Source organism: Bidens hawaiensis, unplaced genomic scaffold, assembly GCF_021521415.1.
Source record: "Bidens hawaiensis isolate Kalapana, Puna unplaced genomic scaffold, B.hawaiensis_p1.1 tig00005195_1, whole genome shotgun sequence".
In the NCBI taxonomy this organism is placed as follows: Eukaryota; Viridiplantae; Streptophyta; class Magnoliopsida; order Asterales; family Asteraceae; genus Bidens; species Bidens hawaiensis.
The window spans coordinates 365,528-437,616 of NW_027491335.1; the positions used below are offsets into that span (position 1 = coordinate 365,528).

The following is a 72,089-nucleotide window of genomic DNA, read 5'->3' on the forward strand; positions in this document are numbered from 1 at the left end:
TCTGAGGATAAGTTAACCTTTGAACGTGGTAGATAATAGGTGTGAAGTTTTGCTTCCTCTTTCGTGATTGTGCGGGTAGGACCGTCACTTGCACGTAGTAGGATGGCTAAACTTTACCCATATCTGACCTGCGTGTAGGTTTTCCTCATCCTTTTGTTAGAAATTTTGTTTTGGACCGTTCGACGCGCGGTTGTCGATAGGTTAGTGTTCAGTTCCCTTTCATGATTCATGCGGATAGACCGGCACTTTCATTTAATGGGATAACTGAACTTTTCCCCTTCAACTGACCTGCGTGAAGGTTTGTCGTTTTTTGGGTTTATGCGGGTTTTGCCGCCTTCCCCAGCCAACGTCTTTTCACGTAATTATGCGGTGAAAACCTGCATATTAGTGTTGAATAAATTAACCGTTCGACGCGCGGTTGTTGATAGGTTAGTGTTCAGTTTCCTCTCATGATTCATGCGGATAGACCAGCACTTTCATTTAATGGGATAACTGAACTTTTCCCCTTCAACTGACCTGCGTGAAGGTTTGTCGTTTTTTGGGTTTATGCGGGTTTTGCCGCCTTCCCCACGCAACGACTTCACGTGATTATGCGGTAAAAACCGGCATATCGGTGTTGATAGTTCATAAAAATGTAAAATCATCAGCGTCAATGTCTTAAGGAGAATCGTTTCCATTAGAAGTGGCTCTTGGCCTTTTCTTTACAAATTTGGAATTGATTTACATGCAAACTGTGTAAATGAGCTCCCTTCCATGTTGTTGGGATGGGAGTGCCATCGAGCCGATACGCACCTGGTTCGGGATCTCGTTCTTTACGCAGCATGTAGTCTCCATATTGAAGCTGGACTTTTATTCGTGTTTTCCCCAGCTGGGGTTCTACAAGCATCAGCCTGCTCAGCGTTCATTGCGCCACGAGGTGCGCGAGCGTCCCATCTCTGACGAATGCTTCGACCATGTCCTTTACGTCTATGCATTCTTCGGTGTTGTGGCCTTTTGTCCTGTGAAAGTCACAGTATTTGCTCCGATCAGCATTGTGACGATGTCGGATTATTTGAGGCTTTGGCCATGGGAGCTCCTCGGTGGCAAATATTTCGGTGACGCTTTTGGTGAGCGGCGTCCATCTGGAGTTCTTGTTGGACTGTACATTATCTCTTCCGCCTAACCGATGCTGTAAGCCGGATGAGGTGTCAAAGTTAACCATTGACTGCCAAATGCCTAGCTTCCGCTTTTTGTTTAATCGGGCGGTGAGAACGTTGTCCTCTCTTGTTTTCTGGGTGTAGAGGTTTGTGCTCTGTGGGAGATCTCTACCCAGTTGCTTCTCCGTTTCCGCAAAGCGTTTTGCTGCTGTCATAATGGCATCCCATGTGGATGGCATGCCATCTTTACCCGTTAAGGTGCGGATGAGCTCTGGGTCGTTCGCGCCCTGGATGAAAGCAGCGCGAACAAGATCTTCGCTAATGTTACCCAGACTTAGCTTCTTCGAGTTGAAGCGAGTGATGAAGTCCAGCAAAGATTCATCTCTCTCTCGAATGCATTTGAGGATTGTCCATTGCTCCTCTTTATACTTTCTTTGCTGGCTGAAGTGTTGGCTAAACTTCTGTTGGAAGTCAGCCCAGTCGTAGATGTGGTTGACCGGTAGACGATCGAACCACGCTCTAGCAGCCCCCACAAGCGTCATTTGGAACATGTAACACCACGTAGGTTCCGTCCAACTACTGACGGTTGCCCCCGCTATGAATCTGTTCAAATGATCATCGGGGTCAGAGATACCATCATATGTGCCTATGCTTGACATTTGTTTGGCACTTTTTGGGGCGATTGCTTCCGCAATGTCCCTTGCAAATTTGGATGTTCCCGCATTTGCAACGTTTGGTCTGAATGCTTTGGAGAAGTCACGTGGACTTCCTGTGCTTTTTGGTTTGAAGGCTTGTCCAAAATGCCTTCTCGGTTGGGAGTCCGTTTCCTTACGCTTCCCTTTTGCCCTGTGGCGAGGGTTCGCGTCGGAGTCGGATTCCTCCGAGTCATCCTCCAAGTATTCGAATTCGTCGGCCTGTTGTACGGAACGCAAGCGTTCGTCCAACTCAGCCTGGAATTCCTTTTGTCGTGCCTCCGCCCATGCCTTAACTTCATCGAGAGTTTGGCGGGGGAGTCTTCGTTTCTCAAACTGGGTATCGGTGAATCCCAGTGAGCGATTATTTACTGCACTTGCCCCAGCTTGGGTAACTGGGGTAGTGTTCGTAAAATTTACTTCACTTGCCCCGGCTTGGGTAACCGGGGTAGTGTTTGTAAATACTGTGTTGCCGGTATTCCCCCCAGTAGCTGGGGTTGTGGTTACCGGAATTTCTTTAACCATCTTTGAAGTTTGAAAAAACTGGAGAAAAATAAAGTCCTGGTTTGTCCCACGGATGACGCCAATGAAGAAACACTAACCGGACCCCGGGCAGATTACTGGTAACCTGGGGGTTAGATAGATGTTTCCCACGAGGGGTTAGACCCAGAGAAGATGGTTCTTCTGATAACCTGCAAAACAGACACCGTGAGCTTGTCACTGAGAAGGGGGGGGGGGGGTTCCTCCTTGTGACCACCCTCCGGCGTGAGAATCATACTAGATTGCTCTTTAAATATAAATGTATATTAAGAGATTGCTAGAGCAGATATCAGGTATAATATGATGATATAAGATAAGATGAGATGGTCATACCATTTGTGGTATTTATAGCCGAAGGTAGGTTTCCAAGGAGGTGTGGCCGGCTGCGACAGTATTCCTGTTCAACCAACAGTAGCCTACGCACATGCCCTGCTGGTAGTTGGTGGGTAGGCAGCGGCTGATAGTGACCAGGCCTGCTGTATACTATTCCTTTTCCACCAACTGCCGGCTACGCACGTGGTATGGCAGTAGTTGGTGAGTAGGCAGCGGCTAATAGTGACATACAGTACAGGAGCATGCTGCTCGCCATACTGTTGTCAATAAGCTGTCGTATCTTTAGTCAGATCTTTTTCCCATACCTCGTCAGGTACAGTACAGAAGATCTTCCCGTATCGTACGGACTGGCTTATTTGGGCGGGAGTATTCCCCCTCCCGCCCTTGTGCGGGATTGTTCCCGGCTTCGCTCATTCCTTCAGGTGACACTGAGAGCTAAGTGCCTTGTGCGTGTAGCCTTGCTGCGCGGGTGGCCTTCCCTGATGGCTTGTATCCGAGGCTGCGGGGACAGGCGGAGTCCTTCACCATTGGGAGGCATTTCCTGCGGGACCAGCTTGCGTACTGCGCGTAAGGACGTCACGTCTCTGAGCATGGTCGGTCCTGCGGATCCAGTTGGTTTCTGCGCAGACGTTCCTCTTCAAGGTGAGTCCAGTTGGACCCGCAAGACTCACCTTGAAGAGGAACGTCTGCGCAGAAACCAACTGGATCCGCAGGACCGACCATGCTCAAAGACGTGACGTCCTTACGCGCAGTACGCAAGCTGGTCCCGCAGGAAATGCCTCCCAATGGTGAAGGACTCCGCCTGTCCCCGCAGCCTCGGATACAAGCCATCAGGGAAGGCCACCCGCGCAGCAAGGCTACACGCACAAGGCACTTAGCTCTCAGTGTCACCTGAAGGAATGAGCGAAGCCGGGAACAATCCCGCACAAGGGCGGGAGGGGGAATACTCCCGCCCAAATAAGCCAGTCCGTACGATACGGGAAGATCTTCTGTACTGTACCTGACGAGGTATGGGAAAAAGATCTGACTAAAGATACGACAGCTTATTGACAACAGTATGGCGAGCAGCATGCTCCTGTACTGTATGTCACTATTAATCGCTGCCTACTCACCGACTACTGCCATACCACGTGCGTAGCCGGCAGTTGGTGGAAAAGGAATAGTATACAGCAGGCCTGGTCACTATCATCCGCTGCCTACCCACCAACTACCAGCAGGGCATGTGCGTAGGCTACTGTTGGTTGAACAGGAATACTGTCGCAGCCGGCCACGCCTCCTTGGAAACCTACCTTCGGCTATAAATACCACAAATGGTATGACCATCTCATCTTATCTTATATCATCATATTATACCTGATATCTGCTCTAGCAATCTCTTAATATACATTTATATTTAAAGAGCAATCTAGTCTGATTCTCACGCCGGAGGGTGGTCACAAGGAGGAACCCCCCCTTCTCAGTGACAAGCTCACGGTGTCTGTTTTGCAGGTTATCAGAAGAACCATCTTCTCTGGGTCTAACCCCTCGTGGGAAACATCTATCTAACCCCCAGGTTACCAGTAATCTGTCCGGGGTCCGGTTAGTGTTTCTTCACTTAATTATAATTACTTTTGAAAATTGGAAATTGCTATGTATTCGAAAGGAGCTTGAAAAAAAAGATAGCTGCCAGTATCTTACGGATTTTAAGTAGCACAAGTTACGTACAATATTTAGTCAAAGTTTATCTCACTTAGAATTTTTTGGGAAAAAAAATGGTAACCGAAAAACTCACGTACATGTATAATGCATACACCAGTGGTGGACTGAAGAAACACTAGGTGACCCGGGGCAGATTACGGATAATCTGGGGGTTAAGTAATGTTTCCCACGAGGATGAGGTCCAGCAGAGAAGGTTGTTCTTCAGGTGACCTGCAAAACAGACACCGTAAGCTCGTCACTGAGAAGGGGGGGTTCCTCCTTGTGACCACCCTCCGGCGTGAGAATCAGACTAGATTGCTCTGAATATAAGTGTATATTAATAGATTGCTAGATAAGATAAGATAATGAGATATCAGATGATGTCCTTACCATTCCAAGGAGTTGGAGTATTTATAGCCGAAGGTAGGTTTCCTAGAAGGTACAGCCGGCTGAATAGTATTCCTGTTCTACCAACAGTGGGCTACGCACAAGCCATGCTGGTTGGTGGATAGGCTGCGGCCGATAGTGACAAGGTCGGCTGTATACTGTTCCTTTACTGCCGGCTATGCACTGTTCCACCAACTGTAGGTTGCGCACGTCCCACAGTAAGGGTTGGTGAGTAGGCAGCGGCTAATAGTGACAAACAGTACTAGAGGGTACACCTCCTCGTACTGTTGTCGGTGAGCTGTCACCCTGTGATTGGTTCATGGGCGTCTGGCCAGATCGTCTGTTTTGCCCATACCTTGGTAGATATAGTACAAAAGATCTTCCAGAAGCATACGGACTGGCTCATTTGGGCGGGAGTATTCCCGCCTTGCTCATTCCTTCAGGTGACTACTGAAGTAGCAAGAGTTAGTGCCTTGTGCGTGTAGCCTTGCTATCAGTGCGGGTAGCCTTCCCTGATGGCTTGTATCCGCAGCTGCGGGGACAGGCGGAGTACACCATTGGGAGGCTTTTCCTGCGGGAACAGCTTACGTACTGCGCGTAAGGACGTCACGTCTCTGAGCATGGTGGGTCCTGCGGATCCAGTTGGTTTCTGCGCAAACGTCTCTCTTCAAGATGAGTCCTGCGGGTCCAACTGGGCTCTGCTGGGACCTACCTCTTCATGGACCTTGAAACTTTTTTTCATATGGGTAGGAAATTTTTATGGGTCAACGGTCTCTTGTTAAGTATTGAGTTTTTCGTTTATGGTGTCTATTAAAATTTATTTTCCTTTGTAGCTTCTCCACCTCGGCATCTCATGCTTGCACATCCACGTCTCATGCCTCCAATGCTTTATGTTTCTATCTCAAGTGAGTCTACGCCTGTTCTTCACTGTCTGTGACGAAAAGTTAAGTTGTTAATTATTAAAATAAATATAAATGTAAGAGAAACTAAAAAAAACTTGAAAATTTCTTTAAATACTATACATACTATAATTTAAGATAGAGAGGTTTCTTCTCAAGAGACCCAACTTACATTAAAATTAGATAAAATAACAAGATACACAAAGAACTATAATGATCAACATCAAAACATGGTGGATATAATCACGTAAACCTACTAATGCATTAATAAATGTCACATTTCAAATCGACGCCACAAATAATTGAGGATGACTCAAGAATCACAAAGGTTATATGTTCACCTGGCTTCGAGAAAGCAAAAAAAAATTTTGGGTCGAATGCGAATTTTTTTTGAGTCTTAATTAAAAATGAGTATTTTGTTGGTTTAAACAATTAAATTTTTATATATGTTTACTTGGTTATAATTTGGGTTGTGTAAAATTTTTTTGTATAAAAATAGGATTAAACATGTTTCAAATGAGACATGAACCCATAACCTTTCGGTTGAGAGTAATACTCATTTGCCACTAGACCAAGATAATGGTCTTGCAATTAAGTTTAAACATTAAATATATATACATATTGTTTTTAATAAAAATAAATATAATTTTTTTATGAAAAAATTTCGGGGCTAACGGGGTGTCGGGCCTGTGGCTGTCAACCACCCCGCCACCCCTATGGGCCAGCCCTGGACTTATATGTGATAAGAGACCCATCTTCTTAGGATTGCGAGTCATATGTGTAGTTGCACTAGAACATGGTAGTCAAGTTTCCAATCTATCACATACATCATCTTGTGAACTATGTTTAAAATCACGTATAGAGCGTATGTGGTAGTTCACAAATTTGTTTGTACTTCTCAAACCTTCACAAAAATATTTGGTAAGGGACTAGAAAAATTTGCTAAATGCTTAGACCAAAAAAACACTAATCAGCTGGTCCAATAGTAAACTGAGAATACTGGCATGATTGGGCCCATATGCGTAAGATGTTGTGGGCTGAAACGTATTTAAGTTGGGCCGGATTATGTTATAAAAAAGATAGGAGCAAAGTGAATTAGACGAATAGGGTACCTGTGTATGGATGATGGATCTATCATTGTTTTCGTTGTTGATTGTTTCGTGGCCCAATATAAGAAGTTGGTGTCATGCAGTCATGATGTGATAGTATAATAAGGTGTTTGGTTGGACTGGGCTTTGGCATAATAAAAGCATTTGCAGAATTTATTGGGCCTATGAAGTTTGGATTGTGTTGAATTCTCGGAATAGGATCGATTGGAAGAATAAGATGAGAATTGGGTCTACAGTCTTCACTAGAGGTGCACAAATAGGGTATTAAAAAAACCTGGGTTCGGGTATGGAACCGGGTTCGGGTATGATCGGGTATTAGCAATGCCCGGGTTTGGGTTCGGGTCTGGGTATTGCCTCTAGAAACCATACCCTATCCCTATGTATCGGGTTCGGGTCGTGTATTAAACCGGGTATTTGAATACCATATTTCCGGGTATTAAAAAAACCATATTTTCGGGTTTTTTGGGGGTTTTTTTCCGGGTTTTTCCTGGTATAGATTGGAATTTTTTAGGGGTTGCACTTTTTAGGGGTATTTTTCAGTTATTTTTCGGGTAAAATGTATGTTTGGGGTTTTATAAGAATGAGTTTAATTGGGAAAAATGGGTAGGTTGGGTTAAAAGCATCTTCTATGAAGAAAGTTAATTGTTGGTTACCTCATTGAGTCATTGATGAACATAATATGCCTGCCTAAACATTATGCTTCATTATACTTTCTATTTACGCTCATACATGTATGTAAACAGTGTTGTGATTATAGTTCGATGAGAAAATCAAAGCACTTGTGACAATATGATTTTATTGAGTTTAACACACAAGGGTTGGTAAGATTCCGTGCCTTCTGGAATGAGATTACTTATACTTGTTATTAAGATTCCGTGCTTGATAACGCGGAGTTCTGTTGCCTAACCATATTACCAAAAAATCTAGCAAATTTTGGTTAAGCTTCACGTTCATGTGATACCCCTAATTCTGAAAGAAGAAAAGGGTTACTATCAAAAACAAAGAATCTTTGGATAGCAATATGATACGGATTCGTATACGAGTGGACGCTAAAAACCCTAGCGTAATAACCTGATTACCCGAAAGACAAAGAACAAATATTGTTCAAGAAAATTCGTATTCCTTTAAAAACTGATCAACTATCCAATTAGAGATTACAACTTATGATATTCCTAATTAAGAGTACCCATGCATTAATATAAACAATAAGATTTAATCAGTGCACAACTTTGTTGGGCGGAATCCAACATTATCTTTTTAAAGACGTAAACCGGAAAGGTAATATTCTTTTCAACACGATCATCACATAACTGAAAGATTGGTGTAATTTTTTTATTTTAGAGTGTGGTTTTGTTCCCCGGCTCTAGCTTGTTGCTAGTTTGCCTTGTTAATAAAATTTGAAGTTCTGAAAATAAAATATAAAGGATACGAGAGAAGACCATAGTTGGCCCAAGAACCTGGATTCAATGGTCTTCGTAATGTATAAACCAAGCATTTACAATTTGTGGCACGAATTGATGATAATATTGAAAACAAACAAGTAGATGATATCTCTAATATCAAGCTCAGAAAAGATTGTCCAATAGATCAAACTGCAAGGAATCCAAATCAAAACCAGATCACAGCCACCACATGTAAGTTCATTTTCACCTTTGTATCCAAATGATCCTAAAAACATAATAGGAATCTTTGAAAGATAAAAACTTGTTTAGCCATGAAAGAGGAGCTATATGCCTATATCATCTTGATGGAAACGAACTTTGCGATTTAGTTGCCATCCTCACAAGAAACTAGGTTGATTTTTTGTATTTAATGGAATCATAACAAAAAGCGTTGCATGATTAGCTGTCCAAAATTTAATCAACAATGAGATTTTAATTATGACGAGACACGTTACCCGGTTTCTAAATCAGAATCCACAAGCGTTGTACTTGCTTATGCGTGCACTAAAAACTTCAAACTATATATGTATATGGGGCGGATACAGCTTGTAACGACGGTGGGCCACCGGAATGTCGCGTTTGCAGGCACGAGTTAGTATATTATGACTCGCCAATCAGTCTATGCCCACCGTCCGGCACCCGTCCATGCCTACCGTCAGTTATTGTCATCTTTGGATTTACAACGAAGTCTTCATCTGTGGTTGTCTGGAAAAGTTGTGGAAGGTGAAAACTAAAAAGATAATGGGGGAAGATGAAGAATTAAATGACTTTTGTTTGTTTTGAGTGCAAACATAAATTGCAACCATATATTATTTAATTAAAAGACCTAACATTATTTTATAATATTATTTTTGATGTCTAACTTAATAGTTTACTTTTGTCATTTTATTAATTTTTTTTAATAATATTAATAGAACTCTCTACATTTATATTTTACGTAACAATTATATTATTTATTAATTTGTTAAAAAAATAACAATATTATGTGTAAAAATATCATATGTAAAATGTTCTTTTTGTAAATATAATTTGTTACTCTTCTATTATTATCAATTACTTTCAGTAAGTTCACAAAACACATATAAACAAAAAGTATATTGTGGTTTTTCGATTAAAAGTTTTCGGTTTCATCATTGAAGGTCATAAGAGATGGGTCCAAAATTTCAACTTACTTATTATATGTTTATATTATATAAAATATAGAATGTGTTTTAACTTTTAAAGATGATGTGTAAAAAGACCAAATTTATCCTCACGTGCTCCAAAAGTTCATTCCTCTCTAAGCCCCCAAAATTGTTGGCCGGCCTTGTTCTCATCCCACTTTAACACAATCAATTTTGTGCCCCCCGTAGCGAAAATTTCTGGATCCGCCTCAGTTAATATCACCTTCGAATTTTGAGGACTTTGCAAAACCAACTCATGATAACAAACTTAAGAACACAATATATGATCTAAAACAAATTCCTAGAGCTTAGTATGATCGATAAACAAATCATTTATTAAATGAGCTTAATTAGTTAACAGTAGGGTAACAACCAAATCAATATGAACGATCACACTTTTATAATCTAATTAAAATATAATGAAGATATGCTTATTTATAAACAGATCTTGAAATGTTTTATATGTGGACATTCCTATGACTACCAATAAAATTTGATGAAGGCAAACCTATGGATATCAAAATAATATTGATGTATGACCGGGTGCTTGTTCTATTTAATAGTTAGACTATAAGGTATGGATGCCTGATAGGAATCATATCCTAAGTCTATTTTAATTGTCATTGTCTATTAATAGAGGGGGGTTAGTGTAATTAGTAGTTCTATAAATAAGGCATTAGTCTCTAGTGGAGGGGAGGGAATAGAATTGGTTAGTTGTTAGGCTTATTGCCATGTGCATGAGAAGGGCATAGCCCGGGACCACTTAGGTGGTTAGTTATCTTGTAGATCCTTGTGATCATCATCTTCTCCATAATAATATTTCAATTCCACCATTGCTGTTCGTTTTGAGCTTCGATTTAGTTTCAATTTCTATCAATGCCTCTTTGCTTCTCATGTGCATGAGTATAACAACCTGGACACATGTCACCAGCTGATAGGATGGATCGCACCCTGACCATGTGCACGGTTATAACAACCTAGCACGGTTATATTCTCATGTGCATGAGTATATATATATATATATATATATATATATATATGTGTGTGTGTGTGTGTGTGTGTGTGTGACTAGCAAAAGACGAATTAGTATGTCAAATTAATTTGGGCTAAATTAGTATGCCAACTAAATCCATTGGGCTAAATTGAGCGTCAACTTAAAACCCTAAAATTAAACATCAGTACTGGTGGCTAACTTCTTGTTCCTCATCTGGTCTCCATCTTCTTCTCCTTTACAGTTTACAATCTTTATCTTTTTCCTATATTGTTGTTTTATTAAAAATCAACAAAAAGTAGGGTTGAATAATTGTGCAAGGAAGGATTTGAGCGGGGATTTGGACGGTGAAATTTCCATGATTTCCTTGTCGCTGGGCGGCACCAACACGCCCGGGGTGGTATTTGCCGCTGGCACCGCTCGCTAGGTCACCATTTCAGCGGGATTCCGGCATCCATACCTTACAACCTTAATAGCAATGCATTTCTATATTATGTTTTGCATTTAATAGCATTACATAAAAAGGTACAACCAAACTGGAGCGTTTTTCACTTTTTAGTTATAGTATTAAACCAATGCACGTGGTCTAAAATACACGTGGTCTAAACAATTTAATCGAGCTAGCTTTGACACCACCGTTGTTTAGGCAACCCCGCCTTTAAATGATGAGAGAAGAGTATCCTCTATCACAGATAGACGAGTATAATGGAAGTTAACGTATAAAAAGCAAGCAAAAACATCCAAATGCTGTTTTATGAAAAAATGAAGAGAAAGCATAAGGTTGTTTTGATTAAAAAAAAGGCTGCAGGAAATTAAACACAAACATATAATCTGAAACAGGAGAACATTCAAAGCTTAACAAATTATAAGTCACTAAATAAGATACCATTAAATCATCAAGCATGTGAATCCTGTACTTTATGTGATTTCTGTCCAAGGTCACCATGATTCACACCTTCATGATCAATTTAATTCATCAATGTAAGCAACTGCATAATCTCGACCACCGCTTCCTTATACATCTCTTCATACGGAAACCCATTAGCCAGCTCAGGAGGAACATTGGCCTAGTTAACAACATACAAAGAAGCAAAAAAACTCGAGTTAAAATCATATAAAAGAACGACGTATAAAAGTAACAAAAAATTAAGTTTAGCATTCTTAAAAAATTAACTAATACTAAAAAAATGATTTTTTTTAACGGCGGATATATAAAACAAAAGAATCCGGCTAGGAGCCGAAAACAATGCAAACAAATTACATCAAGAGAAGAGGGTTTTTTAACCACTCGTTCCAATAAAAGGTTACTTTACAGTTCCTATGAACATACCAAAGATACGAGTACTATTGACGACATTTCATGTGCCAGAAAAGGTATTATTATAAGATATATATGCAGATTTACTTACACGAACGCGAATTTAATACAAGGCCAAAGCATGATCAGAAAATATTTCAGCGTGAACAACCTCCGTATAATACTTCTCAAAAACATAGCACACTGAAGTGAAAAAGCCTGGAATTCTTTGAGAACAGATATTGATGACAACATTTTCACCCCACACATTTAATGTGCCATTTGATGATATAAATACTTCGAAGCCACGGCCGATTGAACTTTGATCAGTTATGTTGTCTGAGTCAATGGAAGCACCCTTGTTAGTGTAGAGGTAGGGTACCAAAAAGACCCAAATACCCTTAAATACTACCCGCAGGTCATAGAGAACCCTCTTATAAACCACCCGCGGGACACTTGGGCCACCCGCATGTTACGAGTAAGGAGGAACGTTCTCATAACACACGCGGAAGCATCATGGCGTCCTCAAAAGTCATCCGCAAGACAAGACGTATGTCCGCACAAATAACTGGAGGACAGTGTCAGTATGACAGCTGTCACCATTCAAATACTTTATAGAAGAAAGGCTCATGATTCTTACTTGGGGAATATGTGACATACTAACCAATGAACAAAAGACACCTGGCTAGGTTGTTATAACCGTGCACATGGTCAGGGTGCGATCCATCCTATCAGCTGGTGACATGTGTCCAGGTTGTTATACTCATGCACATGGGACGTATAGCCCAACCTATCACAAGAAGACACGTGGCCAGGTTGTTATAACCGTGCACATGGTCAGGGTGTGATCCATCCTATCAGCTGGTGACACGTGTCCAGGTTGTTATACCCATGCACATGGGACGTATAGCCCAACCTATCACAAGAAGACACGTGTCCAGGCGGTTATCAAAGATCTTCTAGAAGAGGACAGTTGCCCCAATCATCTTCCATCATCCTTCGGCTATAAATACCTTGATAAACGATATGAGGTATTCATTCATTCACTCACATATATTCTGACTACACTTAGTCTTTATACATCAGTACTTTCTTCATTACGAACGTTACTGATTCTCACGCCGGAGGGTGGTTACAGGAAGACCCCCCCCTCTTGTCCTTCCTGTAATGAGACTCACGGTGTCTGTTTTGCAGGTTCCGGTCACTGGACTTTAGGAAGCCTTACTCATATCGTGGTAGTAATTATCGTATTGTACCCTGTCGACTCACTGGATACAGGACCCATACCCGGGGAGTGGATCCGTGTTTCTTCATTAGCGCCATCCGTGATTTGTGTTAGAACAACTATAGTTTTCGTTGGTTTTTTGGTTCGTTTGATATGAGTAAACTTCCTGAAGGGCCGACGGGAACCCCTGCAACTGAGTCACGTGTAACTAACACAGAAGCACCTCCGGGTCTTAGTGTTTTTGCACGCATCACGACTCCAAGTGGCCGTACTCTTGAGCGAGTCACAGCTCCAGGGTCACGGAACATTGACGTAACACCTGGGGGTTTTACCCTAGAGAACGTCACAACACCAACCGGTACCACCCCCCAGATATGGGACGGACCTCGGAACCGGAAGGTTCTAATTTGGGTAATCTCAGACGGATTACGGAAGAAACTCGCCGAAAGCGATCAGTGTTGGATCTAGAAAATGATTCCGGTGACTCTGACGTGGCGAGATCTCATAGACGTAATTCCAGATCCATAGGAGCCTTGACTCCTGAAGAGTGGCTCCATGTCCAGCAACAAAGTTTAGTGGCTGAATATGAGCGTAGAAAACGTAACGAGCAACTTCACGCCCGCACGTTGGATTATGAGGAATCCCCTAGGGGATCTCCTTCTCCTCCACCAACAGTGCGAGGAAGTCAAACCCGTAACAGTCGAAAGACGGAACTAGAGTTTGGCGAACTTCCGAGGCTGCGTCCTCGTCCTCGCATAAATATGCGGATGCCATCTTATTTAGATGAGTTTGACGGTTACGATTCAACCTACCACCCGGGAGACTATAGTATGTATACCGGAGACAGTGTGATGAGTTCTCAGGCAAAAAACAGCCGTCCGCATGACATAGTCCGCCATACCGAATACCATAGCAATGCGGAACGAGACTTTACTAAACCATACCGCCCCGCGGCCTTCGCTGAAAAATCAAAGTTCATAGCAAGTATTGCCACAGCACCCTTTCCCGTTAATGCTAAGATACCTACATCGGTGGGTAAGTATAATGGTATGATTGATCCAAGTGATCATCTCCAAAACTTTATTGCGGTAGGTGGTGTTAGTGGTTGGACGCTGCCTTATTGGTGTCACATGTTCGCATTGACACTAACAGGGGCAGCAAGAGAATGGTTTGAAAAGTTACCCAACGGTGAAATTTCTAGTTGGGACGATCTGGTGAAAAAATTTTCCCAACACTTCAGTCAATAGAAAAAACATACGCGAGACCAATCAGAAATTTTGGATGTTGTCATCCGCGATAACGAGTCCATAGAAGATTTTATCACCAGGTTCAATGACGAAAGTTTGAACATCGGTGGAATTAGTAAAGACATGCTTCGTGGTGCCTTCCGCAAAAACGTCAAATGTGACGATTTAGTCCGCACGCTTACGGGCAGAGATGGAATGCCAAAAGAATGGGACGACCTAATGACTGCGGCAAATGTGTATGCTAATACTGAGAAAACATTGAGGAATGGTAACACGAAACAAAAATTTAAAGTTGAGTTTCAGAATCCGAGACCTAATAGACAGGCGAAAGGCCCTATTTGGTCAAGGCTTCAGCCAAGTGCGGAAGCGTCAAAACCATTTGACGCAAGATCCCTCATATGCAACAAGAACAAAGCGGGACCTGTAAACCGAGATCCCAATAATTGGACTCCTCTTTCAAAGACTCCCGCTGAAATTCTCACCACAGAGAATATAAAATTTAGAAAGCCACAGCCATTAACAAGAAGATCATTCTTGGATGCTACTAAGCACTGTTCGTATCATGACGACATTGGTCATAATACGAATGAATGTAGAACATTGAAAAATAAAATTGAGACGGCTGTGAAATCTGGAAAACTCAAACACTTGGTAAAATATGGAAAACCAGACAATGGAAAAACACATGTTGGGACATCCAAGGCCCGATTAAGAAACAAATTAAAGATTTGAATGTTCATATGATACAAGGAGAGTTTTATACAGGGAATAAAAGGAAAAAATCTGATGATGAAGAGTGGAAGAATGAACTAGTGATCTTCCCTCGAATTAAAGAAGGCCCGAACAATAAGAACCCCCTGATCATCACTGCTCTCTTTGGATACTATCGTTCTCATTATGTCTTCTTCGACACCGACAGCACATCATATATCATGTATGAACAGTGCTTTGATCAGCTTGACGAAGAAGATAAAGAAAGATTGAAACCCATCCACGCTCCAGTGTCGGGATTCGGAGGAGAAATAATGCATCCGCGGGGTGTAATTTCATTTACAGTCACCCTGAGTGATGGAATTCATTCGAGGACCGAGGAGGTCGAATTTCTGGTTTTGCCGGCAACATCAAAACATGACATTATCCTTGGGCGAGAAGCGATTAGTGATTTCAATGCTCATCCGTCCACGACACTCGATGCAGTGGGAGTCCCAACTTGTACTGGCATCGCAATAATTCATGTTAATAGGCACTACTTTGCAACCGAGAGCTCAAAGCCCAGCAAGATCCCAAAACAAACTTTGAGAACTGAACCGGAAAAGTGGGTCTTGAACAAAGATTTCCCTGATCAAACTGTAACAATTGGACCTGCTATCTCCGAGATAGTGCGGACTTTCTTGAAACAGTTATTATCAAAGAATGTCGATGTTTTCGCATGGCAACCTGCGGACATGACGGGTGTCCCGCGGAACATTGCGGAACACAAACTAAGGGTAAACCCGTTGTTTACGCCAATTGTTCAAAATCAACGTAAGATGGGTCCGGAACAAACAAAAGCAACGAATGAACAAGTCCAGGACCTCTTGCAGGCAGGGATCATTCGTCCAATTCGTTACCAAACTTGGGTCGCCAACCCAGTTATCGTCCCCAAAAGCAATGGGGCATGGCGAATGTGTATCGATTTCAAGGACCTAAATAAAGCATGTCCCAAGGATTGTTATCCTTTACCCGAAATAGATCTCAAAGTTGATGTTGTGGCACCATTCAAATTTAAGTGCTTCCTGGATGCCTACAAAGGCTACCATCAGATCCGCATGGCATCGGGTGATGAGGATAAAACAGCATTTCGTACGAACCTTTTGTTACAAAATGATGCATTTTAGACTAAAAAATGCGGGAGCCACATATCAACGAAGACTTTGAGATGCACTATGAAGGCTCTCTTGCTTCTATTGTTCGAGACCACAAAGTGTTTCCTCCATTGACTTGATAGTGTTTTCAGCCTCTTGCACTATTGTGGCTCTGGTACTCTGCATAGAACATAATCAATCAAACTTGTTATGTGTACAAGAAAATAACTAGAATGAATAAAATTCAAAATATTTGTGATATAGTTTCCTTTTCAATACAAGAAAAATTAAATTGCACAAAAGAACAATAATTAATAAAAATATATATATGTGTAAATTTTACTTTATTTTTTTGAATTCACACGTTATTTAAAAGAATAAAATTAAATAACTTTTTCACACCATGTGTTTTTTTTTGTGTTTTTTTTTCCGGTAAGGATAATCAACCGTAAAAAAAAAGATGTAATTATTTTCATATATCTCTGTCACTACAACTTTGGGATTTTATTTTTTTCATTTCTAGAGTAAATTTATTGTTTGAATTTGAGGATATAACACTATAATAAAATAATATATAGAAATATATTTTTGATGATTAAGAGAAAACCAGTATTAATAAATTTAGGACCAGTTAATCACCTGAAAATGCATACTTTTTTTTTTCTTTCTTTTCAGCCATTTTTTGCGAATAACTGAATAAGTTTGTTGTTCTACAATGACAAAAAGCATGTAACCTTTGTAAATCTTGTTCAATCTTAAGACAAATCAGAAACCAAAGATCAACAAAAACTGAAACAAATAAAAGACTTTGATCATATGAATTTAGGTTCGTACCTTAGTTGTGAGATGAGGGAGCAAGGCTAGAAGTTCCTGACATAGTTTTGCTTTAATGTCTCGTCTTTTCTTCTCTACTACTATTCTTTTGGCAGGATCAACTCCTTTTCTTTTGAGAACTCCAATCCCTTTTCCATTTTTTCCCCGAGTAGCGTGATCACCATCGTCAATTTCCATTTCAACAGCATGAGATGCGACAACTTGGTTAACATTTTCACCAGCAGCTAGTCCCACATCGAGTTGTTTCGTCGGATCTTCATTGCATGTGTTTGAATCAAGTGGCTTACCTATAAGCTTTTCTTCACTTTCATGTCCCAACATTTTGTCACCAAAGATCTCATTTGGTGTAAACCATTGGAGAATTTCCAACCAATCATTATTGAAACTTATTTCTTCGGCCATCGTGAATATTATAGATGTGTTAGAGGAAGATAAGAGAGACGAAGTGAGTGAGTTGATTATAAATATTTATGAAAATGAAAATTTGACATTTATTTGAGGAGCTTGAAAAAAAAACAATTGTTGGTATCTTGAGGATTTTAAGTGGCAAAAGTCACATAGAGTATTTAGTTAAAGTTTTGTTTTTTTTTCTAACTTAAATCTTAAAAAAAAACTGAAAATTTCATGTACATGTATAATATTGTATACACGAGTAGTGGATACATATATATGTCACATAACAATTAGAAGAACTTGTTTTATTTATAATTTCTAGTGTTAATTGCTATCATTGCACAATGAAAAATATTTTGTGAGCAAATGTCATCTATTTAATTACAAGAATTGAGATATCTTATTCCATGTTTTTGTTTTTATAATGCCTACTACATTTTTTTTTGTATTTTATAACTCAGTATAACACTATATTAAATAATATAATCTTATAATATAATACATGTAACATCAAATTGGTAAAATAAAAAAAAAATACAAAAATAGTTAGGCCAAAAAAAATGTAGGGTCACGTAATTTATTAATTCTGCAAAATGTAATAAGACGTATTTACTTAATTTTTGAAAATTAAACATATATTAGTTGTCACTAGTTGTTTACTTATAGCCCGTAGTTTAGTACTTTAGTGCATGTAAGACGGGAGTATATATAGTCAAACTCAAACTTCACTTTTCTAAATTTAGTTCCATAAAAAGATACTTTATAGTTTGTCGATGTGTGTTTTGTGATGTTCATTTACCAAAAGTTCCACTAATTAGTTTTGAAATTGTTAGTGTGCTTACGACGAGTTTGGTATCTGTAAATACCCCATATACTCGATTGTATGATAATAATGACCCATTTACTTGATTACATACCCGATGTATCCAACATAGCTTTTTTTATATTGTATATAAAGTATATTTTATATATATTATTTGCAGAAACTCGAAACCTGTTTATGACAATTACTTTATACATTTTATTTTTATGATAGTCACTGTTACTAATTGATTAATTATATTTTGTCAAACTCTAATAAAAACTCGATGGGTTTTGGGCCGGGTATACCCAAGTGATATTTTTGAAAACCCGATAGGAAACTCTAAACCCAACGGAATATTACCCGATTAAAATCCGACGGACTTGGGGACGAGTTTCAGACGAACTTTAATAATCGGGTATGAGTTTGGAAATGCCTAAACCCGACCCATTGTTATCCTAATTTTCATTTCATTCATCTTTCACCATACTTTCTCAAAAGCATCACTTGACAACTACCAACTGATCGCCACCACTTGACCACCACGTCCTCTTGACCGCCATCGTCTTCACCTTGGCCACCACCATCGGCGCATCGCCACCATCTGACCGTCAGCGCCACCGCCACTACTACAATTGTCACAACCACCCGATCACCACCGCACCACCGTCACCAATGCTCTACCATTTCCGGCGCCGGTGCCACCACCACCACTATTGTCGTTATTGCAAATTTATTTTGGTAATTTTTTTATTTTGAAATATAAATATTTTTATTATTTCTATTTCGTTAATGCGTTTTTTTTTGTTACCAAACAGCATAAAGTAGTGAGTCATTCTATTCCATAGGTTAACAAAACAAGACAAATAAATGGTAATGATCCATTTTTTATAGTAAGTTAATTTTAACCAACTCTACATAACTTAGGTGGTGTTTATTTTTCTAAAAGGGTATGTGCAAGCTCTTATGTCTGCATCGCACAAAAAACGCACATACATTACTATTTGCATACTGTTTTTTTCTTGAACGTTTGAAAACTTCCGTGCAAACTCTTTTTGGTTCAGACTTGGCCCATCCACTTTTAAGATCTTTTAAAGTTTGCAGAGGGTTAAACACCACCACCACCACCCACACACTCACTGCCCGCCGCCGCCACCATCCACCGTTCGCCACCACCCACCACCACCGTCCACCACCCCACCCCCCAACCCGCCGCCACCACCGGTCTGCCACCTACCATCACTGTCTACCACCATCGTCCACCACCAACGCCGTCTCGCACCATCGTCCACCACCACCAGCCACTTCCAACATTTATACACCACCATCATGTTATTTTAGCAGTTTATAGAGATTAAAAAAATAAACAGTTTTTTCCTTACATACAGGAGAGGTGTGGTCCACCTCTGCTTTAACAGACGTGGTTCACGACCTCTAGACATTTAACTTTAAAAATAAATAGCATCTTACACTTTTGGGTGTTAAATTGTTTTTGTTTAATGGGTTGCTATGAGTTATCCTAATAAGTCATTTTGCGCCAACTTTTCAAATTTTTAACTACTTTATACTTTTGGGTCTTAATGGGCGTTGTATGATATAATGGGTTACAACCTACACGAATCAACATCCTAGGAAGTCATTTGGGCCAACTTTACATATTTATAACTAACAGTATACTTATAAGACATTTTAAAGTGTTACATTACATTGTTAAATATTGCACAAACCAATACTAAGTCATGAAAACAAGTACTTAATTACACTATATTTTACGCCTTACTATTAAACTACATTACGTTTTCAAATGATACTAAATTACTAATTATAATAATATGTACACCGCAACAGACAAAGACACCATCATGTAAGGTTTTTATGCTAAAAGAGACTTAAAAAACACAAAATACATTATTATTTAATTTCCAAAATAACTACTAGGGAAACCAAAAACAATTACGGGGATTTTAAAACCATCATTGTAGGTTTGTTAATTAAATGACAACATCATCCCATTTTGTTAATAACTTTAGAGCATTCTTAGTCTGTGCACTATAACTATATGAGTGAGAAAAATGATAAACCGTCACAGTTTATTATCACACGTGATGTACCAACCAAAGAAGATAATTCAAATAACACTATTACTGCAATATAATTCTAAACCACCAATTTCAACGTTTTATTTACCAACTTGCCGCTAAATAAACGAACATGGTATAAAATAAGGAGGTTTGGCTAAGACGAAGGAAAGAAATCTTAGTTACTAATATCGAATGAATCTGAACAACCAATACCGGATTTGGTTTGTTTGATCTTAGTTTGCCAATTTTGGTAGGATTTTGATGTTATTTATAGACTTTTACTCTTTTGGACATTTTGTCACTAAAATCTTAGTGGGAATTTCAACAAAAATCGTTCGTGTATTTATCAATTAGAAGCGAAAGATAAACTATCGAGTAAGTATTCTCTACAAAAAGTACACGTTTTAAAATTTCCGTCTCAGACATCTGTCAATAATCCACTAGTGATTGTTGGTATGTCTCTGGTTAAATCATAACTAATTCACTTTTAATAACAGTTTAACACTAATACCTTTTGAGTGATTGTTTCTTATCTTTATACTTTGTCTTAATAAAAAATATATAAACAATCAGATTTTAGTACAAACATTATATAACATCATATCTCTGGGTCAAGTTATTCTACAAACGGGAACAAAAATGAAAAGAATGGAAAAAATTTGTAGCCACACGAAAAAAACCCCTAAAAAATAAATAAAAAAAATCATAACTCAGAATTTAATAAATATACGAAAAAAGTAAATATACAAAAATGTTTTCACCGTCTTTCTCATTCTCGTAAAAAAACAAAATGGTAAGTGAAAAAGTCATTGTGTCTTTTTGTTTCTCATTGTGTTTGTTTTCGTCATTGATTGTTTTTTTTCCCTTGACATTGTGTCTTTTTTCTTTATATTATGTTAATTAATCAACATTGTGCTATATTTTGTTCAGCATTGTGTTATATTTTGCGATATATTGTGTTTTTTTAGTTATAATTGTGTCTTTTGTTCATTTTCGTCATTGTGTCTTTGATCTCGGTATTGTGTCTTTTCGTCAAACTTTTTTACTTTTTTGTATTTTTTAACGGGAATGATAGCGGAAACATTTTAGTTTTTTAATTTTTTTCGTTTTTTATTTATATTTTGAGCAATGATTTTTTTCTTATTTTTTTGAATTTATTTTTATATGGTCACAAATCCTTTTCACACTTCTCATTTTTATCTCCCTTTGTATTTTAACTTTACCCTCATTTCTCCTACGTATTATCGAGTCGGTTTCATATGGCACATGTGTGTGTGTAAATATGTTGCATGTAAAGTTAAGATATACGAATCTAGGACAATGAGCACGTAAGGCGGCGTTTGTAAAACTCAAGACAAATCACAAATTGATCACGTGCATAAGAGATGTTACGGATTATAAGGAATGCTAAACATTAAATGTCATAAACACATTTTGAACGTGTTGGTTATACATAGGAAGAAAACTCCATCGCTAAGTGGTCTCGAGTGATGTAATTCAAGTATGAGTGACCTCCTTATAAGTCTACACTCGAGCAATAAAAACAAAGTCATGAGCTTCTAGTGGATAAAAACAAATAATAATTGTTAATAAGAGAGACTTGTATTATAGAGAGAAAGAGAGTGTATTGTACTTAATTATGCACCATACATCAATATTTTTTTAGGGGTTGTTTGTTTACGTACTAAACACCTTCTTTTAGGAGTTGTTTGTTTTACTCTTAGTGATTTCATTAAGAGACTATCTTTGAATCAATTAAATATAAAATGTGTTTGATTCACTAAAAAGATACATCTTAATGGTTCATGATACCGGTTAGTTATTAAGTTTTAAAAACATGCTAAGTGATTTAGAAAATACCTCTTAATTAGTTAAGATTCTTAATGATTCATCATAAAATTACCTACCAAACAGGCCATGCATTACTCTACTAATACACGATGGCACATAAGTACAACATATATACTATTCTCACACAAACCATGATAATATAAACAAGCTTACAAGTAATTTAATCCAGACAAGTCCAAAAGCAACCATAGTTTAATAACAACCATGATTTAAGAATTCTCTTTAAACATAAAAAACTACTTTTTAGAACATTAATAATGAGTTATAAAATAATATATGAAGAATAACAGAAAAAACAATCTAATAAAGAAAATATAAAGTATCTTCTACAGGAGAAAAGTATTTACTAGTAATCATTAGAATCAAATTTCCTTAACACAATTCATGTGAACTACTTATATTATTTTATTTTAATTAATTAATATAATTAATTCAATACTTATCCATCCATAAATCATACTATATTCCAATTAAAAAAAATACTCGTATTATGTAACTGAAACTACCCGTAAAAAAATATTATATTTTAATGTATAACAATGAAACTAATCATTATAATAATATCACATAAAAAGTATTTTAATTTAATTTATAGAAATGAAACTAATTAATATAATAATGCTATTACATAAGAATCAGTTTTGAACAACTAGTTTTATAACATAAGTCCTTCAACACATATCAACACAAATCTCAATATATCACTTTAACCCCTTAGTTTCTTTCTCCGGCGACGTTAGCAAACTCCGTTCACCGGCGACCACCGATTCCATGACGTAAGCTTTCCGATCAACCGCTTCAACTCCGTCATCTCCGTCGGTACAATTTCCGATTAAACTTTTGTTCAATTTCACTACTTTTTTATTTTTACATGTAATTCGTTGAATTTGCTTCCGATTTATGCTCAATTGGGTTCTTTATGTGGGTGTTGAATGGTTAGTGAGATGGGTCGATCTGGGCTTTTGCTGTGTTGAATTTTGTATAGATTTGTGTTGTATGAAATTCGGTTTAATTGATTATTGTTTTGAAGTCAAAGCTACAGTTTTTGATTAAAATTGTGTATGATTTTATGTGGGTTGTTTGAAATTGTGAAAATTGGTAACAATTGGTAACAATTGTGTTAATATTCGACGATCGGAAGTGGTCCGATTGTTTATTTTGTTGTTTGATTGAAGTTTAATCGGCGAATTCGATAAATATTTGCTCTGTGTAATCTTGTTTCTATTGAAAGTATATAATTAATTAGAATTAACAATTTGTGCAGCTTCTGTGATTATTATTATTATTATTGTGAAAAATTTGTGCTTTAATTGTTAATCTATGTGTAATGTATGACGATAGGTTAATTACAGGAACACATTTTTATCGGCTCGGGTTTTGGTGGTGAGGTGAAGTTTGATCGTTCGTGATGGAACGATCAAGGGATTTGGTATTTCCCGAGATTGTTGATCTTAATCAAGGTGTTAATTTTGACGATCCTGATATGACCGGGGATGAATGGGGTTTTGCTCCTACCGAAAGGCGTGTATCAAGTAACGAGATTACTGGTGAGAAAAGTTTTGGCAGCTGGGATGCGGGTGAATCAAGCTCGAGACCGAGTGTACAAAACAATGCGGCTAATAATAATAATGGTAATGGTAATAATAGCAATAACCGGTCTGATGTTATTCCTGTAGATATGGAATTGAGATTGGATCCTGGGGTTACTCGTGCTGTGGCTAGAGGTTTGTTTACTAGTAATCCAGGTCAATTTTCAGCTTTTGTTAATGCTCAAGAACCGACAAACCAAAGGTCAACCAATTCAAGTCAACGGTCACCTCAAACACCGGCTTTTAACGAAAATCCTTTTGCATTTTTGTACGGTGCTTCAACACAACCCGCGAGGTCAAACGTGAACCGCGTGAACGTTCGCTCTTGTTTAACAAATGGCGATATCGTTATACCGAATCTTAACGCCACAACAAATGATGAGCAAGTGCCAAATCTTATGATACCGAATCTTAACACCCCAACAATTGACGAGCTAATGTCAACTAGTATAATAGATAATATGAACCCCATACCAAATGAGGACCAAGTATTTAATGATCCGCCTCGTTGGGATCTGTTCCCAGGCTTAGAGAATGAGTCTGGAGGGCGTAGAAGGCATGCTCGTCATTTCCCATCTCGCCCTTCTTCCTCGCGGAACCCTCCGCGCTATCATCAACCTCCTTTAAGGTTGGAAATACCTGATGAAGATGTTCTTGGTGATGACTTTGATGGAAGATATAGGTGGCTATCTGAGGTTTGTGTTCTTTCATGTAGTTATATTTTTCTAAAAAAGTTACATTGTGTTATATTTGTGCGTTTCTCGTTAAGTATTACAAATTACGATTATATGAACTGTTACACGGTGGACTTGTGTTACAGGTGCGCCAGATTTTGAGTGTATTGAGAAGAGGAGAAAACCTTAATGATGAGGTATGGTGTTATCTTTTCCGACCGCCTGTTTTTTTCACTTTTTATGTTTCTTATATTTGTTATTTTCATAAATTTATTCATTTTAAGTTTATCTCTTATGAATCAAGATGAACTATTAGTTATTATCCTTTTAATGTCGATTAGTATATATTATACTTCTCAAAAACATAGTTCTTGGATATTAGCACGGTTTGATTGGAATTAAAGAGAATCAAGTGAGAACATGAATTCTCTCTCTTAAATATGCGATGGGATTCGATCTAAAGAACGTTTTTTTTTTTTTTAAATAAAAGTCATCTAACCTAATATTTGATTTCTTTCAATCTCTATTTATAAGGTTACCTTTTCATACATTGTTACCTATTTTAAGTTTTTGATAATTAGCCATGAATAATTAAAATTAATGGAATTACCTGACAATGATATGTGATGTCAGGATTACATGCTCATCGATCCGGTTATAAACAGGATTGCGGATCTGCATGATAGGCATCGTGATATGCGGCTGGATGTCGATAACATGTCTTATGAGGTTAACTTCATATCTAACCTTTCGCATTTAATAATATTTTGATTATATTTATATATTTGGTTATTTCCTATCTTTGTAAACTATTTGTCGGTATCAGGAACTGTTAGCACTGGAAGAACGCATCGGGGATGTTAAAACCGGGTTGACTGAGGAAGCCATATTGAACTTATTGAAACCAAGAAAACACTTCTCTTTCATGGCTATAGCCACCCAAAACAGTGAGCCATGCTGCATTTGCCAGGTCAGCTTCATCTTTAACTTGTGCGAAAATTACTAATTTGTTATTAACTGTTTCTTGTTTTCTATATTTTTCATTATATTTGAGTGATTAATCTTTACAGGAGGAGTATAATAATGGAGATGACATTGGGACATTGGATTGTGGGCATGAATTTCACATAGGGTGCATCAAGGAGTGGCTGAAACAGAAGAACCTGTGTCCGATTTGCAAGATGCCCGGTCTTTCTAAATGAAAGTCTTGGGGTCTATGTTTCTGTTTCTGTGTTTAAAGAGTCTTTTTTTTTAGTTTCTGAAAAGAGAAGGTAATAATGGTATGCTATATGATGATTTGGTGGTAATATTAATCGGTCAAAACTCATGGGATGATATAAAGACTGGTTATATGAATATGTTGTTGCCGATGTGGTGGAAATTTAAGTGGCTTGGGTGAAACTAGTTTTGAATAGAGTTGCAAGTTCTAACCGGTTAACCGAATTGAAACCGGTTAGCGACCGGCAATCCTAAGCAAACCGAGGGTTAAAACCGGTTTGGCGGTTATTTTTGATAGGTTAGTGACCGGTTAACTGGTTATGATGTGTATGTGTAGCGTAGCTGCGTAAGTATGGTATGTGTGTGTGTATGTATATATATATGGTATGTGTGTGTATATGAGTACTGCCCGGAAAACTAGGATTGCTTAGGTTACAAAGCTAGCTTACTAGCGCGATATGTGTTTATATATATATATATATGTGTGTGTGTGTGTGTGTGTGTGTGTGTGTGTATGTATGTGCATATTGTATGTGTTCATTCATGTATGTATGTGTATCAGTGTGTGGTATGTGTATGCGTATATGTGTTTATGATATCTGTATGTATGTATATGAATGGTATGTGTGTGCGTTTATGTATATGGTATTTGTATGTGTGTGTGTGTATGGTATTTGTATGCATATGTATATGTATGCGTGTATGGTATTTGCATGTTTGTAATGTATATGTATATGTGGTATATGGTATGTCCGTATGTGTATGGTATTTTTATATGTGTGGTATGTGTACGTATATGTATATGTGTGTATGGTATTTGTATGTTTGTATGTATATGTATATGGGGTATATGGTATGTCCGTATGTGTATGGTATTTGTATGTTTGTATGTATATGTATATGTATATGGGGTATATGGTATGTCCGTATGTGTATGGTATTTGTATGTATGTCACGTGTATGTGTGTGTGTATGTGTATGTGTATGTACATGGACGAAGTTTAGTTAGGTGAAATTTGATGCAAAACCCTTTTAATCACTTCTAAAAGATTAAGAGTTACTCTAAATGATATAAAAAATTTGTTGAAGTTGTTTAAATTTGAAATATAACAAGAACAATACACTGTGAAGTGAAAATTTGAGTAACTGAAGTGTAAGACACCAAAATATTGTTTTATATATATTTTATAACACCACTAAAGGCGTTTAAAAATATTGAATCCTGATTTGGAATGCAACATTTTCTGTTTTATAAGTTAGATAATCTTGACTGACTGACTGGCATTCTGGCAATTGGCCTTTGGCACAATGGCATAGGAGTGATGGTTAAGACTTGGGATCCTTGAGGTCTTAGGTTCGAAACTTGACTCAAGGGGGTATTCTCACAGTGGTGGGTTTCCTCCTTAATGAGTGAGTCAGGCCTGAAGCGTCAAAATCAGTATGGACGGTTGACATCCCGTTTCAGGAAGGCTCACTCAGGTATTGGCGGTGGATCCAAACGCTATTAAAAAAAAAGATAATCTTGACTGGTTTTATAAGTAATGGAAATTGCGATTGCCGATTAATAGAGCATTTGCATTTGCTTATAAGGAATTTCATTGTGTTGTTATGAGGGAAAGTACAAGAGTTGAATATATTAGAAATTTGATTGTAATTTAAATTTTAAACTAGTCGGAGATGCCATTTTAGTGTTGTGGCAAAGAAGAAAATGCTCCTTTCTGAAAGTGAGGCCACGGGCTGTAAATCTGTAATGTACCTCATAAGCCCAAGAGGAGAACCATAGCCTAATAGCAAGCACACCCATATGCAAAATAAGAGCAAGCCCAAAGTGAGGAAAATATATAAAAGGATTATAAAATTGATAGAATAAAACAAGACATACTTTTAACAAAAATGGTCATTTTGAATTTGAGCAATTTCCCATACTGAAATGATAAGTAACGGGTCAATTCTATATACGAGTGTTTAATGCGGTATGATCTCACTTTCACCATGGTTATGTGAAAAGGTACATATAAACCTCACGTGGATCAGGGTCATTCATTTCTTTTCCACCTTTGGCGTTTCTTGGGGAGGTGGGGGGGCTTTTTCTATTTTCGACCATCTTTCCTAGCACACTCTATTATCATTTAATGCAAACGAAAGCGCAAACAAGATGGTGAAAGCGTAATCAAACACATGGCTAAGCACAACGTTTCTTAATCAAAAGCTTTGAGAACTGAATGCTTTGATAAAATATCCTTGAAGGAAAAGTAATCAACACCAAAAACTAAAGAAACAATAACCCTAGATATCGTCTTACAGGAAAATAGGTTAACATTAAGAAAGAAAGAAAACAAAATAATGCAAAGAAAGAAATAAAAATATTAATAAATTTTTAAAAGATATCCATTAAAAATAAACAAGCCCGCTGGCTTGACTCCTCTCGTTCTCATCCGTCCTCAACGTCTCTTTAAGTCCTCATGATCCACAAACGCCTTGACATGCCAAACTCAATACCTTCGCAACACCATAGTTGACAAAGCCCAATTTTCTAAAGGCCACGATATACAATACCCGCGATCATGAATTCGAGCATCATCAATTATTAATATGTTACATATCTTAAGTAACAAGAAAACTCAATAATTGATGTTTCATTTTATAGTAGAAGCATGAAAGTTTTTTTTAATCAATTAGATTAAAATATAAGAGAAAAGTTGGTAATGTTGATCCAACTTTTGGTGCGTGATTGGTACTCACCAACTACTATCTTAATCAATTTGAAAATTTTATATAGAAAAACATAATAGTTTAATTATTTTGTGGTTCATGATATGGTTTACCAACTCCTCATTGACCTGTGTCCACCATATTGTCACATTTTTTGTGGGCTTGAGCAGTTGTGCCCTCCATTTATTTGTTTGGGCAGCTAGCTACTAAAGTCAAATCCCCACAGCCTTCCTTTTCGATTTACTATTCATTTATATTCTACGTCAAATATTCTTTCATTATGTCATAAAAGGACACACGTAAATAGTAAGAGAATTCACATTCCATTCCCATCCTCATATCTATAATTATACTATAAAACACTACATATATTTTTCCTGTTTAATTAAATAATACTTTTATCATTACAGTTTTCCCTCTCCTCTACTCACAACCAATCCAACAAATATTAAAAAATAAATATGGGCAAACAATGTTCCCCAAATGTTTCCCCAAATTTACAAAAATTCACTACATTTCTCTCTCCACCTTATAATTTACACTCACAATCATTCAAAACCTCACCCTATAATTTACCAATCCCCCTCACATAATTATGGGGGATGGGATGTGAATGCTCTAAGGACATGTAATAATTAGAAATCAATTAAATATAATTATGATGTTTAAATGGAGTGATGGGTTCATGTTCTTTTAAGGTCATCTGTAGTGGGAGAGTTTTGGACGGCGTTTTAGCCCAAACTCTCTGAAAACGTCATGTACACCGTCCTCTCTAAATTTTAACAAGCATTTTGGGTGTCATAGTTGTGTAATAATTTGTGTGTGAGAGAGAGAGGTGTTGAAGAGGAGGTGTTTTGTGTGTGTGTGTGTGTGAGAGAGAGAGAGAGAGAGAGAGAGATGGAGGGGAGGTAATGATTGCATGAGAGATGTGGACATATACAATTACACCATTTTTTACGCAACTCTTCAATGTTTGCTGGATCGTTACGTGTCGCAAAATATCCAATGTGAAGTGTTTTGACCGTGGTCTAAATTGTGTTGAAAATTTCACTAATGTGATGAGTAACTTATCACTAGAATATCCCTAGAGATAAGGCCAAGCAAAACGAAAAGGGTTAATTTGCATTAATTTGTTTTTCTTTCGAGATTATGATGAATTTATGATTATGCATGAATGATGTTGTATGATTGTTATATTTTGAAGCTATGTTGATCTGGTGAAAATCTTAGCAATTCCCGTCATGGTGCTTAGTTGTTGGCAGTGGATCAAGGGAGGCTCTTGGGTTGTGCAAAGTGGGCGACCGCCCGGGACATGTTTTTTTCGGGGGCACAATTTTTTTTTAAAATTCCCAATATTATATATGTAAAATACACAGAGTGTTTATAATCTCACTATTTTTATATTACTCAAACACCTTTTGGACCCTATAAGTTTTTTGGATTACCGAAAGACTTATAGGCCCACTAAAATTTGAAAAATGCCAAGTACTTTTAATTATTCAATATAACAATAAATAAAAGAAACGAATAGGCGGAATAATAGCAAAGTCGACATCGAACACCAGCAGTCATGGTAGCATCCACAAAAATGAGTTTTTTTTTCAAAATTATAGTTATTGAAATCTTATTTTCGACTCAAAATGCCTCAAGAAAGACTCAACGGGTTGGCAATGATTGCTATCGAGAACAACACATTAGAGAGCATAAACTGCAAAAAGTTAATCCATCAATTTGATATAAAAAATGTTAAGAGAGTTTCACAAATCCTCAATTAGCTCGTAGCCTATTAAGTATGTTATAAACTCATTCTAATATCATGATTTTCTAATTGTTATGTTTATCGCTATAACTTTAATCGGCGTATAAACATTGTTTATATTATTTAGTACACTAAGGTTTAATGGGTATATTTTTTTCGGCTCGGCCGGGCACATGAATTCTCTGAGCCGACCCTGGTGGATCATACTATTTATTTTATCTTGATTAATGATGTATCACCATTTCATGTTGTCTTCATCATCTATGGATTCATTAATGTGGATTAATTTATAACATTTAAAACCTTTTTGTGAAGCGTGAAGCAATGAACTTGTGAATGTGAACCATATCTATATTCCCACGCAAGATACTTTTTCTTTGTTAAAACTTGTAGAGTTTAATGTGTATATTTGTTTGCCAAATTCAGAAATTACTTTACTCAAAATACTAAAATCTGCTTTAAAAAATCCAATGTTCCATAACAGAACATGTGTTTACAAAATTAATAAAAACAAAAACTGAGAAACAACTAAAAATATTCCAACAATAACGAATTGACAGGGTACCACTAAGTGGGGTCTAACCGAAACTCACCAACCCCCGACCGGGTTATGTTCCTAATCATCAATCATTTGAACCGGATTTCATATCCATATATACCCCTCTTTGTTGCCTAGGAAACTCAAGCAATTAGTTGCTCTACAATTTGTTTCAAGACTCAAACCGGAGCGAAAAGAAGACTCAAACCGGAGCGAAAAGAAGGAGGAATTGTATTTATGGCGACCAACGTTGAGACGAAAACCGAGTCAGGTGATGGAGAGCAAGTGAGCCGGCACCAAGAGGTTGGTCACAAGAGTCTTTTGCAGAGTGATGCTCTATATCAGGTATGTAACGTTTTTAGTGATTTGGACACGTTTATATCACGATTTTATGGTTATTAAATAGAAACGGGCGGTTTAAGTTTGTGCATATGTTTTGTAGTATATTCTTGAGACAAGTGTGTATCCAAGGGAGCCTGAACCCATGAAGGAGCTTAGAGAGGCTACGGCGAAACATCCATGGTAAGTATCGTCAATTCGTCATCATAGATCGAACTCAAACTTGTGCAAATCATGTAACTGTAAATAAGGATAGACACAACCCATAACAAATTTTAAGTAGATTTAACAAAATTCTTTATATATGTAATACATAAAAAAGAAAGAAATTTTGATGTTTTATAGTAATTAGTGAATGAATATGTTATTCGGGTTATTCAGGTTATTCGGGTTTCAAGAATATACCCAAATTTTACTTTCTTTATGTTCCTTCCTATATACTATTAGAATTTTTTATGTCTCTCTCTTTATATTTATTATATTGGATGTATTCAGGAATATTATGACAACCTCTGCCGATGAAGGACAATTTATAAACATGCTATTGAAATTAGTGAATGCTAAGAACACCATGGAGATTGGTGTTTTCACCGGCTACTCTCTTCTGGCCACCGCCCTTGCTCTTCCTGACGATGGCAAGGTAAAATAACCGCGTGTTTTATATAGATATAATCCTTTAACGATAACTAGAATAGAAAATTTGTTCGTATAATTTGACTTTTAAGTTTATTATGATAGATTTTGGCGATGGATATAAATCGAGAAAACTATGAAGTGGGACTTCCCATCATAGAGAAAGCCGGAGTTGCCCACAAAATCGACTTCAAAGAAGGCCCTGCCTTACCGGTTCTTGATGAAATGATAGCCGATGTAAGTTAAAAGTTACTAAATTTGTTGTATTTAGACGTTTTTTTATTTGATATGATACATCTATTGATATTTAGGGAAAATACCACGGGACATTTGATTTTATATTCGTGGATGCTGATAAGGATAACTATATTAACTATCACAAAAGATTGATCGATCTAGTCAAGATAGGTGGGTTGATTGGTTACGATAACACCCAATGGCTCGGTCGTGGCACCAGCAGATGCACCATTGAGAAAGTATGTCCGATATTACAGGGATTTCGTGTTAGAGCTCAACAAAGCTTTAGCCGCGGACCCAAGGATCGAAATATGTATGCTTCCTGTTGGTGATGGAATTACCTTATGTCGTCGGATCAGCTGATAATTGCCACCAAACTTAGTGGAATGTTTTATTGTGGGTTGGGCCCAATATAAAGAAGTGCAAATGTAATTGTTTTTCTATTGTTCAATTTCTTACCAACTATGTTTTCAATCAAATATTTTATAAAATATTACTATGTGGTCCCATATGTCATTATGTTTTCGTTGATGCTTTCAATGTGCATCACTTGCTATAAACACATGATATTTGATTTTTCAAGTTGTGGATGTTGATAAGGACAACTACACTAAATACTACCAAAGAGTAATCGATCTAGTCAAGATAGATGGGTTAATACTTAACTGGTTATGATAACGCCCAATAAAATAGTCGTCTTGGTACCATTAGATGCACCAATTGGAAGTATGTATGATGTCAAAGAGATTTAATGCTAGAGCTTAATAAAGCTTTAACAACATATCCAATGATCAAAACATGTATAATTCCTATTGGTAATAGAATTATCCTATTTCGTCAAATCATGTTATCTTATAATTAATTGCCTACCAAACATGATGGAATGTTTATTGTGGGTTGGACCAATATAGATAAATTAAAGTGCTATTTATCTATTTTATCAATTTCTACACATTGTGTTTTCATTCAAATATTTTATAAAATGAATTACTACGCGGTCCCATGTCTTATTATGCCGTCGACAATATTTTCAGTTTGTTCCGTTTCCTATAAACAGAACTTGTATCATCCGATCATATAAAAACCAGAGCTAAGTCCAATTTTCGTTTATGTGGTTTGACGAAAATTATCACTTTCATTCAAAGGTTTAGATCTTGCTTGTGACACAGTGCTGTTTGCATTTTTATTTTGTCATTTGAGTCCACTTGATTAACACCATCAATACTTCCATGTTAACTTATTGTACATCAACCGAATTGCCCTTGTAAAATTTTAAAAATACATAAAAGTTAACAAATACATAAATTTATTGGACCCTAACAAAAAGGCTAATATAAATTTATTGGACCCACTTATAAATATTAAAAAATTTATATAAAACAAAATATTACGAAAATATTAAATACATTAAAGTTATAACAATAAAAATATATAGCCACCCACGGAACATCCCTTGACCCTTACTTTGTTTACTATTGATCTCTTTTTAGTTAAAGTTATAACAATAAAAAAATATAGCCACCCACGGGTTCGACTTGAATCGCCACAACCATCTAGTTAAAAAGGAGATGTTGGATTCTCTTATACCGCCCACTCGGAGCCCGCCAAAATCTTTTGCTTTGCTATTGGTGGGATTTACTGAGTACGATGATGATGAAGACCATCCATCTAATTTTCTTACATGTACTTTTGATCCATCCTCGCCCCCCCCCCCCCAAATGAAATTTCTCCCGATGCCTTCAAGCGTGTTAATTATTTTCGAAGAGACTTTAAAGATATACTCTCTTCATGTTCGCCTACTACATGGCAGATTACAATTCTTGCTGCAAACTGAATTTCTTCTTTGAGCACACATACGCCAAATATACTACTCTTTTACATGTTTACTTTAAGTCCCGAAACAACATAAAAGCACCTTCGGATATACCCTACATTTTTTTAGGTTAGCTGCAGACCATTCCACTTTGAACATCATGCCATCGACATAACATAGATATGACATTATACCATCACTGGGAAGGTGAATTCCCCTTACGATCTCCAAAACCATCGTTTTTTTCCACGACAGCTGCTTCCATTGCGATAAGCGTAAGTTTAGCAAATAGTAAAATGTAACACTTCTTGTGCTAATGTGAGACTAGCCTACTTGGTAGATACATTTGCCTCAAAGAGAGGAGGTTCAAACATGAGCAAAGATGTAATTTGAATTTATTGGTGTAATAGAGTAAGAGTAATACTTGATGTCAAAACTAAAAAAAAGTGAAAATAACACATATTGTAATTCATGAAATTAAATAAGTAAATTCATAATTTTAACGTACCAAAATTAACTTACAGCACCTAAACTTATAACTTATTGTACTTGAGTACTACCTTTTTTGTTATCTTAAAGTTCTGCTACGACGAGTAAATTCGACATTAAAATAAGTACAAGAAAATTAATGTAGAAAACATGTGTAGTATGACCATAAGACACTTGTCCTATGAAACATTTTAGTGTTTTACCTTTATAATCCCACCATCAATTCTACACCAAACCAGAGCAAGTACTCAATATTAAGTTGTGACTAAACAATCTATTTAAGTTGTTAAATGTAAGTGTCATTTTTTAAATATTTGACTTACGAGTCTAGCTAGCTCTCTAAAACTAATATATATTTACGTTGTTACATGTCATCGTATCCCTGCTAAAGTATGTCGTATTCTCCGTTCTGAAGTATGTGACCGCATTCATCACTCGCATTGTTACAATTTTGTCATATAAGGGAAGACATGGATAATGGTAGCATATGTTTGTTGGGTTAAGATTCTAGAGAATTTTCCAAAAGAAACAAGTTTGTTGCATATATTTTTTTTAAATTAGATTTTGACTTTTAGTTTACCACTATCTAGACATTTTCTATTTGACCAATCAGGTTGCGTCACGTGAGACAAGCGGGCTAAGGAGGCTATGCTTTAGCCAACTTCTTTTGGCATTGAAAACCATAAAGAGTTAGGCGGGTCCTAGTTTCCGACCAACTAGAAGTTGACATACAACACAAATAAGCTAATTTTAGTCTACAAATCAAGTTTTAAGCCGTCTATGCAAACACATAATAATATTGATCTGTAGGCCAAAAATATATAGACATGGCATATACGGCTAATAATCAAGTCAGACGGTTTCTTCATGAACCTACCATCATTCATTATTAGTCGGTCAAGAGTGATCTTCATTATAATGAGGGGACTACATCTTTCGGGATCCATTTAACTTGGCCACACATAAACTCTCTTCTTGGATACTAGTATACTCATTGCGCTTGATCCCTTGAAACTAGACATTATACTTTTGGCTCTTCTATCTTTCTTGGTGTCAATCTTATTTCTTGGAGTGCCAAAAACAACCTATTGTCTCGAGATTACGTTATGAATCTAAATGTTGTGCTATGGCAAACACGACCACAAAAATGGTGGGGGTCAATTATCTCCTTGAGAACTTGATGCATTACCACTGAATCATTCGAATCTTCTATGATAGCAAGAGCCTTATTTGTGACTCAGAATCACGTTTTACATAAATGAGCTGAACACATCAACTTATATCACCATTTTATTCGTAAAAGTCTTCCTCGTGCTCAATTAGGGTGTAAATTGTGAGTGTAGTTTGCATTCATTATTTTATTTCTTTAAATTTATTTCGTTAATACTAAATATTACACTATTTTAATATATTTTTATATTATTTGTTTACTTTTATGTTGTTTGTTTTGAGTCGGGATTCTTGCCGGAATCAGTTTTTCTATTTTCAAAGATAGATGGAAGGTTTACTTACATTTTACATTATTTCTCAGCTCTCTAGATTCTACTAGTAGTTTTTGTTATTCGTGAGATTTAACAGGTATATAGTTGTTTTTATAAGTTAGAGATAAAACAAAAGTAGAGTTTTATATAACTGTAACGTATAATTACAATCCGTACTTCCGTAGTGTTGAATATATAATTCAGTTTGTGAAATCCACGTCAGGAGGACAATCTTATTTACTTTGGGAAGCAGAAGCAGACGCACTTGAACAACCAAGGATATACCCGGGCCCCGGTCACCCACAAAATATTTCGAGACATGTGAATTAGTTTGCTTTAATATTAACAGATAATATATGATTTCTTATTTGGTAGCTGTAAAGATAGATTTTCTTAATAAAATATTTAAGAATATTCAGGACATGATACTTGTCTAAGCTTGGATGTTAAGAAAACATAATTTATTTCAATTTATTAGTTATTACACATAGTTTGAGTAGTAAAAACTGGATTATTTGACCCATGCATAAACAAGGTTTAAATGTATGTGCTCTGTATATATTTTCTTTTTTTTTTTAAATTTCAACTAGCGCTATCACCACTTGGGCGTAGTCAGCATGTTTTCCTTATAGCGTTTTTCTAGGGGGTCTCGGGTTCGAATCTTGGCTTATATGCACGTGCTGAAATACGTGCAACAACAATGTAAGTGGGATTCGAACTTGGGTAATGGGGCATGACAAATGTTATGACATTTTGAGAGAGACACCCTTGCTACTGTGACAGACGTCTTTGTGAAACATAATTTCAATTAGCGTAATAATAATTATGCTAGTTGTTTTTGAGTTGTAGTGTAATTAAAAACGACTCCCTCTAGTTTGATGATATTTATACAGAATTGAATGTGTTTCTTTTTGTACGGGATGTTAAAAATAAGATACCTCACTAGAGGAAAAGTTATCCTCTTGAGACAAATTTTAAGGAAACATATAGTGGGGCTCAGATAACCTACAAATATGTAGATAATATCCACTGCGGTTTGAACATATATAAAGGAAGTGGACATGTAACAAAAACAACCAACAGTATATACTTTTCACCAATATAATATTTTCCATTTTTGTGCAGTTAAAAGCCTTTCATAAGGACTTAACTTGGTATAGATACTATTTGAAATTTACTAGTTTAGAGCAAGCTCTTCAATTGAACTAATTAGATGTAGACTTTTATTATTATTATTACTAGGATATTGGTCCGTATTACACACGGGTAGAAAATCTTTCAAACGTCATATATATGTAGATATCATAAGAATATTTTACCGTTTCTCTGCAAAACCACAAGATGTAGGGAAAAAATGTATAATTTGTGAAATGAGAAACTGTATAAACATACAAATAATTGAATTGCTCAAATAATAGTCATACTAAAAAAGGGAACACAAAATCAGTTATAAATAACTAATTGTAGTCAAAATCGGTTTTTAAATCATTTGAAAGGAAATATTTGGTTATATTTATAGAAAACATTAATTAGTGAAATATGTGGCAACTTTTTACATGAAAACCAGATGACTTGAAAGCATATGTGTGTTTTGGTCAAAAATCAGTTTTAAGGATAACGCAACCAAATTTTATTTGTGAGGTAGATTGCTTGTACAATAATGGTGATTATATAAACGAAATAAAGATGAACATACGGATTTGTTACGAGGAAAAGCCCGTGATCAGATGATGATCGGCGACACAAAAACCCCAGATGATGAGAAATTGTCTATCACCGCTATATTAATCAAGAAAATTAGGTTACTAGGGTGGAAGCTTTGATCAGTGATTGCAATGATTGATAAGTGTGCATATAATGCTAAAATTGTCGAGAAAGAAGTATAAGTCGTATGTGTTGTGTGTGACCTAGCTGATCAAGCTTCAATATATACAAAAATTTGATAACAAATATCCCTGTTTTTAGCCTGTAATCAAGCCACTCCTTCAATGCAACCGTTTCATGCATTGACCACGATGTTTAATGACTTTAATTGCGAAATTATATGTTAGACTTGGTCACTAGCTGTTGTACCTGCCATAATATTAATATAACCAAGAGAACAATCATTAGTAAGTAATAAGTACTGTTAATCTTTGATACTGACAGGATCTGAAACACATGCTAAGAATAACTGATCTAGAACATATGTTAGGATAATGTATCCACATTGTCAAATTTATGTGCCCTAACAATGTAGATGTGCTAGCTGAGGGTCATGTGGATAACTTGTATTACTTTAATAGTATAATAAGATTATTATTGTTATTATTTTTCTTTTTTACAAATGGTAACAACTTTCATCAAAAAGACTACTAGCAAAAGGCTATAATTGCCACAAACACAACATACAAGAACTACACTATTTTTTCCAACTTAACTATTTGAATGAGGGCCTATTTTTTATCGAAAGGAAACCTAGCGTATTTATATCTTCTATAATTCTATGCAACATGATGAATTTGTCCTAAAAATTGCTTCATTTCTTGATTACTAAATCCACCAAGAAACCGTCATAATTAGAGGTGGTAATGGAAGTGGGTTGGGTTGGATTTGGGTGATAGGTTATGATGGATATGGGTCAGGATGGATTTTTAAAATAGAGGGTTAGCGTGGATACGGGTCAAGATGGGTAAAACTAACATATCTTAACCCAAGTGAAGGTTGACATACAAAGGGTTTTAAAAACCCATCAAAAAAATATTCAAAAAAACTATTAAAAAAAAACGTTTCGTACTGGTTCAGGTTCGAGTTTTCGGGGGTTTTTTCTTGACCCAAGTGAAGGTTAACATACAAAGGGTTTTTCTTTTTCATTTCAGTTGGTTTCGGTATCAGCTCGGTTTCGATTTCTCAGTTTTTTCGGTTTCAGTGTTGTTTTGTTTTAGTCATTTTTTTCGGTTTCATTTCGTTTTTTTTTGTTTCGTTTCATCTGTTTTATTTTGGTCGCCTACGTTTCAGTTTTTTTGTTTCGTTTTGGTAAGCTTTTTTATTGCATTTCGCTTTTTTTGTTTCATTTTGGTCAGTTTTTCTATCTCGATTCAGTTCCGTTTCAGTTTTTTTGTTTCGTTTGGTCGGTTTGGTGTTTTCAATTTTTGATTCATTTTGGTCCGGTTTTTAAATTGCATTTAGTTTTTTTAAGTTTCCTTTTGGTCAGTTTTTCAGTTTCAATTCGGTTTTTGTGTTTCGATCCGGCCGTTTTTCTTTTTCGGTTTAGTTTCGTTTCGGTTTTTTTGTTTCGCTTTGGTCGGTTCAGTGTTTTTGTTTTGTTTTGGTCTGCTTTTCATTTGCATTTCGTTTTTTTGTTTCGTTTTGGTCGTTTTTCTATTTCGGTTCAGTTTCGTTTTGGTTTTTTTATTTTGTTTCGGTCGATTCGGTGTTTTTGTTTTGTATTGATTTCAGCTTTTTAGTTGCATTTCGTTTTTTTTTTGTTTCGTTTTGGTCAGCTTTTCAGTTTCATATCGGTTTTTTTGTTTCGTTTTGGTAGTTTTTCTATTTCAATTCAGTTTCGTTTTGTTTTTTTTTTGTTTCGTTTTGGTCGGTTCGGTGTTTTAGTTTTGTTTTGGTCCGCTTTTCAGTTGCATTTAACTTTTTTTTTTGTTTCGTTTTGGTCAACTTTTCGGTTTCGTATCGGTTTTTTTGTTTCGTTTTGGTCATTTTTCTATTTCGATTCAGTTTTGTTTCGGTTTGGTCGATTCGGTGTTTTTGTTTAGTTTTGGTTAGCTTTTCGGTTGCATTTCGCTTTTTTTGTTTCTTTTTGGTCAGTTTTTCGGTTTCATTCCCGTTTTTTAATTTCGTTTTGGTTATTTTTCTATTTCGATTCGGTTTCGTTTTAGTTGGTTTGGGGTTTTTGTTTCGTTTTGATCGTTTTTTGGGTTTCGGATGAGTTTTGTTTCGCACGTGATAGTTTGGGTATTTTGAATTAGATAAGTTTTGGACAACTTGGATATTTTGTTTTGACCCATTTTAACCTATAAATGAAACTCACTTGTATATTTCCAAACCATCCTGACCCCCTTAAAGAATTTTTATGATCCATCCTAACCCATTTTACTTTTAAAGTTTATTTATCTTGACCCAAAACAATCCGTTTGGGTTGGGTTTGCCACCCTTAGTCATAATGATAGCATAGAGAGCTTTCTTCTTATTATATACAAGGTTAAAGCTGCAGACATTAAATTATAATATTTTGATAATTGGACAATTTTAAACATAGCGGTCTCGAACTTGATATCAACAATGTTTTAATAACGACCGACAACCTATTTGTAAGATTAGATTAAAAATTCAGACTAAAAGACTACATTTGAATCGGTCAAAGGTAGAACATCTTTAGTTTCATTAAAAAACATATTTTAATGTTGACCCTTTTAATTGGTAAATTTTAAAAAAATATTAAACGATTACTACTTAGTGAAGTCTTTTAATGATTCAACGTAAAAATGACAAACGAATTCTTTCACATACTTTATTTTAGGGATTTTTTCAAAAATTATACATGTTTGTAAGTTAATTAATTTGTCAAACTGACGAGATAGGTTTCCACTTTCTATGATTATTCCCTTTCTTCTTTAGCAAAAAAGAAGAAACATATATTTAAAGTTAAACCTAAAGTGGACCTTAACATACATATTCTGAACTCACAGGATCTGACTGCAATGAATTGAATCCAAAGGGTTGGTGGTTGCAATTATTAACGTGTGTCCATCTTCAAAAACACCAATAAATTCCCTACAACGTTAACTAAAATCTGAAACACACTATACTAAAATGATCTATGAGTTAGAAGAGCCATTAACTCCGGCAGGCCGGTTGTTTATCCAGCCGGAGACAAACATATCTGTCATTTGCTGCTTAGGCACTCATGAACCTCTCCGAATCGACGACATAAAATCGGTTATAGCCGATTCAATGCTAGCTAAGCACCCGCGGTTATCTAGCATTTTGGTGGTTGATAAAGATGGTCATGAGTACTGGAGAAAGACGGAGATCGACATTGACCGGCATATAATCTTTCATAATGATCCGATTGAAGGAGCGAAAGATGATGAAGATGCGGCCAATATCCTTATGGCTGATCTGGCTGTGTCGGTTCCATATGAAACCGACAAGCCTATGTGGGAAGTCCATCTGTTGACTTCCCACAAATGTGCCGTCATCAGAGCGCATCATGCACTTGGTGACGGCATATCATTATTGTCATTCTTCTTGGCAATGTGTCGGAAAGCCGACGATCCTGAAAAAATGCCAACCATGAATCCGGTTGTTGTTCCCAGAAGCAAGGAAGCTATTGGAGGGATATTGTGGAGGTTGTTGAAGTTGGTATGGTTCACTTTGGTGTTTGCGGTGGATTTTGTGGGTTCGGGATGAGATGACGGTGGTGAGTGGCGGAGCCGGGGTGGAGCTTTGGCCGAGGAAATTGGTGACCGCAAGATTTTTGATCGATGACATGAAGATTGTTAAGAAATACATCCCTAATACAGTAAGTTCTTTATATTGTGTTCGGATTTTTTAACTAGTATTTCATATCTAAGGAATTTGAACTAGCGGTGTCAGGGAGTTGAATAAGACTATTTTTTTATTTTTTAAAGGTCTCGTGGCCATAAAAATATGGTAATTTATGAGTTGAGTAAGAAGTGTGTAAGTTGTAATAAGTATGCTAGTTTTAAATTATTTGATACATCATCAAAAGGGTTAAAGGTTAAAGCAAATGGAAAGATTTAATTAAATGGAATTGAAATAAGATACTTTAACTAATTAACTAAACATTGGAGGATTTGAACTATTCACCGTTAAGTCATAAGAATACAGAGCATGTCCTATGGAGAAACTAAATGTATTATTTATCAAGAGTTTATTTTCGTGTATTAAATAAGAATGTACTATAGTTTTTATCTACGCTTGTCAAGATAAACGATGAAGTACAACTTTTAAGTTTGACATTAAAAATGAAGAAAATGAATATCTTTTATGAGTTATGACATGTTAATGTTATATAGGTTATAAAAGTTGTTGGTAAAGTAAAAAAAATATAGTAACTTCTTATAGCATTTTCATATAAAAATTTAACATATATTGTCAAATATATTGTTTAGGAAACCAACAATATTTAATGGGTAGCTCCATTAAATATCACATGTTTGATTTTTTCATTAAATATTTAATGGGTAGCTCCATTAAGAAAATGTACTTTTACTAGCTTTTGAACACGTGTATTACACGGGATTTGTCAAACAATAAAAATAAATTACATCCTTTATTTCAATTATGTTTCTTAAAATACTTATAAATTAATTTAATGTAGATTTAATGGGAAAAAAACAAACGGGTGGTTAACAAAAAGTACTAAAATAACGTGGTTTTAATGGAAACGTCAAGAAATTTTTAAAAAGTATTAAAGTTGCGTAATTGGTCAAACCTCATGTATGAAAATGAAACACAATTCAATAATGAATAAAATCCACACTATGTTAAAATCCACTTGATAAAATGGTTACCCATGAATAGCTAGAATGAATGAGATGGGAGATTAGGAATTTAGAGAAATGTAGGCTTGACACATAAGCTTCAACATTTTCTTTTATTAGTATTGTAAGATATGATTAATTCTTGTAAAAGAAAAACATTTTGCTTAAAAACAAGTTCATAATCTTTTGTACTGTTTTATAAACATTGTCATGCAGACGATAAATGATGTTCTCTTCGGCGTAATATCATATGGGTTATCAAAATATATAGACAAACGATCTTCAAAGTGTAAGGATCTTCAACAATTTATAAAATTTTAATCATCTAAATGATATGTTAAGTAATAGTTTTAAACCGTCTATTGTAGCTTTACGTGAAGATTTGCGAATGACTGGAGTAGCAATGGTCAATCTACGACCTCAGTAAGGATACCAGGTCAACTCTGATTTGTCACATATTTCTCCTTTTGATACAATATATGAATATAAACGTTTTAAACATTTAAAACCGTTCAATCCAATTTTATAAAGGGGAGACTCCCGGTAATATGGATGACAAATACATAGCGTTATGTATTAATGAGTTCGAATCAAAACAAATCTTTCTAGGGCTGGTGTGTTAAAAGGCGTTTAATCGTTTGAGAAAGCCTCAACAAGACAACAACCACATTTGATCAGTTTACATATAGATAAGTCATAAGTAAATAATGATTCACTAGACTCAACTACTTTTTGTTTCAGGATCTGGAAGAGTTGATGAGAAATCCAACTACAGGATGGGGAAACAAATTTGGTATGTTGGTGTTACCCACATACTACCACAAAAGTGTCGGATCCTTTGGAGTATTTAAGGAGAGCAAAGTCCATGATTGACCAGAAAAGGTCTTCTTTAGAGAGCTTTTTTTCCTATAAATTTGGCTACTTGATCATGTCCATCTTGGGTGCAAAGGTAATGTTCATAACGTACCCGCACACGCTCATTATGTAGCATGGTTATTGTAGACTAAGATTTAACACGTATTCAACCATTGTTAAATTGTGAAAGATTAATAGTTATTATTGTAAATCGTTTATAAATTTTATATAGTTAAAACAGTATTTTACAGATAGTAAGGATATATTGATCAAACCAAAACCAATTTGTTCAATTTTCGTGTCGTTTTTTCTAACAATTTTACTTAATTTTCAGTATGCAAGTCTGCTAAATTACAGGATTCTATGCAACACGACGTTTACAATTTCAAACGTTGTTGGTCCAAAAGAGAAACTTACGTTTGCAGGGCATCCCGTGGACTAAATCAAAACAACCTCATCAAGTTTACCACATGTACGTGCTATCCTTAAAACTTTAAGCTACCAGTAGTACAAAAGTGACTAGAACTGAATAAACACCACCGACGCCTCTGTACTGTCGGTAATTACTGGCGTATAGCAAAAATCCAAAACACTAATTAAGTAAAATATCATAGGTAACTCGTCAGTAACTAACGAATTACCAACGACTACCATTTTCACACAGGGAATTGCCTTCTGTAGACTATAGTTCAATTGTTATATATCCCCAAACCTGTGTATGAAGTATGAACCTTCTAGAAATTTGTTCACACTCTTTCATTTTTGATACAGGCGATTACAATGCACATGATGAGCTATGCAGGAACAGCCTACATGCAAATCCTAGTGGCCAAAGATCTTGTACATGACCCTGAAGTTTTAGCCAAATGTTTGGAAGATGCGTTGCTTGAGATGAAAGAAGCAGCGTTAAGATCAAAAGAAAGTTAGGATTTGATCAGTCTAAGAGACAAATAAACCGGACAAATATAAAACTTCAAAGCAAAAAAACCGGCCCGGTTATAAAATTATTTATAGATTCATTTATAATTCTTATGCTTATTTAAACGTATGTAACAGTTCGTCTAATTCGGTGGTGATTTGAGGAAGACATTTTGTTTTGTTTTCTAAATGTTGACAAGCTTGTTTTGTTGGAATCTTTACATGGATAACTATCTATTTAGTTTGTTGAGTTGTTTTATAGTTTTATATTCCATTCCAAAATGGTGATCATATAGTATTTTGCTAAGTAATTTTGGTATTATGAGTAGTTAAACTGCTTCAATCAATTAAATGGATGAGGTGATATTTATTTATAACAACTATACTCTAGTATTAGGATAAATGTTAGTAACTAGTAGATGCCGGCCACAGCCACATATAATTTTAAATAGGCTTGAGGCCCTCAAAAGCTTGACGGCTCTATTTCTAATGTATGTAACAAATTAAAAAACCCAAAGTCCTTATGATTTGGGCTTTTGTTTATGGTAAATCCATTCTCCACATCAATATTTGTAGCCCACTCCAAGTCCATATGTAAATCTAGTCTCCAGATCATTTTGAGAGGTCTTAAAGGTGCACACAAACACAATCTTCTTTTTTTAAATAATAATAATAAACCAGTTCTGGTTTATTCAACAGATTGAAGTCAAAACCCGTTTTGGCTAAAACTGGTTTTCAAGTGGAAAAGAATCGGTTATGTTCCAAACCGGTTGTGTTTTCTACTAGTTCGACTTAGTGTTAGCTGTTTCATAACGGAGGGGTTCCGAACACGTTTTCAACCCCACGGTTTGGGTTGGAACCGTTTCTGGTTCTTGTAAAACCAGCGATCCTAATCGATTCTAACTCAAGGTTACAAACCGGTTCAAGTTCTGAATGGTTGTCTCTGATATGAAATCTTGGAATTGTTATATAGGAAAAGACTTTTATTTTCCCAATGTTTCGTTCGAAGAGGCAATGGATTGTATATTTGTAGGTGTGAGATGTGAAACAACAGTGATACTTATATGATCACTTTTTTTGTTTTTTCACATTTCACCCTATCACGAGAGATGATACTAAGGCTAGCAGAATGGTTTACTTCTCTCATTCTTTATGATTCGTTACATCAGTGCCAAATCAGTTTTTTCTCCGTCACTCAACTTCATCATTCAACTCATGTTATACATCGTTATCCATCATTCTTGACCATTCCATTTGTTTATATTATTTAGAACCAAAAGTAATAAAAAAAGAAAAGAAGAAAGAAAAAAGGGATTGGGAAATGACCGGTGTGAGGGTGGTCATTAATTCCCCTCACGTCACTAGTGATTAAGAGTGGGGAGGGGTGGCGTTCAGTGGTCTCACTTCCATTGTTCTTGTTAATGTACGTAGGGCATCATTTCCATAATTTATTAATTTCCTTAACCACACCTCATAGTCTAAGGAACGTTGTTAGCTACTTACAAATATAAGCAAAAATGATATCTGATACTTTCAAATTGGTGTGAAAAATATTTTAGGATATTTTATAAGGAAAAGAATCCAGCCACTTTTTGGTACCCTTATACAACGGGCGAGTATTTTATCTTCATAGTAATTAAATGCGGGAATAAATTTTATCTGTCCATAATTTATAATATCTTTGTGTATCAAGGAATTTGTTTAAAAGGTGCACTACTTTACTTTTAGATTTATTTTTGTGTCTCCATTATATTTTGTATATCTGTTAATTTGTTTCAAGACTTTTCTAATAATACGTAAAAAATGTTGAGATACCTAATCATGAATATTATGACTAAAAAGGCTATTTTCGGGAATTTCTTTTCAGAAAATAATTGAACCATCATATTAATAAGGATACTAAATTAACAGCAACCAAACAAACTGGTTTGGATCATGACTCATGAGGTGATAAATAAGAGTGTAACAATTCCAATTGAGTTTCACTTATGTCCTGATTATTTTATTATTTATTAATTATAATTATTATCAACCCATTATTGAGTTCTTTTATTTAACAACAAATTTCTTTTCTACCTTATTGAAGAGGTAGGTCCCAGCAGAGCCCAGTTGGACCCGCAAGACTCACCTTGAAGAGGGACGTCTGCGCAGAAACCAACTGGATCAGCAGGACCAACCATGCTCAGAGACGTGACGTCCTTACGCGCAGTACGCAAGCTGTTCCCGCAGGAAATGCCTCCCAATGGTGAAGGACTCTGCCTGTTCCCGCAGCTGCGGATACAAGCCATCAGGGAAGGCCACCCGCGCAGCAAGGCTACACGCACAAGGCACTTAGCTCTCAATCACTCAGTGTCACCTGAAGGAATGAGCAAAGCCGGGAACAATCCCGCACAAGGGCGGGAGGGGGAATACTCCCGCCCAAATAAGCCAGTCCGTACGATACGGGAAGATCTTCTGTACTGTACCTGACGAGGTATGGGCAAAAGATCTGACTAAAGATACGACAGCTTATTGACAACAGTATGGCGAGCAGCATGCTCCTGTACTGTATGTCACTATTAGCCGCTGCCTACTCACCAACTCCTGTCATACCACGTGCATAGCCGGCAGTTGGTGGAAAAGGAATAGTACACAGCAGGCCTGGTCACTATCAGCCGCTGCCTACCCACCAACTACCAGCAGGGCACGTGCGTAGGCCACTGTTGGTGGAACAGGAATACTATTCAGCAGGCCACACCTCCTTGGAAACCTACCTTCGGCTATAAATACCACAAATGGTATGATCATCATATCTTATCACATTATCATCATATTATACCTGGTATCTGCTCTAGCAATCTCTTAATATACATTTATATTTAAAGAGCAATCTAGTCTGATTCTCACGCCGGAGGGTGGTCACAATGAGGAACCCCCCCTTCTCAGTGACAAGCTCACGGTGTCTGTTTTGCAGGTTATCAGAAGAACCATCTTTGCCGGGTCTAACCCCTCGTGGGAAACATCTATCTAACCCCCAGGTTACCCGTAATCTGCCCGGGGTCCGGTTAGTGTTTCTTCATTGGCGCCATCCGGACCCCGGGCAGATTACCATAAACAAAGAATGCAGCATGTACCCCGATCTTGCCTCTGGGGGCATCGTACACCGTCTGATGGGGTTCAGGAAACTCAGGCTCGAGAGACTCGAGCATGAACTTCCTGACGACGTACTGATACAGATCGACAGGCAGAGCACACTGGCACTCGCCAGCAGTACTCTTGTCATCGGCTGTAGATTCGAGATCACGAGACGACATCTTGCAGAAAGAAGAAAACGATTTCAAGGGAATGCTCGACTGAAAAGATGAGTATTCGCCGGAAATCGTTTTGAAGATGAAGAGAAGAGTGAAAGTGTGGATTACAAAGAACCCTTTCCCTCTTTATATACTAATCGCAATTAATGCGATGAATTTAATGCGGAAGAGAGAGAAATCGAAGGTGCAATGAAACTATGACACGTGGCAAAAAGCAAGCTGGCAACAGCTGTTGAAAGGACGCGTACCATTAATTTCGCGGCCACGCGCCCGAAAAATCGTGCCCACGCGCCTGAAAAAGCGTCTGGAATGACCATGTACTGTCACGTCACCATAACTTCCTGCACGTCCTGACACAGTCAGAAGAAACCGTCGCACGAAGTTTCAGAGGTTTGGACTGTTCTTATCCTTTCACCAACTCTCCGAATTTCAAAAAAAATTTAAAAAGATTCAAAAGTAAGCGGGAAAATACCCCTTACCTTGGCAACCAAATAACCATAAGACGGGTGCGGGTACAGTGTAAAGGCAAAACCCTTCACATACCTAGCACCCGCAGGGAATTGAAGCCAAGAATACCTTGGCAACCAAGTAACCATAAGACGGGTGCGGGTACATTGTAAAGGCAAAACCCTTCACATACCTAGCACCCGCAGGGAATTGAAGCCAAGAATACCTCGGCAACCAAGTAACTATAAGACGGGTGCGGGTACAGTGTTAAGGCAAAACCCTTCACATACCTAGCACTCGCAGGGAATTGACGCCAGGAATACCTTGGAAGTAACCGTAAGACGAGCGCGGGTACAGTGTTAAGGCAAAACCCTTCACATACCTAGCGCTCCGCAGGGAATTGAAACCAAGAAGGATCTTCTGGGCAATGCTTGCGGAAACGGAAATAACATCCCCGCATAGCGGGAACGTCGAGAACTATATTGTTTGAAGCTCCAGGATGGAATTGGTGGTTTTAACATAATTGATCACTATGTTCAAAACTACCAAAACCTCATGGAGAATCCACACAAGTGGGACTCAACGCTCCTGACTTGCGAGGAGGTTACAGACCTACCCGCATCATACCCAAAGATCAAGCAGGAAAGTCGGGAATTTCTGCAAGTGACAAGGACTTCCGCGGGAAGAATCCCCATGGAAAACCTTAAAAAACCCTTTTCAAAACCCTTTGCCTAAAGTCCAAAAGTTCATCTCACTTTATTAAACACTCATGAGAAGAACATTGGACTGGGGGGACTTGAAGAGGTAGGTCCCAGCAGAGCCCAGTTGGACCCGCAAGACTCACCTTGAAGAGGGACGTCTGCGCAGAAACCAACTGGATCAGCAGGACCAACCATGCTCAGAGACGTGACGTCCTTACGCGCAGTACGCAAGCTGTTCCCGCAGGAAATGCCTCCCAATGGTGAAGGACTCTGCCTGTTCCCGCAGCTGCGGATACAAGCCATCAGGGAAGGCCACCCGCGCAGCAAGGCTACACGCACAAGGCACTTAGCTCTCAATCACTCAGTGTCACCTGAAGGAATGAGCAAAGCCGGGAACAATCCCGCACAAGGGCGGGAGGGGGAATACTCCCGCCCAAATAAGCCAGTCCGTACGATACGGGAAGATCTTCTGTACTGTACCTGACGAGGTATGGGCAAAAGATCTGACTAAAGATACGACAGCTTATTGACAACAGTATGGCGAGCAGCATGCTCCTGTACTGTATGTCACTATTAGCCGCTGCCTACTCACCAACTCCTGTCATACCACGTGCATAGCCGGCAGTTGGTGGAAAAGGAATAGTACACAGCAGGCCTGGTCACTATCAGCCGCTGCCTACCCACCAACTACCAGCAGGGCACGTGCGTAGGCCACTGTTGGTGGAACAGGAATACTATTCAGCAGGCCACACCTCCTTGGAAACCTACCTTCGGCTATAAATACCACAAATGGTATGATCATCATATCTTATCACATTATCATCATATTATACCTGGTATCTGCTCTAGCAATCTCTTAATATACATTTATATTTAAAGAGCAATCTAGTCTGATTCTCACGCCGGAGGGTGGTCACAAGGAGGAACCCCCCCTTCTCAGTGACAAGCTCACGGTGTCTGTTTTGCAGGTTATCAGAAGAACCATCTTTGCCGGGTCTAACCCCTCGTGGGAAACATCTATCTAACCCCAGGTTACCCGTAATCTGCCCGGGGTCCGGTTAGTGTTTCTTCACTTATTTTATTTCAATATCTTAAATGATAATAGAATCCGTCACCCAGTGTTGAGTATTGAGGACACACTTCGTATATATATATAAGAACCTTGTCTTTTAAACCATTAACCACTAACACCACCCCAAAAATGGCCTTAGAGCCAAACGAACCACTCACACCAGCCGGCCGGTTATTCATTCAACCAGCAACCGAACAAATCATCAACTGTGCTCTCGGTATCGACCGTCCAGTCGATACCGAAACCGTAACGTCCATCCTCTCCAACTCTCTCTTAACCAAACATCCTAGGTTCACCAGCCTTTTAATCACAGACAAACACGGCCGAGAAAGATGGAAAAAAGTCAACCTAGACATCACCCGCCACGTCATCCTCGTCCCCGACCCCGTCATCGACAACGTTGACCATGAACTAGCAGTCAACGACTACCTCGCCAACTTAACCGTGTCGTGTCCATTAAACACCGACAAACCATTATGGGAGATTCATATATTGTCAGTACACAACTGTGTGGTCATGCGGTTTCATCACGCGCTTGGTGATGGAGTTTCGTTACTGTCGTTAATGTTAACGATGTGTAGAAAGGTTAGTGATGGGGAGAAGATGCCGATGATTGAACCGACCTCGGTTAGGGTGAGTCTTTCAGATTAATTTTGCGTAAGTACTAAGACCTAGTTGTCGTAATTACTAAAGCTAAGGGTACCTTTTTAAGTTAGTTTATATATAAGAATTATTGTAACTTATTTTATCTATCCAGTTATTAAAAACAAATAACAAGTTTAGATTCTAAAAAAATCTGATATAGTCGTTTATTCCATTTAGAGTCAACGGAGACGGAGTGTTTGGGAGGTGTTGAAGATGTTATGGTTGACTTTGGTTTATATGTTGGAGTTTTGTATGAGGTGTTTGTGGTTAAAGGATAAAGAGACGGTGGTGAGAGGCGGAGCTGGGGTGGAGATGTGGCCGAGGAAACTGGCAACTGCTAAGTTTAGGCTTGAGGATATGAAAACGGTTAAGAGTGCTGTCGTTAATTCGGTTAGTATTAACTTCAGTTGTTTTTTAGTTAGTTCTGTTACTTTTAATCATGGTTATTTTAAAAAAAATCTCTAGACATCGTCTATTCTGGGGGACACCCACCTATATGTGACATAGAAAGGGTTTTTGTCTCCTGTTTATATAGCATATTATATGATGTATCATATAATATGTTGTATAAATAGGATAACAATATGATGTATAAACAGGATAACACAAAAACTCTCTATATAACGCGTATAGTTAGTTCTATATGCTATATACTCTCTATATATCATATATAGTTAATTTTATATGCGATATAAAATTTTGGATGGGTATCTCTAGCACATCCCTTATTTTAACTTAAAATGATAGAAGAAGCAAACCAAACTTTTATGAAAGTAATTACAAATAAACCATAATTACTAATTAATCATGGGTTGTAATCAAGTTCAATATCATAAAAACGACTACTTCAAAAATTAAATTATTTAATGAGCAAATTGATCAACATTTTCTATGCCACCAGAGATGAAATCAATCTCAATGTCTTTATTAGTATATTTTGTTATTTTATAAATTGGCGTAAAGTTATAGATTTTAGTTACAACTATTAATTTTACATAATTATTGCTTTAGAGAAATCATGAGCAAAGGATGGTATTAAACTTAATAGATTTGTTTTACACTCATGTATATACATTTTTCTTATGTGATTCCATAATTGTGTTTCCATTTGAGTTCACATATCAGACTTAGACTTTAAGTAATCCTGTAAAAAAGCCTATGTCGTACGTGACTTAGGCTCTTTATGTTCTACACAATTGCCCTTTCGTGTATCAACTTTCGCTTTCATATTCTGCGTTGTCCGTACTAAAATACATAATTCATGCTTGTTAATGTTTGTTAATCCTTTTGTTTTATCTAATTTTCATCTCTGAAAAATTTTAACTTACGTACAGTTAACATTTAAAAAGAAATTATTAATCAACTCAAAACAATGCAAAAGATTTTATTAACCACCATGATATTAAAGGTGATGATATAGACATAAACCAACTACCCAACTATGTATGAAATTGTCTATTTGAACATGGATACAACCAACAGACAACAACAATAATAAAAAAGATATATCGAATAGCTTATACGTAGAATAGTCACATATTTATTCAATAATATAATTACGAGTGAAATTACCTGAAGTTGATGTCTTTTAATGACGATTCTATAAAAAGACGTAAGCTGACTTTTCAAGGAGACATTAACGTTTTACGTTGATCAACCACGATCAAACATCCTAAGTGTTTGCACTAGCATTTGTTACAAGTTCTAAACTCCTAGTAAATTGATTAGTTATGATACTTTACACCGGTGCCCCCTCTCTATTGAGATAGCATGTATTGCACATGTAGGCACCAGTGTTACACTATGTTGGTTTTAAGTCAATCGCTACATTATTAAGGTAAAAACAAGTTCTAGACATTATCAATCTAGAAGAAGAATAAGAGATCGATACAAATTCTAAGAAATATATCATGGCCGGTTGGATTTGAGATTGTTGTCATGACGCACGTTATAGTGTAATTAATTTGAGAAAAATGTTTGAATACAAAACCCCATCATCGTCACTATCTCCATTTGGGTAAGCCATTATCAGTTGCTAGACAAACACAATCGTTAACAAACTTATGATGGAATTATTTGTCTATTCCTTGTAAGTTTTCATGTCATTGAGACTTGAGAGGGAAAATGACTACCTTTAGTGTTCATAAAGTTAATAACTTGTATATTAAAAACCCTATATTACTATAGCGTTGAAATTGTGTCCACACTATCCTTGATATCTCTAGGAGAAATAGCAAGGCCTCATTTATATCCAACCACCTAATGTCACTGGCACATTGATTTATTTATTCTTATGAATATGATAATTTAAGGGACGACATGATTGTGTACAGCACCTCATACCTAAACTCATACGCTACATACCAATATATGACTGTAGCCGACCAGTTGTTCGTTGATCGTCCTCACTTTTGTAGTTTCCAAGCATATTTACATATATAATAAAAAAACTTTTAAATTAAAATTTTCAATTTCCTGGAAACAAAAAATTAATAGAGATCCTACGTAGCAACAAATAATATAAGATGACAGCCTTAGACAACTAAAACATATAATTAAAACAATAAATAATATACATGTCATAACGTACATGAATTTTATTTTATTTTACGACAAATGTTACTTCTACACTATTTTACAGCGATAATAGTAAACTACGCTTTTGCTTATGATTGAACCCGGGACCTCCCATCTAAAGACCTCTAAAGTCAACCTAACACTCATTCTGTGAGACTTAAACTCGAACTACTTTGGTAGGAATACAAGGGGTGTTTAGGATTATTAAATTTAGTCTACTTATAACTTATTGAAAAATTAAAAGAGTGTTTGGAATTGCCTATTGTGTAAGAGAAGAGAAAAAGCCTATAAATCACAAACTTGTGACTTATAACCTATTCCAAAAGTTATAATAAAGTAAAAACAAGGACTCAAACACCCTCAAAGTCATAAACACCTAATGTCAGCATATCAAGATGCCAATGATTTATATTTGCTATTTAGCATTAAGTATTCTCTCTCTATTAGCTAACGGTAAGAATTATTGTTACATTAAATTAACCTACTATCATTTTAGGTATTTAATTACGTGTTGGATATGCTTATCTTGTTTAAATAATTTATTTGTTACTAATCTTTTTTAAGTGCAAAGTTACACACCACTAAACCTATTTTTTAATTACTTCATTTTGCCAACAATAAGTTAGAACCCGAGAGGACTTTACATTTTTGACACATTGGTACCATTTGGTTAGAACCCTTTAAATTTTATGTTTTCCAAATGGATTATTTTATGGGTTAAATAAAATGTACAAGTTGCTATATTTAGTCATTTACCCGATTCCTTTGCCTCGTGAACTTTTACCCGGTCAATGGTCTTCGTCCGTCTTATTCAATGTGGACCAACCTAGCTACCAACTTGCTATATATCATAAAAGACTTACAAATTTGTTCGATCGATGACATCAATGTGATAACCATGCACAAACATGTCTCTACATAAATCCCAGTCAAAACAATAGATATATATGCTCATTAACTATTGATTCGATAGGTAGATGCACCAAGTAAAATCTGCATTTAATACCATCCTATTAATTCTGTTTACTTTTTTCCCGACAACAAATATCACACATATACCCTATTTTACATTAACAAATTTAAACCCTCAAATAAACATGTGTCTATGTTAAAGTGAGTTAGCCTCACATTGACGCTAATTTTGTTTTATTTATCATGCCAATAGTTGTGGGTACAGTACACCGCAACTTTGTGTTTTAGCTTGTTAAGCTGATTTGATATGCATCTTGCCGAGCCATTAACTATTCAGATCACAAGTTATACACGTTAGTGTTCTTTATTTCTCTTATTTAAGAATTTGTTAGCTTTTGAATCAATAGAAACTCCATTTGCCTCTTAGTTTTAACTTAAAAATTTTATCTTGAATAATTTTTTTGCCTTCAAACATACATAGGTGTGTATATGTATATTAGACTATTAGTAGTAAAAAAGAGTTCATAGTTAAAGCATGTGCATGGTAACACTCCTTGAGCCTTATATATATTGTACGATAGGAGAGTAACTACAAATGCAACTTTGGAAATATTCCCACATCCATGGATGTTTGTTGTATATATGCTTTCTTAAACAACTAAATGGCCCTCATTATAAATTAAAATTCCATATTTGGTCTCTTTCATCATTTTACACAATATCTGCCCATTTAGTCATTTCCCTTCATTTTTATGAAACTTTTAACCTACTTTTGACCCGTTACTATAATTTATGAGACAAATGACTTGGCCACCACACCATAATTTTGTAACACTAAATATGCACGAATGCTTGTTGTATGCGTGCATTCCCGCTACAAAGATCCAAGTGAGGTGCATCTTTTTATTTAATTGTCTATATATTCTAACATTACTAGGTGAACCTACTTTAAATTTTCAAATCGTCCGATGTGCGCCCACCCCTCAGGCCTCAATGGTCTGTTTTAGTGATTGACGACTTACCCATTCAGTGTCTTGGCACTAGACACTGAAACCAAATTGTATCAAGTCATATTATCACCGGGATTAATATAGAAATACAAATCATAATTGTTAATTTCAAAGTTAATATCAACTTTGTTTTGAAAGTTTTCTTATTTTCTATTTTTAATTTTATATTTGGATTATAACTAACCTTTATTTCTTTACAATATTGATTAACGATTATACAAATTCTGTGTACCGAAATGCAGACAATCAATGACGTTCTTTTTGGTGTAATATCATCTGGGCTATCAAGATATTTGGAAAATCATTCAACAAAACGTACATATATAAACTCTTCATGTTAGTCTTTTTTTTTTAAATTTATATATGCCAACAAATTTACAAACTTTTGCAGCACCTAAAGAAGGACTTCAAATCACTGGTGCAGCCATGGTTAATCTCAGAAAATCATCAGGACTGCAGGTTATTTCCCATTCTCCATTAGTTTATTTTATGAAAGATTTCAAAGGCGAAAAAAGAATACAATATATAGGTGTTAAAACTAAAAGTTTTACTTTTTGTATTTTCTGTGTATTTCTTAACTCATAGATTATATAAAAGATAATAAAATATAAGATAACCAACAAAATCAAACAAACTAATAAAATAAAAACAATCAACCTATAGAGATGAATTCTCTAATGTAACAATATACATATAGTTAATAATTTACTTAAGATAAATGATAATTTTATCAGGAAATCACAGAATTAATGAAGAAAAATTCAGGATCAAGATGGGGAAACAAATTCGGTATGATGCTCTTACCGATTTACTACCATGGAAGCGGTTCTGATCCTCTACAGTATTTAAAGAGAGCCAAGATTATGATTGATAATAAAAAGCTTTCTTTAGAGGCCTTTCTCTCATACAAAATTGGTTACTTTGTTATGAGATGCTTAGGAGCAAAGGTGAGTTTTCTTGGCTAGATAATTTGATGACTTATAAAATATGCATGACACTAGGCGTGCTAACGGTTTCGGTTTTCAGTTTGCTAGCTTGCTTAATTACAGGATAATTTGTAACACTAGTTTCACAATTTCAAATCTTGTTGGCCCGAAAGAAGAGTTCATGATTGCAGGTGTCCCGGTTACATACATCAGAGCAACAAGTTCAAGCTTGGCACATGTAAGAACTTAATTATGAACTTTATACCTACATTTCAAGCTTAGCACATGTAACACCTTTAAATATATTATTTTTATAATGTTAAGGCAAAGTTTGCATGATGTTTATCTATGCAGGCAGTTACTATGCATATGGTGAGTTATGCAGGAAAGGCTGATATGCAAATTCTTGTTGCTAAAGACATCATTCCGAACCCTGAAATATTAGCAAAATATTTTGAAGAAGCACTGCTTGAAATGAAAGAAGCCGCCTTAGCAGCCAAATTCCCACAAAATTTAGGATAGGAATTTCCGTGTATAAACTAATTTTGTTATATCCTCTTCCCTTTAAATAGAAGTTGCCTTAGGTACGTTTAACTCGCTTCTTGATTGGTGGTACGATTGATAAAACTTGAAATTAACCTTAGTCATATGCTTAGCGTATATGTGTCAGAAATGACAACACGATACTTTGGGTAATCAAACAGATTTATGTGATACCCGAACATAAGTTGCATGTCGCAAAATCATGCATTTAATAATGCTTTTATTAAAGGAAAATTGGATTTTAATAATCCCAACTTAACGCAGTTGTCCGATAATAATCCCAACTTTGAAAATAGCTGCCACTGGTCCCAACTTTCATACTATTTGTTTTTATTGGACCTCCGTTAAAAAAAATTTAACGACGTTAAGTTTTTTCCAAATTTCAAACAGATATTTTAGGGCTTTTGATCGGAATGAGAATACGAGTCGATTGATGTAAAACTTACCTCTAAAAGGTGGTCCAAACGACCAAAGGATGCTTCAATTCTGGTGTTTAAACTTCTAATTAACAAAATTCAAATTGTTTGAAGCGTCATTTCGAGTTAAGTTTTACAGCAATCGATTCGTATTCTCATTCCGATCAAAAGCCCTAAAACATCAATTTGAAATTTGAGAAAAAGTTAACGTCGTTAAAAAAGTTTTAACGGAGGTTCAATGAAAACAAATAGTGTGAAAGTTGGGACCAGTGACAGCTATTTCCAAAGTTGGGATTATTATCGGCCAACTGCATTAAATTGGGATTATTAAAATCCAATTTTCCTTTATTAAACTCACAAAATGATCCAATTACAATAGAGAAGACAGGTAAGCGGGTAGCATGCATTAATTAGTATAAAGACAACATACATAGAGAGAAATTGTAACATCTGTGGTGTTTGTTAGTGAGGACAGTGAACAAAACATGGAAGCCTTTGAATAATATCTAAGGGCATTCGGATCACAAAATCAAATACTGCTTGTGGTTGGTTTACATGTCGGAATCGACGGCTCATGTGAGTGGTGATAGGTCAGATTTTGGGCAGGTTGCACTTATTGATGGTAATAAATAAATATAAATAATTGATGATGTGGGATCAATTGAACAACTGTCACATATAGTTTTTAAGAGGTGTTCCTATGCCAACCATCTCAAGGGTTGTAACATTTGTTAGCTGGGTACATGATACATTTAGGACACACCATCTAGTACATTAAATTAAACTGCCAACAGTGCTTGCATAAGGTACCCTTTCCATTGCAAGATAACTAGAAATTTGTTGCAATAGGTGTTTTGATTTATTTGCAGCCTTCCTTAAAATAATTGCTCAATAGTCCTTTGACATAGGCTGATTGGGTGGTTGAGAAACCAGAGGATTGCTATAAAATTATGTTTCAAGTTACTACAAAGTTGTGGTCCTTCAATCTTTCAAGTGTAGATTTAAGACCCCGTACATTCGATGAAAAGACGTTTGACATGACAATTGGATGTGTTCAAAGACTAAGATATTGATTAAGAACATCGTGTTTAATAAATGATGTGAAACAAGGCACTAGCTAGTCGGCTACAAACTATGATCGCGATGGTTACAAGAGTACACCCCAAATGATATTTGGAATAAACTCGCAAGTATTCATCTTTGTGAAGTCGTTAATGCATCCACATATCAAAAGAGATGATCAAGACTCATAAATATAATCAGATTTTAAATTGTTATATCTAACTAGTTTGATAAATGAATCGAAAGTGAGTGGCTTGTTTATTTATAAGGGTGGTGTTCGAGTTGAACTTTTAAACCATGTAATTAAACAAGTCGACCGTCAACCTGTTTAATTTAACTGTGCACCAACCCGTTTATGACCTTTTAATCCGTTTCACAACTTAATTGTTTCCCGTCAACTTGAGGCCTTAATTATTTGGATTAAACAATTTTAAGCATGTATGCATTGGGGTTATTGTTATTGGAAAAACAACTAGGGGTGTCCAAAATACCCGAACCCGATTAACCCGACCCGACCCGAACCCGAATAAGCTAATTCGGGCCTGGTTAATAGGGTCAAATAGTATTAATCGGGTTATTCGGGTTAACCCGAATTGTTAATAGGGTCGGGTTTTGGGTTCATATTTGGAAAAAAGTCGGGTTTCGGGTTAACCCTAATAACCCGATTAGTGGTAATACTTAACTTTAAATACAATAATAAAAAGATGAAATAAGCACTATTAAGGCAATATCGAAAGCTTTATAAAGAAGTTAATTATTCTGATTGTTCATGAAACGTTCGATGGAAGTTTATTTATGTTGTGCTCATTTAATTAAACAAACGAACATTAACACATGTTTCACTCGTTCATCTATGTTCGTGAACGTTCCTTTATGATCGTTCATTTAAGTTTGTTTACGTTCATTCGTGTTCGTTTACATATTAATAGAAAATTATTAAATGTAATTTGCATTTAGAAATTATATCACCCTAATATGTTTTATATTTGTTTGTTTTTGTTCATTTAAATGCGTTCATTTATGTTCGTTTATGTATGTTTGTGTTCGTTAATGTATGCACATATATGTCATTCATGTTCGTAAATCTTTGTTTAAATATTTTTGTTTATGTTCGTGAATTGTTCGTTTAGATTTTAAATAAATGAACATGTTTAGTTTTTAACTAACGAACATGAACACAAATATTTGTTCAATTAAGTGTTCGTGTTTGTTAAAAGTTAAATGAACGAACACGGACATGCATTTGTTCATGTCCGTTTGGTTCGTTTATAGGCCTATGTATGTAATTATAATATAATTATTTGTAAAAATAAATTAAAAAGTGAGCGTAATAAGAAATTTTGCAACTTACAAGTTACAAACACAAAAAATAGCTTAAAATTATAAAGTAACATGGTTAACCCGACTAACCCGAAACCCGAATAACCCGAACCCGACTAACCCGAGCCTTAATAGGGTCGGGTTGCGGGTTAGATATTTTTTAAGGAAAACCCGACTAACCCGAAACCCAATCGTGTTAACCTTATTAACACCCCTAAAAACATTAGTCGTTTTCGAGTTGAAAACCAACCAAGAGCTACCTATACCATTAAAATTTGATTTGCATCAAGAACTCAAAATATAAATTTGACTATTTGAGAGACTGATCTTAGGAAAAACCAAATCATTATTTCTAACATGTAAAAATAGTAAAACATTAATATGAAAAGAAAAAGAGTATTCAATCAGAAAGTAGGGCTGTCACTTTTACCTGAAACTCAAAACCCAACCCGAGAAAACACGTACCCGAACCCAAACTAACCCAGCCCGAAAAACCCAAACCCGAGAAAAGACTCACCTGAACCCAAACCATAGTAATTCGGATTGGTTCTCGGGTTTGATTTGTAAGTTTCAGGTCAACCCGAATAAACTTTTAATTTTGAAATTAAATATATTTTTAGGTATAATAGGCTTAGTCTTAACCACTAACGTTATCAGAATCTGGTCATAATCAATTGTTGTCATTACAACTCTTATAGATCGATAGTTTATCTTTATTGATGTTTTCCATTTATTACTATAATAACAACCGTCATCAAACAACCAAATCACGCTCGATTGAAGACGGTTATTATTCGAGTTAGTTTTACTGTTCTTTTGGATTGTTTTAACAAGTTATGGTGGTTTATTATTTGATTATTTGCTTACAAGCAAATAATAATATGTTTTATTTTAACATTGTATTTTTTAAAATTTGTTTGTTTTTTGTTTTGTTTTCTAGGATGCTCAAAACCTGATTAACCCAACCCGAATTACCCGAACTCAAAAAACCCGTGAGAGATTTGGGTTGGGTTTCGGGTCAAGCTTTAAAACTTTGAAACCCGAAAAACCCGACCTGGAAAACCCAAAACACAAAAAACGGACCCGAGGAAGACCCCTATCGAAAAGTAAATTTTGAAGTTAGTGAAACTTTTGTAAAATGGTCAAATAGACACTTTTAACTTCATATTTAGGCTTGCTATCAAAATAATATTGATAAAAATGAGGTAAGAAAACCCGCCGCAATACCGTGATGCAGCAGCACGAGTATGATCAGTAACGGTTAGATCTGTTAAGGTCATGACACTAAACCCAAAAAATAATTTAGTAAACGCTTAAAATGGTATTGGCACTCATAGTTTATAGAAAAAAAATATGATAAAACGACATGCATTCGATTGGTCAAACCCACTTGTCACGGTTGCAGGTTGACACAAATTCAAGATGTACCTGTTAGACCAATAGCAAATCAAATAAAAAAACTAACTGCAAAATATAAAAAATATATGTAACCCTTAAATATGGAAATCAAAAAACAATCGCATATTACATTGCTACAAAACAAGCTGATATAACATATTGTGACACGACAACAATTTTACAGTTTGAGGTTCGCTTTACGGTTTGGAACATCAAATCACCCAAGACGTAAACCAAACAACTATTTAACATTTCATGTTAATATTTTTCTCATTTCGGTAAAAAGGCGTTCATTAACCATACTTTTATTTAAAATTAACTCCAAATTACACTTAAAAAAATGTGTTCAAAACCGCAAAGCTTGCCAACTTGATTGGTTATTTTTTTTCCCAAACCTATAAGCGATTCAGCTCAAAATTTTCACAAAACTTTCTTAATATCCTTACCCAACAAGAAAGCCTATTCCCCAATAACCAACACAATGTAAACAAGCAAAAATAACCACAACAAAGTCACACATTAAACAAGAAACGGTCTCAAACGCAGCATAGCAGTAAACAGAAGTCAACAATCTTCAAAAACAAAATAATCCAAACTCAACCAAAAAGAACCATAATCTGAGCACTCACGAACCTCGATCGATTTAAGAAACAATGCCATCATTCAAAGACAATGCAGCAAGCTGATCAGCAGGGCTACCCTGCTGCTGAACACTCTTCAAAACCTCCATTGCCTCTGCAACTTTAGCCTTCAATGCGTCAGGCGACTCCAACAAATGAAGCACCTCAGTTTGATCCATCTCCAATAGCATCCCAGTCACCTTTGCTGCTGACTCAGCTTCCAGCTGTTCCACAAGCGGGTACAGATTCTCTCCCAACATCTATAACAAAATTTACACGTCACACGTATATCCAAAACATAATAACAATACTAAACTAAGGTTTAAAGTGCTTACAGTTCTTTGCTCTGATGGAGAAGCATTTGCAAGTGCAGAAGCTAAAGCGCCAATTGGAATCGGCTGAGGGGGAATTACACCAACACCCATTGGCACGTCACCCATGTTGCGTCCAGGTGGGTACCGGTACATTCGTCCACGAGGCATCATCGGTGGCTGCATAAGAGGAACTGGTTGTTGCTGATTTTGCTGCCCTGGAACACCAACACGCCTGCCACCTGGACGCTGTCCCTGCTGACCTGGCGGAACCATTGGCATGTAGAAGTTTGGGAGTGGGCCGCCACCTGGCCTCATACCTGGAACAAGTTGCTGCTGGTACCCAAAACCAGGCTATCCAAATATCATAAAAAATATAAGAATGACTTTTATAATATTTTTTATAAGGGTGTTAAAAAAGATGGAATTGAGATATTACTTGGGGAGGAATGAAGGTGGGTTGACCTTGACCATAAAACATTTGTTGACCAAGACCAGGGCCGCCAGGAGGGAACATTGGCATGCGAGGAGCTCCTGCAGGTGCCATTGCAATTGGACGCATTTGTGCAAACTGAGCCTACATTAACATAATATACAAAATCATTATCTTTTCTTTTATAACATAAAGAGTAAATCGCACAGATGGTTCATGTGGTTTGATCCAAATGTTAATTTCATCCTTGTGCTTTCAAAATTAGCCCCTAACCATGTCTTCCAACCACGATTCAAAAAGTTAATTGGGTTAGATTTTAATGTGAATTGAGACACGTTCTTGGCACCAAAAGGGTAAAACCGTAGTTTTCCTTTTTCTCCCACCTTTTACACTCATGTGGAAAAAAAGTAAAAGACGCTTTTACACGTTCTCATTTACAAGAAATACAAGACGAAATCCAAAACACAGTTACCTTTTAGACCGCAAATACAAGAAATAAGTGGTTGGGGACTAAATTCGCAATTTGAAACCACAAGGACGAAATCCAACATTTGGACCAAACCACACAAACTAGCCGTGTATTTTTACTCTTTTAACATTATTACAGGTATGCCCCCGTAAAACTCACCAATAAACAAAATTAGAAAAACAAAAAAACAAGATCATCAACAAACCTGCAACCGTGCCCTTCGATCTTCTTTACGTTGAGCAAGTGCTACATAAAGAGGCTTGCTAACAACCATCTTTCCATTCATCTCAGAAAGCTATAAAAAACAAACATGTTAAGCAATTATTAACGGAACAAAAAATATGAAGCACATTGTTATCATGGAAAGTGAAAACATGTTAGCTTACCGCTCTAGAAGCTTCCTCAGAAGTCAAGAATGAAACAAAGCCTGATCCTTTGCTAGCTCCATTAGGGTCCCTCATGACCTGTTCATACAAAATAATAATAAAATAAACACACAGTTCATGAGCCTACACTGGGTACAAATGTATAGGTATCTGACGATTTTTTATCAACAAACCTTACAAGAAGTGATAGTACCAAAAGGTGCAAACAACTCCTTAAGACTATCGTCAGTCACAGTATCATCTAGATTCTTGATATACAGATTCAGCCCCTGTGATTTGTCAACAGCCTCTTTCATACTTTGCTCAAACCTTTGCTTCAGTTCCTGTTCCCGTTCAGTCTTCTTTTGAGCTTTACCAACATACCATTCTTTCTCATCAAACTTCTTTCCATTAAGACATTCAACAGCCTTTGCAGCATCATCAGCATTCTCAAAATTAACAAATCCAAAGCACTTGGACTTCCCTTCTGCATCCTTCATCACAACAGCACTGGTGATCGTTCCATATTCACTGAACGCCTTGTTTAAATCCTCATTGGTTGTTGATTCAGACAAGTTTTTAACAAAGACATTAGTGAACTTTCCCTTGTCAACAGCCAATTCCCGTTCCTGCTTGCGCAGAAATGGTCCAACATAAACTTGCTTGTCGTTCAGAAGCATGCCATTGAGTTTTTCAATAGCTTGTTGTGCAGATTCCTCACTGTCATACTGCACAAATCCATAGCCTTTTGACTGACCGTTTGAGTCAGCAGCAATCTTGCAAGAGAGAATGTTGCCAAAAGTTGAGAAGGTGTCATGCAGGGCCTTCTGATCAATTGCTTTGTCAAGATTCTGTATTGTTTAATAATAAACAGAAGCTTCATTAGTAAAAAAACACAGTTAAAGACTATTAAGATGACTGTTAATGTTCAGGTACCTTGATGAAAATGTTTCCAGAACCACTTTTGCGCACACTAGGATCACGAACAGAATACGAGATCCTAATTGACTTTCCATTGAGTGGTGTAAAGTTAAGCACCTCAATAGCTCTTGCAGCTGTCATTAGCATAAAACAAAAGGTCAGAAACACCAAATAACTAAACAAAATAACGACACTCACAAATTAATATACCACTCGATGTGGGAAATAAAGTTACAACATTCAAAATTATAAAACGCAGTCTTTCAATCAAACTAATGCAAGTCAAATAGGTTGTGTCACTAAGAAAACACGTAATAGGAATTAGAGATAACATATCTAACTCCACGTTTCATACCTTATAGCTTGAAATAAAAAAGACATTTTATATATTGTATAGCTTGAAATAAAAACAGACTTTTTAAATCTTTTCTTTTGAAATATTAACATAAGAAACGATATACAGTTGCAATTTCATATACAATACTAAAACAGTCTACACTCTTTACACAACAATTAAACGTATTCCTCTCACAAAAACAACCAGGTAAATACATAATTGCTAGCTACCGTCTATGCAAACAAATCAACACATTTCAACATAAACAACTAAAAAGACAATGATAACAGAACCACCCATAATAAATAACATAAACTTTCTAAAACTCTTCTTTTAAAACAATTACATAAAAAATGAAATACAAATACAAAATCAAACACTACATGACTACCAACAATTCCATATATAATTGTCTACACCCTATACAGAACAATTTAATTTCTTCTTATCCCAAAAACAATCAAATAACATTCCATTAGCATACAAACAATTTATCTACTAATCAACTAACAATAACACATTTCAGTATAAACAAATAACAAAAAAAACTCACCATCCTGAGCATTGATATAATTAACATAACCATAACCAAGCGACCGTCGAGTAGACAAATCCCTACAAACCCTAACCGACACTACCTGTCCTATCTGGTTAAACAACTCATACAACTGCGAATCCGTCACACTAAACTCCAAATCCCCAACGTACAGCGACGTCGGCACAAACTGCGGCGCCGGAGCACCACCACCGCCGCCGCCGTTGACCGATTGCGGCTGCTGCTGCTGCTGTTGAACCACCTGCGCCGCCATCTCAAAACCCTAACAGATATTTCTTTTTTCCCAAATTTTTCAACTTTTTTTTGGCTTTTGTAACTTCCCTCTCCCCTTCTTATTAATATTAATAAAGAAGGGAACCCAGATAATAATAATTGACTCTTTGGTTTTTTGTTATAATATTTGTTTTGTTTTTGGAATTGATTTAGGGATAGAGGAGAGGGAAGGGTGATAATAAGATAGATATGGATAGATTAGTCGGAGCTCCGACCGGCAGATCGCCGCTAGGTTACGGCGGCGAGAGAGGCTGAACGAAAGTTGTTAGGTGAATGGAGGAAGTGAAGATAAGAGGGTTTCCAGGGCATATAATAACGTAAGCTGAATCAGGGTGTGACGTTGTACGGTTTGTAAAAGTGTGAGGGCTGGAATTGGCAGGATTGCATTTTGTTGCTGACATGTGAAGCGTGTGTGAATCTCTGTGTATGGTTTGATTTTTGGAGAAATTAAGATGTTATTCAATTTTTCAATCATTATTATTGATGTTATTAGAGCATGTCGAATGATTTTGAAGTGGTAGTGCGTGTGCATGGATTTTAGAAGAGGACAAATTCATCAAAAATTTAGATGAACTTGGATGACGAATCTTGGGGGGGTGGGGGGGGGGGGGGTGAATGGGCAATATGGAGATAACTAAACAAATTCATGTGAATCACAAGTCCACGGTCGACGTCATGGCCAAATTGTGAATCAATAATTTCTTGAACACTTTTGAAAATTATAAAACGATATCAAACGATGATATATGAAGTAGATAAGCAATAAATATGATATTCTATCAAAAACATACGCCAAAGATAAATCAACGAACATTTTAAAAAATAAATCTCACCAACTAATCGAACCGATGATTCATTTTTTCTATGTGTGTGATTTAAAGGAAATATGATAACTTTATGAACCGCAACATGACCTTTGGGTTTTGTGACTTGCCATTGAAGATTTTGTCATTCTCGTCTTTCAAATGAGCCATAGAGATGGCATGTAAATGGAACGTATAACTTTCCTGGTTTGCAACAAGCTGCATTATGCTATTGTGTGGAGGTCAAAGAGTTTATCAACTTCCAAAACGTGTTTTGCCAACTCGACACGAAAGTCGCAGATGGAACAAGGTGGAGACACCAATACGCCTCCTTGACTGGAGTTAGGCCTAACTACATTATATGAGGACTAGCAAAAGGCATTAAAGGCCAGATAAAATGAAATGGCCGAACATAAGCATAGGGTTCTAAGCCCAATGTGATGAACAATGTCCACAGTCCAAACATAAAGTATTATGTTGCGGCACAACAACTACCATTGTGTTATAACCCATTTACCGTAAGTGAACCATTAAGCCCACCCCCTAACCTTTAATCATTTACCGGTAATAGACCTATGATTAGCCCATTTTAACTAGGCTTGTGTAGCCCATTTAGTCAAGCCACGGTTGAAACATAAGGATGCTTTTCTTTTTCCTCTTTTAACGGCGTTTTGACTCCGCTATCAGCCATTAGGCATATCAATCACCAACCCGAATTTGAGGTCTGAGACCAAATTTTGACCAACCACTATCAGTTTGATGCTCAAGTGATTCGAACCCACAGGACCTTTCCAGGAGGAAACCCCCTGACGAGACTAGAGGCATGATGTCGAACACATAAGAATGCTAAACTCAAGTACAAGGCATTAGGTAGTCAATAACGCCTGTCATTCGTTTGTTTAGTAAACTAAACCTCCCTATCTAGGATGCTACCAGGTTAAATGGACCTAGAAACCAATTAAATCTATATTTATACTCTCTAATAAAAGACTACAAGTTTTGCCAGTTGTCACTCCTACATTAAATCTCACCATTTTTAATAAATTTATGATAGTAAAATAATAGTTAACATTTTTAGAATTTGTTAATTTAATATTTACTTATTCTTTTTTTTCAAACATTTGATATTTATAATTGTGTTTTACTTTAAAATTGTTTTAATAACTATTGTATAACAATTGTGTTAATAGTGTTTAACGAGTTTATGGTTTTCTTGTATACTGATTATTTATTAAATATTGTATTTTCAAGAACTACTCGTGTAATACACGAGCCTCAAACTAATACACTTATAAATAAACCAACCATTAGTCATCCTTGTCCAATCTTTGCAAGATCTTCTCATTTGCCTCCTAGTGGTTTGTACTTCAATCTACCTCACGAATTTTCCATGCAACAAAAGCACCAATACTATAAATATTATTATAGGGTGGAGAAGGTGCACGACATGTACCCCCAAGGACTACTACCCCCCGTGGGGAACACAACCGCCACTCTGAAAGCGGAGTGGAATCAATAAACTCACATACCTTGAATCTAGCCCTCTTTATTTTCGTCGTCGGGTTGTATTCCCCGAACAACAAATAAATCAACGCTATAAACCCCCCCCCCCCCAACTCTCCAATAAATTTCAAATTAAATACCTCTATCTTCCTAGTTAAAAACCCACTTCTTCCAAAATACATACATTTCTTACTCATATTTCAATCACTTTCTACCCCACACACACACTTAACCAATTCATACACACTATTTTCAACCATTTTAATTATTAACCAAATCTTTATATATAGAGCAACCGAATCCTCAAACGAACTGCGTCACGAAGATGGATCCATGAGGAAGAAGTAGCATTAGCTAAGGCATGAGTCTATGTTTCAGAAGACATGGACCACGTGGAGCAATGAACATTGGGTTTTTGGCCACGAGTTTGGAATTATTTTATTTTGAATGGAGGATTAAAGGACCTTATAGAGCACTAAGTGTGTTCGAAATGACGACATATGGTCGGGCAAATTAATACTCGCGATAACGACATGTTTGAAGTCATAACAAAAGTAAACAACCGATAAAATTGGGAATAATATTTTTATCTAGTTTTTATTGAATAAAGTGTTGTTTAATTATTATGATTACGTATTTTTTAATTTATAATGTATGCATTTTTTATTTATTTTTTAGTTTTTAATTTATTATTTATTAGTTATTTTTATTTAAAAATTAAATTTTTTAGGGTAGTTCGAGTACACCATCACTAGCCTTTAAGGCCAGGATAATTCAATGTAAAAAAATGAGATTGCGCTGCAGGGGGTCGAAACTTAGGCCACCCATAGTGGGCGCCATCTTTGGGCGAAATCAGGCGATGTCCAGCGACCCCCCCCCCCTCCCCTGCGATTTTAGGGCTGATAGGGGGGTGGGGACAACTTATTATCGTCTTCTTCCCTTTTCTTTTTATTATTATTATATTCTTTTGTGTGTGATATATATATATATATATATATATATATATATATATATATATATATATGTTGGGCTAGCACATCACTACACTCAAAAACAAAAACTCACCCTTTACTGATTGAGCGTCACACGGCAAAAAAACGCCCCAATTTGTAGCTACTCCACTACACATAACCTCAGGGATACTTTAGGTACCTTTAGGGTTTACACCCACCCTCCACTAACGTTCTCAAATTTTAATTGCATCCGTCCTATTACTTTATGGGATAAATGGTTTTAAATGTAAAACGATATTTGAATAAATCAATAGCTGAAGTTATAAGTTCAATATTTCTTTATCTAATTATGATTAACTCAAAAATCAAAATGGTTTCTTCATATAAAGTGATTGTTAAAAAATGTTCTTTAAAAAATAAGAAAAAAACATTTTTTTAAATAACAATAAAAAAAATAACATAATGACAAAACAATAATGGGTCGGGTCGGGATAGGTTTAGGTATTTTAAACCTGTATCCCATATCCGATTATTAAAGTTTGTACAAATTAACCCGGCACAAAACCCATCAAGAAAGAGCCCGTCGGGTATCGGGTTATACCCACGAGTTTCAGGTTTACCCGTTGGTTTAAAAAATTATCCGTCGGATGCACCAGCCCAAAACCTATTGAATATCTATCGAGTTTTAACATAATATAACCGATCAATTGCATTAGCTAATAGTTATGTTCATTCTAAAATCTCTTTCAAATATACTAAAACTGAAACCAAATAATTTTAAAAACCAAAATCTCATAAAACATGTCTGAACAAGTGTTAGTGCCCAATTTTAAATATAATTTAAAATACAAGATGTCAACTTCTAAATTGAAACCAAATAAACATGTCAATATTCTTTTATCAAATTGCAAATACTTCATTTGTTCATTTGAAAGTGTCCACATTTCCTTTTTAGTTTGTCATATTACAAATGTCCACTTTCAAACTTTATTAATTAATTTTTAATTTTACCTTTAAAAGTGCAATTATTCAAACTTTTTTAAATTTTGTCTTTTTATATATGTCAAGGGCATTATAGTAATTTGTTAAGAAAAACAAACATTCAAATTTTCTTAAATTTTGTGTTTTTCAAATCATGACACTTGTAGAGGGACGGAGGGAGTATTATTAAGAATTCAGTTCAACTTCAATATAAATTTTACATATCTCGACTTCTAAATCAATTAAAATTCATTAGGTAACTCAGAAATATAATAAGGTAAAATTGGACTATATTAGCGAGTATTATTGACAGGTAATTGAGAATATTACAAACCAATATCCATCTCAAATCTGTAAAAATTTAATAGCATTACCAAACTCGTCTCATACCTTGATGTCTCGGGTATTACCCGTCCCATACGTCTCGGGTTTCAGATTGTTTATTTTGAGAAAAACTTATAACCATGTCTAGTGTTTTAAAAATCACTCTCGTATTTTTTATTTTTTATTTTAAATATGGGTTTTTCTAGACAAGCATTTGTGATATAAATATTTTTTTTAACTTAAATAATATTATTTGTATATGCTTTAGTTATTATAACATGACTATAGTGAAAAGAATGTGGTTTCGGTTTTAACCATCGTGCAGAAAGAGTAGGTCAACAAATGCTTGCTGCCTTCGTACACACTTTTCCGTTTTCACCAATATCTTCTCGATCCTAGCTAGCTAAAAAAGAAAATGCGCATCATATATTGTTCATACTATCATCTTCCTAGTTAACTTTATCTTCCTCGTGTCGAAACTATGGCCACATGTCATGTTGTGATGTTATCGTTCATGGCTTACATACTCATGATACTGATGGGAGCTCCACATGATCTGATGACTGTGCACTCGAATATCGATTGATCAACAACTTGTTTATTTTTTGTAAGGCTTAAACTGAGACTAGGTTTAAGTACTTAGTGACGGAGTTGTTTTGAAGGTAAGATTGAAGGTAAAACTATTATTGGTTTAAATACTTAGTAAGAAGTACATTTGGTTTGTAAATATACAAATTTTTGAGAGAAAATAAATGTGAGTCTCGTCAATAAACTTGTTGGAGTGCCTTAAATCAATTTTGCAATTGTCAAACGTCAGCTTTTTAATTAACACAAAAATATTTTAAGTTTTTTCTTTTGTTAAAGTTTGAAAATGAAAACTCCAAAAATATATTGTTTTGTTGAGTCTTTTAGTTTTTAATAATCACGAGTCACGACATTTAAAAGTTTACATAATTTTCACACTTACCGAGGCAGATTCATAGTGTTAGAAATTAAGGTGAGTTAAGCCTCACAGTGCGATCTTAAGGTGAGTTTACATAATTTTCACACTTACAGAGGCGCACCACTGTGAATCAAATTATGCCACCCAAACACCACTAACAGCTTGACTGCCCATTTTATGTAATTTGTTTCCCATCGCATCACATCGCCACCACTACTTGTTGAGCTGCTAGTCGTCGTATTGTGCTCGTCTGTATATACCTTGATATACGTCTATTTATACATCTCGAATCCCGTGTAAAGTTGTGTTTCCGTAATGTTTTAATTTCGTTTAAGTTTGAGTTTTGTTTATCTTTTATTAATTTAGGTTTTGAGTCAAGTTTTATATATTTATCGTGTTTTAACTCTTTTGGTGTCTTGCATGTTTTACTTAATTCTTTCTATCTTTTCATGCGAAGTTTAAGTACGTTTTACTCGTCAATGACTACATGATTAGTTCACTCAGAGTTTCGATTTGTTTTCATGTAGATGGTGGCTTTGGAGTCAAGGAAAAGAAGTTCTAGAAGTTTCTCATCGTTACTTGGAGTTCAAGAAAGGGGCCTAACGTGAATAAACAAGAAATAATTGCAAAAAACGAAAATTCCCCCAAAAGGGGCGCCGCGCCGCGCCTAGGCAAATGCCCAGGATGCCTAGGCCATCTGGTCAGCCAAAAATTGCAAGCCCAAGCCCATTCTCGCTTATATAAACATCTTCATTCCCTAGCCGATCCTAAGCTTATTTCCAGCCGTTTTTGAGAGAAAAACCAAGGGTTTGAAGGAGTCTTGGAGCTAGTAATCAAGGAAGATCATCAAGCTTTCATACACGTGTTCGAGGGTCGATTAAGACGGGTTCTTTCGTTCTTTTTCATTGTCTTTGTTCATAAATCTTTATAATGCCTATCTTTGTTCTTTGGTTTAGTTATTTGATTATGATTATGCTAGGCTAGACTTCATGTCTACCTAGGTTTGATGAACATGTTTGAGACTTGATTCTTGCTTTGGATAATGTTTTGATTATGGTTTCGTTATATTAATAGTAAAGACTTGGTTTTGTTTTCATGATGCGTATAAGTATTTATTATCTTGATTGATTGTTAACTATTGCTTCATATAGATCTTTTATCTTTTGATTGTGTTCTTTAGATTTAGGGTTTATGTTTAAATCATTACTTGGTGTTTTGATTATTGTGATTAAATGGGCCCATTAGATCATAGAAGCTTGTTGATAGTTGGTTAAGATTTTAAATGTTTTGCTAAATTCCAATAACTGTAAGGTGAGGAGTTGTTCATGTGTCTTGGTCAATTGCATGCTAGGATAGTTAGTGACAATATTCTTGCTTATTGTGTTGATCCATGTTCATGATGTCATGTTTAGCTTATCAAGTTATCTAGGGTTTAGTGTTTCGTAAGATTGCTTGCCTAAGATACTATTAATTAACCCTATTTGATGACTTTACGGAAATCAATTTAACTGATTGCTTAATAATCTAATAATTGTTCTTTGGGATTTCATTTGATTCAATCAAAGGTCCTTAGGGTTTTTTAGATGAACACGTTTAGAAATCAGTTTCCATAATCATGTTATTTGTCCATTGCTTGATGATTGTTGATGCATGGGATTCTTACCTAGGTAGATTCCTTCTCTGATTGGTTTTGATCTTGTGTTTAGTTGCTTGTTTCTTGTTAACTTGTTTATTTACTTTCTTAGTTTAATCTTAGTTTAATATTAGTTTAAAAATCCCCCTTAAAACATTAATAATAAATAGTCATGTCGTAAGTCGAGTCTAATTAGTTAATTAACGTAATTTATAGAGTCCTGTGGGTTCGATATTCCGGACTTACTTAGCTTAGTACAATTGACCGGTTCACTTGCCGGTGTTTTGTTTAGTTGAGTCTTAGGTCTTGTTTTTATTACTTGTTTAATTTAGTTAATATTTATTGACTGTTTTTAGCACATCAAGTTTTTGGCGCCGTTGCCGGGGACTCTTGGCGATTGCGTTAGTAGTTTTGATTGGACTTATCTGCTACATAAGTTCTATTTGTTTTATTTTTGTTTGAGTCGTAGGAGTCTAATTTAAGTTTTAGTTTCTTGTAGTTTATTTTTTTTAGTATTCGAGTCTACTCACTTCGTCCTTTTGCGTTTTTCAGGTTTATGCCACATCTTTGTTCGCAAGGACCACCGCTGGATAATCTTGGATCTTCTCCGTTGAAGACCGAGGCTAGTTCGTCAGTAGAAGAAC

The 72,089-nt window shown here is 36.1% G+C and overlaps 3 protein-coding genes and 2 pseudogenes across 6 annotated transcripts; 4 read left to right on the forward strand and 1 right to left on the reverse strand.

Annotated features, from left to right (window-relative positions):
• The first annotated feature begins 22,601 nt into the window (after positions 1-22,601).
• LOC143629459 (uncharacterized) lies at positions 22,602-25,707 on the forward strand. 2 transcript variants are annotated; one of them, XM_077098730.1, is made up of 6 exons: positions 22,602-22,762; positions 23,285-24,227; positions 24,353-24,403; positions 24,840-24,935; positions 25,033-25,176; positions 25,277-25,707. In XM_077098730.1, exons 2-6 carry the CDS (start codon positions 23,352-23,354, stop codon positions 25,406-25,408), a joined length of 1,299 nt encoding a protein of 432 aa, XP_076954845.1. In that variant the 5' UTR covers positions 22,602-22,762; positions 23,285-23,351; the 3' UTR covers positions 25,409-25,707. The 2 variants fall into 2 exon arrangements, with proteins under 2 accessions (XP_076954845.1, XP_076954844.1); XM_077098729.1 differs by having other exon boundaries at positions 23,296-24,227.
• A 4,928-nt stretch (positions 25,708-30,635) lies between these two features.
• On the forward strand, positions 30,636-32,148 carry LOC143629402 (caffeoyl-CoA O-methyltransferase 1-like; annotated as a pseudogene). The gene is made up of 5 exons (XR_013152943.1): positions 30,636-30,778; positions 30,876-30,955; positions 31,268-31,412; positions 31,511-31,642; positions 31,717-32,148. The product of XR_013152943.1 is annotated as a caffeoyl-CoA O-methyltransferase 1-like (transcript).
• Positions 32,149-40,219: 8,071 nt separating this feature from the next.
• Positions 40,220-43,809, forward strand: LOC143629403 (wax ester synthase/diacylglycerol acyltransferase 11-like; annotated as a pseudogene). The gene is made up of 6 exons (XR_013152944.1): positions 40,220-40,943; positions 42,145-42,217; positions 42,297-42,364; positions 42,670-42,877; positions 43,118-43,255; positions 43,555-43,809. The product of XR_013152944.1 is annotated as a wax ester synthase/diacylglycerol acyltransferase 11-like (transcript).
• Positions 43,810-49,282: 5,473 nt separating this feature from the next.
• On the forward strand, positions 49,283-55,999 carry LOC143629404 (wax ester synthase/diacylglycerol acyltransferase 11-like). Its single transcript, XM_077098688.1, has 7 exons — positions 49,283-49,844; positions 50,034-50,246; positions 54,598-54,670; positions 54,747-54,814; positions 55,090-55,302; positions 55,382-55,519; positions 55,636-55,999. Exons 1-7 carry the CDS (start codon positions 49,341-49,343, stop codon positions 55,801-55,803), a joined length of 1,377 nt encoding a protein of 458 aa, XP_076954803.1. The 5' UTR covers positions 49,283-49,340; the 3' UTR covers positions 55,804-55,999.
• Positions 56,000-60,518: 4,519 nt separating this feature from the next.
• On the reverse strand, positions 60,519-64,594 carry LOC143629460 (polyadenylate-binding protein 2-like). Its single transcript, XM_077098731.1, has 8 exons — positions 64,030-64,594; positions 63,155-63,273; positions 62,413-63,069; positions 62,240-62,317; positions 62,059-62,148; positions 61,391-61,528; positions 60,976-61,305; positions 60,519-60,900 (listed from the first exon to the last, which is right to left on the reverse strand). Exons 1-8 carry the CDS (start codon positions 64,283-64,285, stop codon positions 60,664-60,666), a joined length of 1,905 nt encoding a protein of 634 aa, XP_076954846.1. The 5' UTR covers positions 64,286-64,594; the 3' UTR covers positions 60,519-60,663.
• Positions 64,595-72,089: the final 7,495 nt, after the last annotated feature.

What these genes read in the sequence shown, in the direction of transcription:
- LOC143629459 (XM_077098730.1), top strand. Translation starts at nt 23,352, where the DNA reads ATGGAACGATCAAGGGATTTGGTATTTCCCGAGATTGTTGATCTTAAT. An exon ending in GATATAGGTGGCTATCTGAG is followed by an intron (nt 24,228 to 24,352) that starts GTTTGTGTTCTT and finishes CTTGTGTTACAG; the next exon opens with GTGCGCCAGATTTTGAGTGT. An exon ending in AGCCATGCTGCATTTGCCAG is followed by an intron (nt 25,177 to 25,276) that starts GTCAGCTTCATC and finishes TAATCTTTACAG; the next exon opens with GAGGAGTATAATAATGGAGA.
- LOC143629460 (XM_077098731.1), bottom strand. Translation starts at nt 64,285, where the DNA reads ATGGCGGCGCAGGTGGTTCAACAGCAGCAGCAGCAGCCGCAATCGGTC. An exon ending in GTACTATCACTTCTTGTAAG is followed by an intron (nt 62,318 to 62,412) that starts GTTTGTTGATAA and finishes TTGTATGAACAG; the next exon opens with GTCATGAGGGACCCTAATGG. An exon ending in CTCCATCAGAGCAAAGAACT is followed by an intron (nt 60,901 to 60,975) that starts GTAAGCACTTTA and finishes ATTTTGTTATAG; the next exon opens with ATGTTGGGAGAGAATCTGTA.
- LOC143629404 (XM_077098688.1), top strand. Translation starts at nt 49,341, where the DNA reads ATGGCCTTAGAGCCAAACGAACCACTCACACCAGCCGGCCGGTTATTC. An exon ending in AGAGTGCTGTCGTTAATTCG is followed by an intron (nt 50,247 to 54,597) that starts GTTAGTATTAAC and finishes ACCGAAATGCAG; the next exon opens with ACAATCAATGACGTTCTTTT. An exon ending in CAAGTTCAAGCTTGGCACAT is followed by an intron (nt 55,520 to 55,635) that starts GTAAGAACTTAA and finishes TTATCTATGCAG; the next exon opens with GCAGTTACTATGCATATGGT.